This window comes from Bos taurus, chromosome 2 (genome assembly GCF_002263795.3).
Source record: "Bos taurus isolate L1 Dominette 01449 registration number 42190680 breed Hereford chromosome 2, ARS-UCD2.0, whole genome shotgun sequence".
NCBI lineage: Eukaryota > Metazoa > Chordata > Mammalia > Artiodactyla > Bovidae > Bos > Bos taurus.
In genome coordinates this window covers 127,022,153-127,074,518 of record NC_037329.1, presented here as the reverse complement: position 1 = coordinate 127,074,518, position 52,366 = coordinate 127,022,153, and the positions used below count along the sequence as shown (strand labels likewise).

General features: G+C 51.9%; 3 protein-coding genes across 9 annotated transcripts in view; 1 reads left to right on the top strand and 2 right to left on the bottom strand.

Moving 5' to 3' along the window:
• The first annotated feature begins 3,635 nt into the window (after window positions 1-3,635).
• On the top strand, window positions 3,636-21,630 carry EXTL1 (exostosin like glycosyltransferase 1). Of its 5 annotated transcripts, none has more exons than XR_805138.4 (13): window positions 3,636-5,279; window positions 12,319-12,409; window positions 12,701-12,808; window positions 13,607-13,726; window positions 14,262-14,394; window positions 14,593-14,699; window positions 15,537-15,626; window positions 15,813-15,866; window positions 16,344-16,430; window positions 17,017-17,177; window positions 19,809-19,980; window positions 20,155-20,826; window positions 20,942-21,630. XR_805138.4 is itself a non-coding variant. In XM_010802535.4 (12 exons), the coding sequence occupies exons 1-12, from the start codon at window positions 4,504-4,506 to the stop codon at window positions 20,335-20,337; spliced, it is 2,082 nt and encodes a 693-aa protein (XP_010800837.1). In that variant the 5' UTR covers window positions 3,636-4,503; the 3' UTR covers window positions 20,338-21,630. The 5 variants fall into 5 exon arrangements, 3 of the variants coding, with proteins under 3 accessions (XP_010800837.1, XP_005203164.1, NP_001093807.1); XR_805137.4 differs by having other exon boundaries at window positions 20,155-21,263; window positions 21,349-21,630; XM_010802535.4 differs by having other exon boundaries at window positions 20,155-21,630.
• Window positions 21,631-22,546: 916 nt separating this feature from the next.
• Window positions 22,547-30,943, bottom strand: SLC30A2 (solute carrier family 30 member 2). 2 transcript variants are annotated; one of them, XM_025000717.2, is made up of 9 exons: window positions 30,696-30,943; window positions 29,764-29,978; window positions 28,666-28,812; window positions 27,839-27,992; window positions 26,879-27,053; window positions 26,038-26,143; window positions 25,783-25,858; window positions 24,608-24,742; window positions 22,547-24,120 (listed from the first exon to the last, which is right to left on the bottom strand). In XM_025000717.2, the coding sequence occupies exons 1-9, from the start codon at window positions 30,743-30,745 to the stop codon at window positions 24,117-24,119; spliced, it is 1,062 nt and encodes a 353-aa protein (XP_024856485.1). In that variant the 5' UTR covers window positions 30,746-30,943; the 3' UTR covers window positions 22,547-24,116. The 2 variants fall into 2 exon arrangements, with proteins under 2 accessions (XP_024856485.1, NP_001178425.1); NM_001191496.1 differs by lacking the exon at window positions 25,783-25,858 and having other exon boundaries at window positions 23,428-24,120; window positions 30,696-30,745.
• Window positions 30,944-38,588: 7,645 nt separating this feature from the next.
• The window catches only part of TRIM63 (tripartite motif containing 63), a 15,053-nt gene continuing 1,275 nt past the window's right edge, over window positions 38,589-52,366 (bottom strand). The window contains exons 2-9 of one of the 2 annotated variants that reach the window (NM_001046295.1): window positions 52,064-52,239; window positions 48,945-49,113; window positions 47,846-47,941; window positions 46,447-46,680; window positions 45,297-45,319; window positions 44,841-44,965; window positions 40,486-40,560; window positions 38,589-39,156 (exon numbers count right to left, since the gene is read on the bottom strand). In NM_001046295.1, coding sequence (NP_001039760.1) covers window positions 39,146-39,156; window positions 40,486-40,560; window positions 44,841-44,965; window positions 45,297-45,319; window positions 46,447-46,680; window positions 47,846-47,941; window positions 48,945-49,113; window positions 52,064-52,239 — 909 coding nt within the window. In that variant the 3' untranslated portion in view covers window positions 38,589-39,145. The remainder of the gene's footprint in view (window positions 39,157-40,485; window positions 40,561-44,840; window positions 44,966-45,296; window positions 45,320-46,446; window positions 46,681-47,845; window positions 47,942-48,944; window positions 49,114-52,063; window positions 52,240-52,366) is intronic. The other variant, XM_010802576.4, reaches the window with a different exon arrangement.

Here is a 52,366-nt window from a genome sequence, read left to right as displayed (position 1 = left end):
ATTTAACAGTGCAGGCCCTCCCTTTCTCCAGACCACTATTGCCAACTATCTCATGGGGTATGTTACTTGTCTGTTTTGTTTATTGCTGATTTTCCCTCTCAGGAAAGCAAACTCCACCAGAGCAAGATTCTGTTTGCTTGGTTCACTCCCTGAGGGCCTGCCTGGCCCAGAGTAGGGGCTCATTAAGTAGCTGTAGAATGAGTGAGTGACTTGTGGGGTGACCCAGAAAAAAACTGTCCCTGCCTCCACTTCTACCATTTCCTGTCTGTCCCCACACACGCAACCACAGTGACGTCACTGCCTCAGACAGCTTTTCTGGCCCCGTGGGTTAGGCAGCCCCTCTGGGCCCTTCCATAGTCCCCTTCCCTCATCCTGTAATTGCCTGGTAGCTGACCTCTCTTTCCCTAGGACAGTGAATTTCGGGGGAGGGAGTGCATAATGTTTGTCTCACTCAGGAGCTAGAATGGTTCAGAGGTGAAAGGAATGGACAGCCTGGGTCTAAGTCCAGGCTGAGGTGTGGAAATTGAGTCCAGTCACCTAAGCTGGGGCTTCCCTGGCTGTCCAGTGGTTAAGGTCCTTGCTTCCAACACAGGAGGCGCGGGTTCAGTCACTGATCCGGGAACTCAGATCCCATATACCAAGGGGCAAGGCCCAAAAAAGGAAGTTACCTCAGCTCTCTGGGTCCATTTCCTCACCTGGAAAATGGGGATAATAATAGTATCTCCCTCAAAGCCCCCTCAGGAGAGGATTAAATAAACAAATACGCTGGCACTTAGAGCCACAGATGGCACCAAGTATGTTACGAATGTTAGCTATTATTGTTCTTCAGAATTGTATCTCCAGAGCCTGGCACAAAACCTAGCCTGTACTTAGTACTTATTAAGTGTTTGCTGGATGAGGGACTTCCCTGGTAGTTCGGTGGTTAAGAACCCACCTTCCAATGCAGCAGACACAAATTCAACCCCTGGTCAGAGAACTAAGATCCCACATGCCGAGGGGCAACTACTGAGCCCGTGCTCTCTGGAGACCAAACACCACAAATCCCGTGTGCTGCGACTACGACCAGAAGTAGCCAAAATAAATAAATATATATATTTTGTTAAAAAAAAAAAAGTATTTGGTGGATGAATGAATGAGTTTGTACAGGGACAGAGGAGAAGGAGCGGCATGAGAACCTAAAGGAGAGCCTAACCCAGCCAGAGAAGAGTCAGGGAAGCTTCCTGTAGGAAGGGAGCTTTGCACCAGTCCCTGGAGGAGGAGGAGTTAGTGCAGGAAGGTGAGAGGCAGCAGCAGCCCCCTTTCTCTTGCTGCAGGAGAGAGCCTGATGCCTGTGGAAAGTCAGCGCCTCCCTTAGTGACTGACCCTGTAGTGTGAAGAGGCCAGAGCCCCCCTGTGTGGGCCATTTTGAGGACATTCTTGAGTGTGTGAATGGTGCCCCACCCCAGGCTGGCTGCCCCCTGAGGCCCTAACATTCCTGTGGTGGCTCCCTCATCATGTCAGCAGCCTTCTGAGATCAGGGGAAGGCAAGAAGGCAGGAGGCTAGGACTTCCCTGGTAGTCCAGGGGTTTAGAATCCACCTTCCAATGTGGGGGAAGCGGGGCCAGTCCCTTGTTGGGGAACTAGGATCCCACTTGCCTTGTGGCAACTAAACCCACATAGCAACTACTTGGCCCTCATGCCACCCCGCACCACAACAGAGAACCCATGTGTTGCAACCAAGATCTGATGCAGTCAAATAAATAAGTAAATATTTTTAAATTAAAAAAAAGAAAGAAGCCAGGAGACTGCTACTTGTTCAGGGACCCCCCCCCCCCCATAGGGTAGGCCTGGCTTTTAACTAGGCTATAGTCTTAAAATGGATATTATTACTCCCTCCCTAGAGAAGCAGGGACAGAGGCCCAACATTGTCCAGCCAGTAAGAGATAGAAACAGAGGCCACTCCAGGTCAGACTGGAGCTCCTGGAAGCCAGTCTGTCTTTCTATCACTTCAGTAACTCCTCATGGGTGACATCACCCATTCCTGACTCCCCACCACAGAGCACAGACCCAAGAACTGAGAGGTAGGGGGTGGCTGGGGGGGACCCTCAGTGGGGTGTGGATTAATGGAGAGTCAGGAAATGGAGCCTTCAGGAAAAAGAAAGGGCTGGTTACTCAGTCATGTCAGACTGTTTGTGGCTCCTCTGTCCATGGAATTCTCCAGGCAAGAATCCTGGAGTGGGCTGCCATTTCCTTTCTCAGGGATCTAACCCAGCTCTCCTGCATTGCAGGCAGATTCTTTACCATCTGAGCCACAGGGAAGCCCTTCACCCTCAGGAAGAACTCCACATATGGACTGGAACAAGGATCCAGTACTACAGACCCTTCCGACAGAGCTCCAGGCAAGGGCTAACCCATGGGCCTGAGTGTAAGGTGTCAGGAAAGGTGCTGAAAAAGCTGGAGCTAGAGTTGGATTGGCAGAGGGTAAGGGTGGAGGGCTGAAGGAAGAGAGACCAATCCTGGGAATAGTTGGAAGCACCTTATCCATTATCACACACCCACACCGCAGCCACTTGATGCCTCATTATCTCATCTGTTGATGGAAGGGGTTAAAATGTGGAGAGCCTGTATCCCAGCCAGGAGCAAGTCCCCCAGCTACAGTGACCAGTGGGAAGCTCTAAGGACTCTAGTCAGGAGCTCAAGGTTCAAATCCCACCCTGCCACTCCTTAGCAGGGTCTCCTTAGAAGATACCATCCCCTCTCTGAGTTTCATTTTGCTCATCCATAGGAAATGGCAGTGATTCTCATCCCTTCATGGGAAATAGATGGGGAAACAGTGGAAACAGTGTCAGACTTTATTTTTTTGGGGCTCCAAAATCACTGCAGATGGTGACTGCAGCCACGAAATTAAAAGACGCTTACTCCTTGGAAGGAAAGTTATGTCCAACCTAGATAGCGTATTCAAAAGCAGAGACATTACTTTGCCAACAAAGGTCCATCTAGTCAAGGCTATGGTTTTTCCAGTGGTCATGTATGGATGTGAGAGTTGGACTGTGAAGAAGGCTGAGCACCGAAGAATTGATGCTTTTGAACTGTTGGTGTTGGAGAAGACTCTTGAGAGTCCCTTGGACTGCAAGGAGGTCCAACCAGTCCATTCTGAAGGAGATCAGTCCTGGGATTTCTTTGGAAGGAATGATGGTAAAGCTGAAACTCCAGTCCTTTGGCCACCTGATGCGAAGAGTTGACTCATTGGAAAAGACTCTGATGCTGGGAGGGATTGGGGGCAAGAGGAGAAGGGGACGACAGAGGATGAGATGGCTGGATGGCATCACTGACTCAATGGACGTGAGTCTGAGTGAACTCCAGGAGTTGGTGATGGACAGGGAGGCCTGGCGTGCTGCAATTCATGGGGTCGGAAAGAGTTGGACACGACTGAACGACTGAACGGAACTGAACTGAAACCTTGGCCTTGGAAGGCTGATGTGAGATAGAGGTTGGAATAGCTCAAGGCCAATCATGAGCTGTGGGCCCTGCTGGTTATCATTATTAGCAATCCAGAAAACTGGTTTGGAAGGGGTTAAGTGGAAAGCTTGCCTCACAGACAGGAGCCAATCAGAGCTGGCAGGGGAGGAGTCAGGCTGCCGCTGGGAAAGAGATCTAGATTGACCAAACGCTGCCCTGAGAAGGGAGGCGAGACACAGCAGAGCTTGGGAGCCATGGGGCAGGGGCTTGGCAGGGGGTCCCCGGCCTCTGCACCCTGATAGCTCCAAGCCAGAGGGTGCAGGACCAGCTGCTAGAGGTGGAGGGAGGAGGGACTGAGCTGCCTGGACTGGGACAGCGGCAGGGTGGGAGAGGACCAGAACTTAGAGCCCTCCCAGCCCCCCAGGCAGGGGCCACCGGCTGCACTCAGGCCTTGCCCTCAGCTGACCCTGAGAGCCCACATGGGATGTAGGGTCTAATTTTAGCTCCAGCCGCAGGGCCCTCAGCCCAGGAGTGCTTGCCAGTGGACACAGGGTGGCCGGGCTGCTCAGGGGCTGCTCAGAAAGGGGGAGGATTGGGGAAACCAGCCCTGCTTCTGTCCAGCCCTGCACCCTGGCCAGACCGCCTCGTGTGGGAGTCCTGACAGGTCCCCCATGGCCTGGCAGACCGCCCTCCTCTCCCTCAAGGCTAAGGTCAGGGTGTGCAGCCAGGAGGGCAGAAGGACACTGGCTTGCAGTCTGCACAGGGGTTGCATCAGCCTGAGCAGCGCCCAGGGGCAGGGGGCCCTGCTGGGAAGGGCAAAAACTGGCTTGGTTGTCCAAAGGCCGAGGAAGCAGAGTCCGGACCACAAGAAGGCAGGGCCAGAGAGCGGGGTCGTCCCTGGCCTGTGACTTGTGACTTGCTGTTGGATCTTGCCCTCCACAGGCCTCAGTCTTCCCATCTGTACAATGAGGGCGCTGACCTAGAAGGTGGATCCCCATCCCAGAGACGCCCCCTCTGAACCTCTGGCTTCCTCTGCTTCCTGCAGCTCTGGCTGTGGGTGGCCACATGCAGTCATGGAGAAGAAAGTCCCTCTGGCTGGCCCTGTCGGCCTCCTGGCTCCTCATCCTGCTAAGAGTCTTCCCAGTTCTCCGCCTGGCAGAGCCTGCCAGACGCCAGGCAGGGGCCCCCCAAGGCTGGCCCCGCTGGCTGGACGCAGAGCTCCTGCAGAGTTTCTCCCAGCCTGGGGAGCTCCTAGAAGATGGCCCTCAACCTCCTCAAGCCCCCCGTGGCGGCAGCTGCTACCGGGGAGCTTGCTTTGATGCCTCGAGGTGCAGAGGTGGTGGCCTCAAGGTGTTCGTGTACCCGGCGGTCGGACCCATCTCTGAGACTCCGCGCAAGGTCCTGACTTCCATCGAGGGCTCCCGCTACCACACAGCCAGCGCTGCGGAGGCTTGCCTCCTCATCCTCGTCCTCAGCCCCGACACCCCTGCTGGAGAGTGCCACCCGGAGCTCCCGCAGTGGGATGGGGGCAAGAACCATCTGGTCCTCAGTCTCCACCCCGCCCCTTGCCTCCGGATCTTCCAGCTGGGACAGGCGATGGTGGCCGAGGCCAGCCCCACGATGGACACTTTCCGGCCCGGCTTTGACGTGGCCCTCCCGCTTCTCCCCGAAGCCCACCCTTTGCGAGGGGGGGCTCTTGGCCAGCTGCAGCAGCACAGCCCCCTCCCTGGGGTGGCCCTGATAGCCATGGCAGAAGAGAGGGGCGGGTGGCGTACGGTGGGCACCAACTTCTCTGCCTGCCCCTGGGATGGGCGTTGTGAGCAGGACCATGGACCCAAGCAGTAAGTGGACCTCTCCCCTTGGGGGCTGGATGGGAGGGGTCTGTGGTAGGAGTGAGCCCAGGAGCCCGGGTAGGATTGAGATAGGCAAATTTAGACCTCAGCTGTAGCAGGAGGGAATCGGGTTAGACAACAGAGAACACGACTAGCAAGATGATGATCTGCTGCAAGAAGTGTTCAAGGCAGATTTTGGAATATTTTCTTGGGGATCTTTAAAAGCATAAAATGTGATTCACTCCTATTTACTCTTCTTTTATGCCAATCCTTCCTTCCCTAACATTTTAGTTAACATACAAGTCTATAGTGCTTACTGTGTGCTTGTGCTAGTCACTCAGTTGTGTCCAACTCTTGGCAACCCCATGGACTGTAGCCCACCAGGCTCCTCTGTCCATGGAATTCTGCAGGCAAAAATACTGGAGTGGGTAGTCATTCCCTTCTCCAGGGGATCTTCCTGACCCAGGGATTGAACCCGGGTCTCTTGCCTTGCAGGCAGATTCTTTACGAGCCACCGGGGAAGTCCCACTATGTGCTAAGCACTTTTTATAAATGATTATCATAAAATAATACTAATCTATATCTTTTAAGTATTGGTGTACCAGACACTAAAGCCCAGAGAGGTTAAATAACTTCCCTGAGGCCACCCAGCCAGAAAGAGTACAGCTAGTATTTTAATCTAGGATTGCGTGGCTCCAAAGCTTTCAGCATTAGAGTTCTGGGTTTTAAGCAGGAGTTTATGATCAATTCTGAGACATGCCTCTGGGCCATGATCACAGATGGAAGCTGCTCCTATGTCTCATTTTGGGGATTAACCTCTAGCCTTTGGCTATAGCAAATATGGATAAAGTCAGACCTGCAAAAGCATTCCCACCAGTGAGAGTGTCTGAATACATACAAGGGACATGGGGACCCATGGGGACATGGAGAACTCATTCAAAAATGTCTCTGCCTGGGCTGGTTGGGGTGATACATCTCAGGTGGTAAAGCAGTTAACCCCTAAGCACCCTAATCCCTCTGCACCCCCAGGAAGCCAGCAATATCCTAGGCTGGCTGGGCAGACTAGAGTTGGAACCTGTCACTCTAGAATCCTTCTCTTGTCCCCTGTGTCAGATATCTCCCTGTTCTTTGCTAGAACAACATGGCTTATTCTGAGCTCCACTTCCCTCCCAGGAATTCTTCACGTGGCCAAGCTCCATTTTTGCCTCTGCCTGGGGCTTCTGGGGCTTCTCTCAGCCACAGGGCTCTTGTGGGAATGGAATCTCTCTACCTCCCAAAGGCACATGGCCTCCAGGGAACCCCGCAGCCAGGTTAGGAACAGCAGACCTGTCCCTCAGTCCCCATGGCCCTTCTGCCAGGACCCATCCCTAGCAGGCATCTTCTGGACCGCACCTGAAATGCTGGGGATCCCCCCAGGCACCTCAAGCTCCAAATTCAGATGGAGCTGACCTTTGGTGACAAGGTTCTCCACTCACTTGCCCGGCCTTATGTCTGATTAGACACAGCCATTCTTAGTTACAGGAAGTTCTTCTTTCAGCTGACTTTAGTGACTGCTAAATGCTATTGGTTACTGGTGAATCTGAAAGGTATTTTAGCCTGAACTTTGAGAAACTGAAACTTGGGGAGTGCACACGGTAGGTAGGAGCTCACTAAATGTTTACTGATTGAATCCAAACTGGCCAGAATTGGCCAGGGTTTTCTAATTGCTGTGGGCCACCGTCTGAGTTGCCTTTTTGATAAGTTTATTTCCAAGGTGTCATGCATGGCAGCGTCTAACTGTCCCCCGAACTTCAAGCAGTTCTGTGTTTGGTCTCCACCTACTTGCAGGCATCAGGACTTGTAATCTCTGGAGTAGCCCGAGCCTCAGTTTCCCTGTAGTGACAGGCAGCTGTCTGAACAGCTGTCAAGTATAGGGACAGAGAGAGGGAGGCCCACAGCCATGGGCCGGCCCCGGAAGGTAGCCTGAATAAACAAGTGCTGGCCAGAGAAAGAGGCAATTCACGGCCCCACCACTGGCCCACATTTACTCCGCCGGGGGGAGGGGAAGGGTGAAAAGGAGCATTGGGGAGAGCCCGCTCTCCGGGGCGGGTGCTGTGCCAGCCATGGCTAATCCTCTCAAGCACCTTTCAAGGGAGGTGTTACTATCCCCATTTCAGGGAACAGGAAACTGAGGCTCAGAGAGGTGGAGGGAGCCCGCCAAGGGCCTTTGGTGACAAGCTCCTTGGTTCACCAGGGCCTCCCTCACTGCTCTGATCTGGCACTCACGAGCTGCAGAGCTTGAGATTAAACCGCACATTTCTGGCTCCAAAGCCCATATTTTTCCACCTTCGTTGAACAGTCTCCTGTTGCTCTGGAATAAGCCTCTAACAGTTTAAATTGTTATTTATTTACTTTTATGAATAGGGGATTCATTCACATGGTACAAAATTCCAAAGGCACAGAAGGGTATACAGTAATAACTCCCTGCCATTCCTGTCTCCGGCCACCCAGTTTTCCTTCCTGGAGCCAAACACCGTTGCTAGTCTCTCTTGTGTCTTTTCTGAAGTACTCTGTGTGGATATAAACGTGCATAGGTTCTTCCCTGCTTTTTTTTTAAAACATAAATTTAATGCACGTTTTAAGATCCCCTGCCCTGTCGCCACTGTGCCCAGGAGGTGCAGTGCCTAGGGCCCATGATATTGTAGGAGCCCATGAAACTGTTTTCATTTCTTTGAAAATCAGAAGGAAAAAAGAAATGAACTTTTAAATAGAAGAAAATGCTTTAATATATTCGTATGTTCATTTTTATACCAACACAGTTGTCGAATATAATTTTTATAATATTTTTATGGTTGAGGGGCTGCAAAGGCCAGAGCCTAGGGCTTTGCAAATTGCAATGCGGCCCTGCCTGGGGCCATGGGTGGAGTCACCTCATCAGCAGTCTTGGGCACTGAGGCCCCAGGTCCATGGCAAACACTTTACATAGTCACAGATGATCAGCAGTCACCATGACATCCCTTCTACAACACACACACACACACGTGCACACACACACACACACACACATGCCGTGCAGTGCTCAACCAGCCTCTGATAGGGAACTCGACACCTCCCGAGGCCACTCACTGACTACTCTCAGCCAGCTCCATTACTAGAATTTGTGCCAAAACTGACCTTTCAGACATTTGGCCCATTGGTGTTGAGTCTCTCCTCTGTTGCACACTGAGCTTTCATTTGTCTAGCACCACTGAGCGCCCATTCTCTGCTGGGTGCTCTGCTTGGCCCTGGGGATACTGGCTGAAGGAGGCACAGCCCCAACCTTCAAGTAGCTCAGTCTTATTAGAGAGACAGACAAGTCCCTGGTTATGACAGACATTGTTAAGTAGAGAGAGGCTGGGCAAGCTGCCTGCCTGGCTCCTCTACTTCAGAGCTGTGCAACCTCTTTAGGTCTCAGTTTCCTCATCTGTAAAATGGAGCATACACATACCTCTCATCTCCTAGGGTTGCTGTGAGAATGAAGTGAGTCTAAGTATTTAATGCACTTAGAACAAAGGACATGCTCAGTGAAGGTTCAGTTCAGTTCAGTTCAGTCGCTCAGTCATGTCCGACTCTTTGTGACCCCATGAATCGCAGCATGCCAGGCCTCCCTATCCATCACCAACTCCCGGAGTTCACTCAGACTCACATCCATTGAGTCAGTGATGCCATCCAGCCATCTCATCCTCTGTCGTCCCCTTCTCTTCCTGCCCCCAGTCCCTCCCAGCATCAGAGTCTTTTCCAAGGAGTCAACTCTTCGCATGAGGTGGCCAAAGTACTGGAGTTTCAGCTTTAGCATCATTCCTTCCAAAGAAATCCCAGGGCTGATCTCCTTCAGAATGGACTGGTTGGATCTCCTTGCAGTCCAAGGGACTCTCAAGAGTCTTCTCCAACACCACAGTTCAAAAGCATCAATTCTTTGGTGCCTAGCTTTCTTCACAGTCCAAATCTCACATCCATACATGACCACTGGAAAAACCATAGCCTTGACTAGACGGACCTTTGTTGGCAAAGTAATGTCTCTGCTTTTGAATATGCTATCTAGGTTGGTCATAACTTTCCTTCCAAGGAGTAAGTGTATTTTAATTTCATGGCTGCAGTCATCATCTGCAGTGATTTTGGAGCCTAAAAAAATAAAGTCTGACACTGTTTCCACTGTTTCCCCATCTATTTGCCATGAAGTGATGGAACCAGATGCCATGATCTTCGTTTTCTGAATGTTGAGCTTTAAGCCAACTTTTTCACTCTCCTCTTTCACTTTCATCAAGAGGCTTTTTAATTCCTCTTCACTTTCTGCCATAAGGGTGGTGTCATCTACATATCTGAGGTTATTGATATTTCTCCCAGCAATCTTGATTCCAGCTTGTGCTTCTTCCAGCCCAGCGTTTCTCATGATGTACTCTGCATATAAGTTAAATAAGCAAGGTGACATACAACCTTGACGTACTCCTTTTCCTATTTGGAGCCAGGCTGTTGTTCCATGTCCAGTTCTAACTGTTGCTTCCTGACCTGCATACAGGTTTCTCAAGAGGCAGGTCAGATGGTCTGGTATGCCCATCTCTTTCAAAATTTTCCACAGTTTATTGTGATCCACACAGTCAAAGGCTTTGGTATAGTCAATAAAGCAGAAGTTGATGTTTTTCTGGAACTCTCTTGCTTTTTCGATGATCCAGCAGATGTTGGCAATTTGATCTCTGGTAAGGTTAACTCAGTTCATTACTACTTCAGGGCACGGAGAGGCTGTGGGAGCAGAGGAAGGCGCCATCTCTGGAGAGACCATGGAGGGCTTCCCAGAGGAGGTGATATTTGAACTTTAGACATTAAGACAGAGCAGGGGGAGCTCTTCAGGCTGCAAGGCAGGGAAGGGTGCTTCAGGCTGAAGAAGGATGTGCAAACACACAGAGGAGGTTAACGAGGACTGACTGGTACAGTTTATTCAGTAAGTTCTCTGGCTCTGGTTTCTCTGTAGCCTTCAACTTAGGAGTTTTCAGTCCTTCAGGGGTTTACTGTGGCTTTTAGTGAGATGAAGGGTGTCCTGTTTTTAACTTGCAGCTTCTTCCAGGAGAAGCCTGATGGACACCTGAGTATCAGACAAAGAAAGCCGGGTCCGCTGGGAGACCCCTGGGCAGCAGCTCCAGGGGGCCCAGATAACCCAGGGTCAGGGGCCAGCACACCTTGGTTCCAGTTCCAGCAGAGCCCCCACCCTTTTCTGAGACCCTGAGCCAGTCCTCGGGCTCTCTGAGACTCAGTCTCCCCATCTGTTCAAGGAAGGTTGGTCCAGAGGCTAACTACTCCTAGGATTGCTTCCTGAAAGTTCAGACTCAGGACCAGACAGGCTGTAGGTGAGAAGGGTCCTGGGATCCCCTCGGCCTTACTCCTCAGTCCCACTCAGAGCAGGCCTATGGGCCCCAGAGTCCTGTGCACACCCATGTTTGAACATACACACACACCACACCACACACACACACCACACCACACACACACACACCACACACACACACACCACACACACACACCACACCACACACACACCACACACACACACCACACACACACACACACCACACACACACACACCACACACACACACCACACACACACACACACACACCACACCACACACACACCACACACACACACACACACACCACACCACACACACACACACACATATACACACCACACACACCACACACACACACACACCACACACACACACCACACCACACACACACACACACCACACACACACACCACACCACACACACACACACCACACCACACACACACCACACACACACACACACACACACACCACACCACATACACACCACACACACACACACCACACCACACACACACACACCACACACACACACCACACACCACACACACACACCACACACACACACCACACACACACCCCATAGCCCGGAGTCCTGTGCACATCCATGCGTGCATGCGCACACGCACATACATGCATACACACACACCCGCACACACCCACCACAAACACACCCCATAGCCTGGAGTCCTGTGCACACCCATGTGTGCACACGCACACACACACATATACACACACCCCGTAGCCCGGAGTCCTGTACACACCCATGCATGTGTGTGCACACACACACACCACAAACACTCCCCCCCACACACAGACACACCCGCAGCTCGGAGTCTTGTGCACACCCATGCATGCGTGTGCGCACACACACACACACACACACACACACACACACCCTTGCAGCTCGGAGTCTTGTGCACACCCATGCGTGCGTGTGCGCACACACACACATGCACACCCACACCCGTGCGAGCGCACACACACACACACACACACCCCGTAGCCAGGTCATGGCACTCCTTCCCTGGCCAAGCAGTCCCAGGGTAGGCAGTGGCTCTGAGGAGGCTGTGACTTCTACCCCGCCCCCCACAGACACGCGGCCTGAGGGTGGCCCTGGGCCTGGGGGGAGGGGAGGGGGAGGAACAGAGGAGGCCTGTCCTCTGGGCGAGGGCCCTCTCTGGGCAGCTGCTTCCTGTGTGGTTCCAGGCTGGGGGCCCAGCCCACCTTCGGACAGAAGAGTCTTTCACGGGCCTGGGCTCTGAGGATTGGGGGAGGGCAGGGCATGGAGGCCACTCAGGTGAGGGGTGCCCAGAAGTCTGCGTGTGGCGAGTGGTGGGAGGGCAAACACATATGTACGTGCCCAAGTCAGCGGAAACAGCAGCTCAGCTGCCTCCCATTTTGCAAATGTGCAAACCATGGTCCAGAGAAGAGAAGGGAGGTGCCTAATCCTGAGGGCAGCGGCGGAGTTTGAGCTCGGGGTTCCTGCCTGCTGCCTTAGCAGTGGGACAGGGACAGTGTGTGGCTGTGCGTGTGCAAGAATGTTAAAATATGGGAACATGATGGTGGGCTTGCACACTGTGAATTTGGGAGTGTTAGTGTGGAGGGCTGGGGGGGCATCCAGGGAGCTGGGTGGGGGCAGCTGTCTTAGGCTTTCTATGTGCAGGACCCCTTCCTGTGCCTCTTCAGGACCCACCCCAGGGCGACGCTACCCAACGCCACCTTCTGCCTCATCCCTGGCCGCAATCCTGATGCCTTGCACTTCCTTCAAGCCCTGCAGGTACAACCCCGATGGGGGCACCCCCCAGCCATCTCCCCCCACACTCCTGAACTGGAAGGGTAGTCTAAGCCCAAACCAATGGGAAGGGGTGGTGAGCTGCCCACTCCTTTACTCTGAGACTCAGGTGTGTCTCCAGCCATATTCACTACACCCCGTGCAGAATAACACTCCATCCCCAGAAAAAATCCCACTTTTCTATCTTCTTTACCCCTTGCCCCCAGTGCAGCAGAGAGGAGGGGTGAGTGTGTGCAGGGTGGGACTGGGCTCCCCAGTGACCCCCCTACCCCCCAGGCTGGCTGCATTCCTGTGCTTCTCAGCCCTCGCTGGGAGCTGCCCTTCTCAGAAGTCATCGATTGGACCAAGGCAGCCGTTGTAGCTGACGAGAGGCTCCCACTTCAGGTAGCTCAGGGCCCTGCCCGTGGGGTGGGGACTGGACTCGGGACATGGGGGGACCCCGGGATCCTAGCCCTCACTCCTATCCTCCGTTTATGTATATTGATGACTTTACCCCCCAGCCCTAAGCCTCTGGGGTTCTGAGAGCAAGTCCTCAGCCTCTTTCAGCCTCAGTTCCCCCATCTGTACAATGGGATAAGTTAGACTAGATGATTTCCCACCGGTCCATGACTGCTTAAGTACTTAGCTTAAGGAAAAGTCACACAAAAATCCAAAATCTGAGCGCCTACATGGAGCTTGGAGTGGGAAAGCAAAATGCTCAGTGATTTTCCCGTCTGATGAAACTAACTTTGCCCATCTCTGAAAAATAGAAACGTAAGCCTCGAATCTCCTGAGAAGTGGAGAACAGGGCAAGAAGCTAACAGGAATAGCTTCCTTTCACTGAGCCTCTACAATGTGCTAAACACTTAATATATATCAGCTAATTTAATCCTTGCAACCACCCTATGAGGCCAGTACTATCTGTCCACTTTACAGATGAGGAAACAGACTCAAAGAGGTTAAGTGCTTTGTCCACAGTCACACAGTTACTAAGTGGGATTTAAACCCAGCTCTGTGTGACCCTTGAACACTTGATTGCTAAATTACCTGGGATTTTGCCAAGGATGACAGCTGCCAACCCATGTAGAGAACCGCAGGGAGCCGACTTCTGGTTCCAGACCCCCACCCTAGGTTGTCCCCACACCAGGTGAGTCAGAGCCTGCCAGGGCCGCATGCCTCTTTTTTTTCTCCCTCTGGCCCCAGGTCCTGGCTGCCCTCCAGGAGATGCCCCTCACACGGGTCCTTGCCCTGCGTCAGCAGGCCCAGTTTCTGTGGGATGCGTACTTCTCCTCCGTGGAGAAAGTCATCCACACCACTCTGGAGGTGAGGGGGACTCACCCGAGGGGGGCTCGGATGCCTGGCTCCACCCCATCCCTGTCCCCTCGCCATGCCCCTCTCTTCTAACACCTCCTCTGCCCTGGTGCTTAGGCGTCCCCTTTGAAGATGCTTCTGGGAAGAATCTGAGACTTGGCTCCGAGCTCTTGAATGAGCTCCTTCTCCGGTCTTGGCCCAGTTTCCCCCTCTCTAGAGCGACATCTGTAGCAAACAGATTGCTAAGCATCCGGCAGCTCCAGCTGATGGGCGCTGGTTGCCTGGGGCTTGTGTTGGGAGGGATTCTGGTTCTGGAAAGAACGTCATGGCCTGTTCGTGGTGTCTGCCACGAGTGCAGACAGCATCAGGCAGTGACCCCTACTCTGGACTCTGAACCCTGCTGTCCCCAGACATCTGGTGATGCCGATGCTGCCTTCCCCGATTCCTGGAGGGGGAGGTGTGGGGCTGCACCGGGTCCTCGCTTCCTCAGGCCCCGCCCACCACCACACTAGCCACGCCCTCTGCCCAGCCTTCTCTCCTTTCCCAGATTATTCAGGACCGAGTCTCTGGAGCATCTGCTCACCCCTCGCTGCTGTGGAACAGCCCCCCAGGGGCACTCCTGGCCCTGTCCACTTTCTCCACAAGCCCCTCAGACTTCCCCTTCTACCACCTACAACAGGGTGAGTGCCCTAGGGATGGGACACCTTGAAGTCCCCTCATCAACTCGCCCCAAGTCTGCCCCAGCCTCAGCCCTAAGGTACTACCAAACCCCTCTCCAAATCCCCCACCCCTCCCGGCTCCCCAGGTTCCCAGCTCAGGTCATTCTCCAGGGGGTTCTGTTCCCTCCCACACTAACAGCCTGTGTCTCATTCCTCCAGGCTCTCGTCCTCTGGGCAGGTTCAGTGCCCTGATTTGGGTGGGGGCTCTAGGCCAGCCTCCCCTGAAGCTCATCCAGGCGGTGGCAGGCGCCCAGCACTGTGCCCAGGTCAGTCCCCTTGCCAGCTGGGGTGCTTGGATACAGAGTTGGGGCAAGGAACAGGGCGGGGCCCTTGAAGACATCTGGACACCAAGGATAACCACACATTGTGGGAGAGCCATGGGAAGGATTTTCAAGTACCATTGCTGCCTTCCTCTTTCAGTTCCAAGTTCCTCCCTAGGTCCTTTCCCCCACCTCCATCCCCTCTTCCCTCATGGAAACTGATGAAGCCCCCTGAAAAACAGGCACCTCTTGGGAGGTTGAAGTAAACGTACATGCATTCATTTGCTCATCCGGCATTTTCTGAGCACCCTGGGCTTGATGCTGAGGATGCAGAGAAAAAGCAGGAAAGGAGTCTGCCCCAGATTCATATTTAGTTAGCATCTCCCAGCACACAGACTGTCAAATGTCACTTCCAGAGAAACCAGATAGGCTCTCGAGAGTACTTGGAAAGGAAATAAGCAGTTTGTTCAGCCAGAGCACAGATGGAGCAGCTTCAAAGATGGGACACTTGAGCTGGGCTGGGAATGATAAAAGAGCAAGAGGAAGAGAATAAAAACCTTCGAGAAAAGATGGGGATGGGGTCAGGGTCCAGGGTAGGTGTGACCTGAGCTCTAACGCTACAGGTAGCGTGTGTGTTACTGGACTTCATGCCTTCCAGAAGCCCAGAGGCAAAAACAGGGCAGCCATAAATGCACCTTGGATCCAACTAAATTCCTTCCAAAGTCACATACAACAGTGGCTCCCCTAAACTTTTTCCACCCTGAGAAAGAGTACTCCTGGGACACCTCCACCACCACCTTCTGCCCCAGACTTCAGGACATCCTCCCCCGTCTTTCCTTCTAGATCTTGGTTCTCTGGAGCAGTAAGAAGCCACCCCCACCCAGGTGGCCTGAGACAGCAGTGCCCTTGACAGTCCTTGATGGGCACAGGAAGGTGAGGATGGGGAGGGGCACAGGAAGGGCAGAAGGCTGGGATCTGGGGAACACACACACAGCAGGGTTGACTTGGGCCTGAGCCACAGCTGGACTTCAAGTTGGGCCTGGAGAAATCAGACCGTGGGTTTCAGCTGCAGGCCTAATAGAAATGATTCTCTTCCGTCCTTGTGAATTGTACCGCCAGAGAACCAGGTTTTGTGTGATGAGGGAAGGCAGAGGGACTACCTTGCTGTCTCAGGTAAGGGAGAGAGGGGAAACTTGGGCAGGTGGCAGCATTTGGGGCGGGGGTGGGGATGGGGCAGGTGGCTTCTGAGAATCTGGGATGGTGTGACACAACCGCTCGCTGTGCCATCCTGGGCAAGCCCATCTCTCTGAACCTGTCTCTTTGAAACAAAGGATGTTTAACAACCCCTTCCAGGGTTGAGGTGAGCATCTGATGTGACACTAGAGGAATCCTGAAATGTCAAACCTGGAAGGAACCTAGACACCAATGGCCCCATTTAACCAAAGGGCGCACTGAAATCCACAGAGGGAAAGCGAGGTCCTCGGGTCCAAGTTCCTTGCAGACTTGTTTTCATGGCTCTTCCTTTTACACCATGCCTGTGGGGGGTGGCGGGGCGGGGGGGATCCTGCTTAGCAGATTTTCAGATTCTCACCATGCGAGCCTGGGGAGGGGTCCCACAGCTGAGTTGCCCTCCACCCCGTCCCCCTGCAGGCCAGTGACCGCTTCCTCCCGTACAGCGCCATCAGCACCGATGCCATCCTGAGCCTGGACGCCCACAGCAGTCTTTCCACAAGTGAGGTGAGTACCCCCAAGAGGACCCCTGTGTGGGTCCTGGCAGCCCCTCAGAGTCCAGGAGCTGGGATGATCAAAGATCAAGAGGTCTAGCCTCCTGCTTTAGAAATCACCCAGGTGAGCCATCAGCCTCCTCCTTAGAAATCTAACAGAAGCTTTCCACAGATTCTTTGGTCTTCCCTGGTGGCTCAGATGGTAAAGAATCTGCCTGCAATGCAGGAGACCCCGGTTCAAGCCCTGGCTCAGGAAGATCTCCTGGAGAAGGGAATGGCTACCCACTCCAGTATTCTTGCCTGGAGAATTCCATGGACAGAGGAGCCTGGCGGGCTACAGTCCATGGGGTTGCAAAGGATCGGACACAACTGAGCGACTTTCACTTCACAGACTCTCTGAAAACATTTTCAGTTTCCAGCTGCAAAAGCACTGTTTCTATTTCCCAGTTGGGGAGTTCCTAAGCAATCCCTGGACATTTTCAGGCTGCCATCTCCTCTCCCCCGAGTCCCCTCAGCCGGGCTGGCCTTGACTCCATGTCTCCGATGTTCCTGGCTCAGCAGAAAGTCCTTCCTCACACCTCACTTAAATATCTCCGCAGGTGGACTTCGCTTTCATGGTATGGCAGAGCTTCCCGGAGCGGATGGTCGGCTTTCTCACATGGAGCCACTTCTGGGATGAGACCCAGGGGGGCTGGGGCTACACTGGAGAGAGGGCCAATGAATTCTCCATGGTTCTCACCTCAGCTGCCTTCTACCACAGGTACCGATGGTAACGCGGGCACTGGACTCAGAGGGCCACAGAGACCCCCCTCTTTGAACCAGGAGCAGGGTGGTATGGGAGTGGACACATACAGCCAGCATATCGCCCCGAGATCCAGGTTCAAGGCCACTTCCCAGTGCTGTGATGGGCAAGTCTCCCCACCTCTCTTGAGGTTCAGTTTCCTCATTTGTAAGTGTATTCACCTCACAGGGCTGGTGTGACCATCACATAAGAAAAGTACATGACGTCCTTCGCACACAGATAGTCAACCAAAGGCAGCTAGTGGTATTTTAAGTAGAGCCATGCAGAGGCCATGGACAGGGTTTGGATTTTGGGGAGGTGTGGTAAATCCACAGCCTCCCTGAAGCTACTCTTTGGGCTTCCACCTTTGAAGGCCTGGGATCCAGCTGATCCTTTCCTCCTGCCTGAATTCAGACTCAGAGCCCAGGTGAGGGCCCCCAAGGAGCCTAAGGGAGAGGAGAGTTCAGTCAGTTCAGTCGCTCAGTCATGTCCGACTCTTTGTGACCCCATGGACTGCAGCACAGCAGGCTTCTCTGTCCATCACCATCTCCCAAAGTTTGCTCAAACTCATGTCCATTGAGTCGGTGATGCCATCCAACCATCTCATCATCTGTCGTCCCCTTCTCCTACTGCCTTCAATCTTTCCCAGCATCAGGGTCTTTTCCAGTGAGTCAGTTCTTCACATCAGGTGGCCAAAGTATTGGAGTTTCAGCTTCAACATCAGTCCTTCCAAAGAATATTCAGGCCTGATTTCCTTTAGGATGGACTGGTTGGATCTCCTTGCAGTCCAAGGGACTCTCAAGAGTCTTCTCCAACACCACAGTTCAAAAGCATCAATTCTTTGGTGCTCAGCTTTCTTTATAGTCCAACTCTCACATCCATACATGACTACTGGAAAAACCATAGCTTCAACTGGATGGACCTTTGTTGGCAAAGTAATGTCTCTGCTTTTTAATATGCTGTCTAGGTTGGTCATAAGTTTTCTTCCAAGGAGAAAGCACCTTTCAATTTCATGGCTGCAGTCACCATCTGCAGTGATTTTGGAGCCCAGGAAAATAGTCTCTCACTGTTTCCATTGTTTCCCCATCTATTTGCCATGAAGTGATGGGACTGGATGCCATGATCTCCGTTTTCTGAATGTTGAGTTTTAAGCCAGCTTTTTCACTCTCCTCTTTCACTTTCATCAAGAGGCCCTTTAGTTCTTCTTTGCTTTCTGCCATAAGGGTAGTGTCATCTGCATATCTGAGGTTATTGATATTTCTCCCGGCAATCTTGATTCCAGCTTGTGCTTCTTCCAGCCTGGCATTTTGCATGAAGTACTCTGCATATAAGTTAAATAAGCAGGGTAACAATATACAGCCTCGACATACTCCTTTCCCAATTTGGAACCAATCTGTTGTTCCATGTCCAGTTCTAACTATTGCTTCTTGACCTGGAAACCTCCTGAGGTTTCTCAAGAGGCAGGTCAGGTGGTCTGGTATTCCCATCTTTTTCAGAATTTTCCACAGTTTGTTGTGATCCACACAGTCAAAGTCTTTAACATAGTCAATAAAGCAGAAGTAGATGTTTTTCTGTAACTCTCTTGCTTTTTCTATGATCCAATGGATGTTGGCAATTTGATCTCTGGTTCCTCTGCCTTTTCTAAATCTAGTTTGAACATCTGGAAATTTGAAACCTGGCTTGGAGAATTTGGGGCATTACTTTGCTAGTGTATGAGATGAGTGCAATTGTGCGGTAGTTTGAACATTCTTTGGCATTGCCTTTCTTTGGGATTGGAATGAAAACTGCCCTTTTCCAGTCCTGTGGCCACTGCTGAGTTTTCCAAATTTGCTGGCATATTGAGTGCAGCACTTTCACAGCATCATCTTTTAGGATTTGAAATAGCTCAATTGGAATTCCATCACCTCCACTAGCTTTGTTCATAGTGATGATTCCTAAGCCCAGCTTCACTTTGGACCCCAGGATGTCTGGCTCTAGGTGAGTGATCACACCATCATGGTCATCTGGGTCGTTAAAATCTTTTTTGTATAGTTCTGCTGTATATTCTTGCCACCTTTTCTTAATACCTTCTGTTTCTGTTAGGTCCATACCATTTCTGTCCTTTATTGTGGCCATCTTTGCATGAAATGTTCCCTTGGTATCTCTAATTTTCTTGAAGAGATCTCTACCCTTTCCCATTCTATTGTTTTCTCTATTTCTTTGCACTGATCACTGAGGAAGTCTTTCTTATCTCTCCTTGCTATTCTTTGGAACTCTGCATTCAAGATGGGTATAGTTTCCCCTTTCTCCTTTGCTTTTAGCTTCTCTTTTTTTTCTCAGCTATTTGTAAGGCCTCCTCAGACAACCATTTTGCCGTTTTGCATTTCTTTTCTCTTTTGCATTTCATTTCACTATTGGCTGCAGAGAAGCCACAGGGCACAGAGTAGTGGAGAGCAGAGCATACACGGGATGGGAGCTCCTGGAGGCGGCCAGGGCTCAGAAAAGGGTGCAGGACTTTCACAGGAAGCTTAGGAATTGGAATCAATGGGAGAGTGAGGCCAGGAGGGAGAAGAATTCGGCCTTGGGGGGGAATGGGGCTGCACCCTCTCCTGTTCCTCTCCTCTCACCCAGGTATTACCACACCCTCTTCACCCACTCCCTGCCCAAGGCTCTGAGGACCCTGGCAGATGAGTCACCCCCCTGCGTGGAAGTCCTGATGAACTTTCTAGTAGCAGCCGTCACCAAGTTGCCGCCTATCAAGGTGCCCTATGGGCCGTGGCATCAGGAGGCCAAACCTCCACTGGTGAGGACCCATGGGCGTGGTCGGCACTGGGAGGGCCCTGGCTAGGGAAGCCACGCTCTGTCTAACCCAAATCCTTTGTGCTGCACGGGACGGGCGGGGGGGAGGGGCGGCAGGGCGGGGTTCCAAGTAAGAGAAGCCACCCCTCCCCAGCGCATTCTCCGCCCCCCCTCTTAGGTGCCTGGGAGTCCGCGGCTCAGATCGGAGCCTCGGCCGGCCGCCCAGGACTGCATCAACCAGATGGCCGCAGGGTTCGGCCACATGCCCCTCGTGTCCTCGCGCCTCCGTCTAGACCCAGTGCTCTTCAAAGACCCGGTGTCCGTGTTGCGTAAGAAGTATCGCAGCCTGGAGAAGCCCTAGGAGGAACCAACCAGCTGAGACCCTAGCCCGGCTCCCAGGGGGCGCTGCAACCTGCCCGCGATTGGGGGCGGGGATGGAGCCGCAGCCCCCTCCCCTGGGATATCTAGAGACCCAATCCAGGCTGCCGGAGAGCCCAACACGGCCGATCCCGATTGGCCAGCAACCGCCTCGCGCACCCTCCAGCCCAGGGGCAGTTCTCTCGTGCTCTGCACTACCTCTGCCGCCTGCCCTCTGCCTTCGCAGACCCTTTACCTGGAATGCCTTTCTCGGCTTCTCTGCCGAGCTAACATCTGCTTCTCTTTCAGGTTCTCGCCGCCTCCACGAACCTGCCCGACCCCCACCCCCGCCCCCATCCTCTGCGCTTTCACAGCCCGTGTGTCCCGTAGTCCCCTTATTCATGCTGCCTTGCACAGGTACAGTCAGGCCCCCAGGACTGACCCGGGAGCCCCAGGAGGGCAGGGCCGTGGCCTCTTCTCTCTGGCCTGGCAGGTACGCCACAAATATTTGACGATCAGATAGACATCAGCTACGTGCCTGGGCCCTGTGCCCACAGTGGGCGGGGCGTGGACAAGGTGTGCCTAATGAACTCCACGCCTACACCCAGGGAGGCATCTTTGCCGCAGGTTCCTGGCTTGCCGGGCACAATCCTGGAGCCCCAGGGATGGAGCAAAGACGCGCCGAGGAGCCAGTTTCAGGGCTTCCTTCTCGACCGGGCGGAGCAGAGTTGGGAGGGGAGGAGATGGAAACGCCGGTGGCCCCTCAGGCCCGGGCGGCTCAGGCACTGCCGTCGTCCCGCACTACCAGCCTCGTCCATTAGAGGTCAGCACCGAGCCGCGCTTCCTATTCCGGGACCGAGAGTGAAAGTCGCTCAGTCTTGTCCGACTCTTTGCGATCTCATGGGCTATACAATCCATGGAATTCTCCAGGTCAGAATACTGGAGTGGGTAGCCTTTCCCTTCTCCAGGGGATCTTCCCAACCCAGGGATCGAACCCAGGTCTCCCGCATTGCAGGCGGATCCAGGACTGAGAATGGAGTTCTAAACGCCTGCCGGGCGCGGGGTCTTGGAGGTTGGTTGGTGGTGCCCAGTTTGACGTCTGAAAACTGGTTTGGCCCACACACTTGGGACTAAGAAGGCGGCCGTTTCTAGGTGGGCTGAGTGGTAGCAGGGGCGGTCCCCAGGGCCCTGGTAGTGAGAGTAGAGTAGGGGAGGGGACGCTGGGTCCTCCTGGGCTCACCCACCTGGAATTGGAATTATCACTTCCGAAATAAAAGCGCGTGTCCTTGCCGCCTCACGCTCAGGCTATAAATACCTCCAAAGCAGCTGCACGGGGGAGGGGGACTCAGGTCTCTCCTGGGATCTGGGGCCATTCCGAGAGAGAGGGACAGGGATGGTGGGTCCAAACCAGGTCCAGGGTATCGGGTGTTTTTCTGCTTTGATGGCCTCACAGCTCTGGAAACTCCCGTGACTAGTGACTAACTTACTGGCCAGAACATGCTGTCCCCAAGGCCACTCCAAGGCCTCCCACCTCCATCCTCCAGTTTGACCTCTGGCCCCTGGATGACTAAAGTCATCCCTGGAGCTGCTTACAGTGTTGGTGCTGAGAAGGCTCTCTCTCTGGGGAGGCATGGGGCTGCTAGATTCTTGAGGTGGAGGGGGCACTGGGAGTTAAAGGGGAGGGGAGATAGTCTGGCCCTGAGTCAAGGACAGTGGGTGAGGAAGCACACAGCTGCAGCTCAGGCAGTCTTCCCACGGTGGGGAGGACTCCAAGTGCCAGGCCCAGATGGGGAAAGAGGCACCTTTTCCCTCCCCACTCCTAGCTGCTGCACCCAGAACGCTGAACTACCTTGGCAAGGCCTCGCCTGTGGGCTGCCAAGCCAAAAGGCTCATACTGTACCAACATGCAACCCAGAGCAGGTCCCCAGTCCCTGCTGTAGGGGGAGGCCTAGGGGAACGAGGCAGAAATCCCAGACCTGCCTCACACTGGCTGTGTGACATTGGGCAAGTGACTCAACCTCTCTGAGCCTCAGTTTTCTCATCTGCAAAAAGGGAGGACACCAATGGCTGTCTCTTGAGAGGGGTGTGCAGACTTGGCATACAGCACAGCCTAGAATCTGGGTTCTTGTGGCCTGTGATGGCTGGGGGGAGGAAGACTGGGGTGGATTAGAGCTCCGTCAATCAGAAGTCTATCTCTCTCACACACACATATCCAAGCCAAAACAGCCTCCCACCGATTTTAATGGGCTGAAGAACCTGCAGATAGACTGAGATCACAGGCAACCCTGGATGTGAGTGCTGAAAAGGCACAAAGAGGTCATTTCACTGACGGGAAGAGAGAGGCTCAGAGGAGAAGGCGAGAGGGACCAGCCCCTCCTGCTCCCACCGTCGGTCAGGACAGGGTCAAGACAAACCCAGTGCTGCCCCAGGAGGCTGGGAGCCCACCTGGCTCCTCTGGCCATCCTTCCAGAATGATGAGAAAAGGAACCACTCTTCCACAACCACCATGTGCTTGGCCCACTTTGGCTCCAAGCCTCACAACAACTCTGTGAGGTGGGTGTCCGCGTTCTCAGCCCACAAATGAGACAGGCCCTGACCCACCTGAGGGCAGAGACAGACCATTAGATCAGGGCCACCTGCCGACTGGGCGCACTGCCTCCTCTGCGACACGGACTGGGGACAGGTCCCTCCACTTCATCGCGGAAGCATGAGCCACCTCCTGATGCAGGAAGCCGGGGGCTCCTGTTTGGGTTGTGCCCGCTTTGTCATCCATCCCCAAGTTCTGAGCAGGCCAGGACATGCTGGCAACAGAGCCGGCCCAACCATATCTGACGTCAGGCTCCTTGACCCCAGGACACAATCAGAGCAAGAGAGGTGGCCGGGGAGCTCTGGGGCTCCTGGGGGCAGAACCCAAGCTGAAATCCCCGCCAACCTCTACCTCTCCTGCCAGGGCACCTTTGCCTTGGCACAGCTTCCTGGGTGAGGGAGGGATAAGGAAAGAGGAACCCAGCAGGTCCTTACCTAGTCAGAAGCCCCCTCCCTCCGGGAAAAGGAAACATGAAATGAAATCATAGTGAAATGATTCAGGCACAGATCAACCTCAGGTGCCCCCTGGATCCTGATTTCTGGGGCCCATGGCCTCCTTAAAGCATATTGTCAGAGGCAGAGGAAGGGGGCTCAGTTCGCAGAGCTGCTTCGCAGATGCATGAGGCAGAGGCCAGACAGACCAAAAATGGGGAATTAGGCAGGCAGGTGAGGAGACAATGAGGCCGGTCTCCCCTCTGTCACCTTTCTCTGTGCCTCACTGCCTTTCCAGAGGCTGGTGGTTGGGTGGCATTAGCTGAGGACTAGGCCCGAACTCTGCCCCGCTGGGAGCTGGAGGAGCGCGGTCACACCAGCCCCATACCTGCCGGGTTCCCCTCCTGGGGCTGGCAGTAGTCAGACGAGGGAGGCAAGGGAGGAGCCTGTTCCTGGACAAGGCCCCTCGTCACTGAACATGGAGCAGCGGTCAGGAGAAGGACCTGGTTCATAACCCAGCCAGGGCAGGCAGAGACCTGCCTGAGCCTGGGGGTGGGGGTGGGGGACACTCGATCCAGCCATCGGCAGGCCTGTCCCCACCCCGTTGATGCCTGGTCAGGTGGTCAGTCCGAGGGGCCCCGGCATGACTGACAGTCCTTCATGTCCTCAGAGTAGTCCTCGATCTGGATGGTCATGGTGTGGAAATGGAACATCTCCTGCAGGCGGTCGCTGACTGCCTTCAGCACAGCCTGGGCATCTGCATTCTCAGCTGGGGGCCGAGAAGACACGTGGAGAGAGAGGGGAGGCACCAGAGAACCAATTACTCACTCTTGGGCCCTTAGGAGCAAGTAGGAGGCAAGTCTCGAGTCCTAGCCCCAGCAGAACAAGATAGGGGGCCATGAACATCAAGAACCCCCCAGACTCACTCCTGTACCAGGCAACCGTCTGCTTCCCACACCTGGCACACAACCCTAAAAGGGCCGGAAAAGCTCTGGCTTAAAGGTTCAGTGTCTCTCCTCTGCCACTTACTGGCTGGAAAAGCCTAGGTGAGTGCCTTTACCACCTCCCACCCCTATAGTTTCTTCATCTATAAATGGGACCTTGATGATCAAATAAATAACAGATGCCCAGTACTCAGCATGGGGTCAGATCCAAAGCGCCAGCACCGTGAGCGCCCAGCATCATCTGGGCCAGTCGGGAAGGGATGGCCCCGGGGTCCCTGGCTGCCCCTCTCGCACGAGTGCTCCACCACTCACCGATGGCGATGTGGACAGACAGTATAGGCTGGGCCACGGTCAGCGCCCAGATGTGCAGGCTGTGCAAGGCTTCCACGCCCTCCACGGACAGCAGCAGATTCTGCACGGCTGTAAAGTCCACACCCTTGGGGGTCCCTGAGGACGACAGGGACAGGGGCTGAAGGACAGGGCTCCCTACCACCCATGCTGCTTCCTGCTCCTCACACGGCACCTCACGCAGACCTCCTTGGCCAGCAGAGCTGAGATTGCCCCTGCCCCCCGAAACATGCCCCTGCCCCCCGAGCCCCGTCATGTCGCCCTGCTGTATTTTCCTCTTCACACTTGACACTGTCAGAAATGATCTTATTTGTTAGTTTCTTGCTATCTCCCTGTCTCCGATGGAAACTCTATATGTGAGCAGAACAGCTGTGGTTTATCACCCTATTAGTGCCTCTTCCCCTAGTATATGTTTGATATAAAAATTTTTTTAAGATAAAGAAGGCAACCCGGGGCTCCCTGCACCCCCATGTGGCATCCTTGTCATCACTTTTATCTGGGTCTGTCACATTCTTGGAGAAAATGCTCTGACCTGCAGCTGAACACTCAGGCTGACCCCAAACCAGGATCCAGACTGATTCCAACTACAGAGACGTACGGCCCCAGACCCCAAGCACCAGAAAGCCAGGTAAGTAGGTGTGGTAACTCAGGGCAGACCATTTGCTACCACTAAGCACCCCTCAAAGCCCTGCCACGTCTTCCTGAGGCGGGAGCGCCTCAGGAAAGAAGGCCTGAGCTGGAGTGGATTCAATAGTGTTTCTTGTCCAACTCCGACTGTCTTTTTCTCATCCTCAATCTGCAACCCCCCCAACACTGTGCAATGAGAAGCATAATCCTCACCCCAAAAGGGAAGGCAAGTGGAGACTCAGGAAGCATATGAGGAAGGGCAGGAGGGCCAGGTGCTAGACACACCTGGAAGCCCCCAGACTTGGCAGGGAGGACACATCCCAGCAGGGAGGAGGCACCCTTGGTGGTAGGGGGACGGAAAGGACGATCCAAAGGACATTTCTAGAATAACCACACCTGAGGACCCTGCTCAATGTCAAGATGAGCCTGGGCCCCAGGAGGTTCTCCAGACCTTGCCCCCCCACCATGTGCTGTGATGCACTCCCACACCCAACACACACACACACACACACTGCATGCTCAGTCGTGTCTGACTCTTTGTGATCCCATTGACTGTAGCCTGCCAGCCTCCTCTGTCCGTGGGATTTCCTAGGCAAGAATACTGGAATGGGTTGCCAGTTCCTCCTCCAGGGGAATCTTCCCAACCCAGGGATCAAACTGGTGTCTGCTCGATTTGCAGGCAGATGCTTTGCCCCTGAGCCACAGACTCGAACTTATCTTTGCGCTGGAAAGTAAAGAGCAAAAAGGGCGCTCCGAGCTCGGGCTACCTTCCATCAGCACCAGGATCACATCTCTCAGGATGGTCAAGGTTGTCCCCAGGACGAGGATGGAGAACAGGAAGGTGCAGATGGGGTCTATAAACTTGTACTCTGGCTACAAGGAAAAAGGAGAGGCAGAGCTGGGGGGTCACGCCAACACCTCAGCCTTCCTTCTCCCCTCCCACCCAGCAGTGAGTCGGGGAGAAGGGCTTTTTCTGCGGGGTGGGAACAAGCTTCACCCTGACCCTGCCTCCCAGTTCTCTACCTTTTATCCTGTCCGGAAGGACAGGCAGGATGTACCACAGTTCAGGATAAGATACCATGCCTTCCCACCCCTCCCTGCCCAAGGGGCTAAGCCACAGACAAAGCTAAATGGAATCTTAGGCACCATCTGGCCCAACATCCCAGCTTTATAGGTGGGGTAACAGAGGCTCAATTAGAGCAAGGGACTCCTTTACATCATGCAGCTAGCAAGCGGTGATCTAGGCTTCAAGCCCAACGCTGGGCTCTTTCCATTACACCCCACTGCCTCTATGTAATGGGCAATGCCCAGGCTTCAGCAGCCTACAGTCTTGGATTTGAATCCGACTCTACAACTTACCAGCTAAGTGATGCTGTGCAAGTCACTGAACCTTTCTGGGCTGCAAAAAACACCACCACCTCCCTTCAGGATTCTCATCAAGATCAGAAGTGCTAATGCTTGGTGGGTGTTGGGTAAATGTTTCTTCCCTCTCCCACCCTTCTGCCCAGAGCTGGGAGGGAGCTAGAAACTGGAAAGGGTCCTGTGCAGAGAGAAGCCCCCAGGTGACCTACACTCCCTCCCCTACTTCCCCCTGTCCCCAGCTCTAACCTTGAAGTATAAAATAAAGGCTGCCACCAAAACGCCCAAGCTCTGCAGAAAGTCTCCAATGACGTGGATAAAGGCAGCTCGGACACTGGGGCTTCCCTGCTCCTGGCTGGCGTTGTGGCTGTGCTCGGGGTTACGGCTGTGTCCATGGCCAGACTGGTGAAGAATCAACCCCATTCTATGGGAGTGGAGACAAAGTCCAGGGGCTCGCTGAGGGAGCAGATGGAAGCTTCAAATTCGGCTAGGCAGAGGCCCCCATCAGGACTGACCTCCCTGTGGGGGTCAAAATCCCAACCCCCACCCAAGACTGCATGATCCCTTTGGCCACGGAAGGAGCCCAACGAACGTGGCCTTGGTTTAGAGTTTTGCCAACAGGAGGAGGGGCTCAACTCCATCCAATGCCAGGCTGAACCTGGGCACAAAGCTGCCCCAGTGCCAAACCTCAGAGCAAAAGGGTACCACAGAGGAGATCGAGATCCCCCCAGCATGTCACAGAGGGTGAAGCTGAGGCCCAGAGAGGGAACTGGCTTGCCCAAGGCCACTGGGCAAGGGGGAGAGAACCCAAAATAGACACCCCCGCTCTACACAACTTACATCTCGATGAGACCAACTTCAGGCACATCAGATTGAAAAGGGCTTTGAGATTCTGTCCCTAGGGACCCCTGCTCCTGTAAGCACTGGACTCACCCCACCCCACAACAGGAAGGAAGCCTGTCTCTGGTTACTCACTGACACGTCTGGGGTGGGGACCTGATGCTGCCCCAGGTGTACAGTTCCTGATGGCCTGGCCCCAGGCCCCAGGCAGGGCCCAGGTGTTCCAGGTGCCAGAGCTCAGACCACGAGGGAGATTCTGATCCTGCAGCCATCCTGGTGTGGGGCATGCCCCCCGCCCCCAGCAAGAGCAGGCCGGCAGGTATGCTGTGAGGAGGGGGAGTGTTCGCAGGGACCCCAGGCCACACTCACATGATATTCACGACCACAGCACAGCCCGACGTGATCAACATGGTCTCCTCCTTGATCTCATAGTCTCCAGAGATCAGCCTTTCTGCCGCCAAGTACACCAGCACCCCCGTCACGACCCAGATAGACAGCACAGAGAGCAGGGCACCCAGAATCTCTGAGGAAGAGCCCGGCCCCCAATACCAATCTTAGCATGGGGCCCTGAGGCTAAGGAGCCCCCTCTCCCTCCCCACAAAATCTGAGCCTGGGTCCGATTGGAGGTATGGCTCTGCTGGAGGTGCTATGGCTGGCACCTCACCCCACCACTCGTACATCTGAAAAGGTCGGAGCCAGAAGAAGCTCAAGACATCATCTGGGACAACCTTTTCAACTGAAGCTGACTCATTAAATATATACCCATTGCTCAGCTGGCAAACTGAGGCTCTGAGGAACAGAGGCTGGGCCATCTCCCACCAAGAAGAGAATGACAATGCAGCCCAGAGATGAACTTCAGAAGGCTTTGCTGACTTCTCCCTCCCCCATAGAGCCAATCCATGGCGTTATGTGCAAAGTGAACACCAACGTCGTTTATTCTTAAATAAATACAGCTTGCCCTCTTAGGAAGGTAGACTCTCCTTTCCTGCAGGGTGGGAACTCCCAGAGGACAGGGGACTAGGGCTCCCCCATCAGACTGGGAGCTTCCAAAGGACAAAAGTCATGGTTGACATCCTTTTCTCCCACCCAAGTCACCCTCCTGGCTTTACTCAGGGACCCAATGCACTCACCTAAGAACTTACATCTTAACCCACCCCCTCCCCCAACTCCACCCCCATCCCAACCAGGGCCCTCACCAGCTCGATGCCAACCGAAGTTCATGGTCTTGGTGGCTGGCCGGGAAGACACCCACAGGGAGAAGAGGCTGATAAGCATGCTGGCAAAGTCAGTGAGCAGGTGGGCTGCGTCTGTCATGATCGCCAAGCTATGTGCCAGGTACCCACCTGCAGGGCCAAGAGGAGGGAGGATCCTTATCGGCTCCCCAAGGAGCCAGTTTCCCAGAGTGTGTGTGCAGCAGGGAAACCGCAAGCTCTGGAGAAAGACCAGGGATTCCAGACCTCTCCACCATTAGCTGTGTAACCATGAACAAGTGACTTCCTTTGTCTGAGCCTCGACTTCTAGCATCTGTGAAATGGGATTAGCAAAATCTACTTAGAGGATGAATGTGAAAATTAAGTTCAAATTGGGCCTGGAGGGGAATACCACTGTGGTCCAGTGGTTCAGACTCCCCACTTTCATGGCACCCTCAGTTCGGGTTCAATCTCTGGTCAGGGAACTAAGATTCCACAAGCCATGCAGCGCAGCCAAAACAACCAAAAACAAAAACAAAAACAACAACAAAAAAGGGCTTGGAAAGCACAGTAGGTACTCAATAAATGCTGTTTTCTTCTAGCATTCAGGTCTTTCCTGACCTACTAGTTTTGTGCGATCTCTGGCAAGTTACTTAACCTTATGATGCCTCAGTTTCATCATAAAAATGAGACTATCAGGACCCATGACAGCATGAGGTTGTTGTGAGGACTGCATGAGACAGTGTGCGTGTGAGAGGTTTAGCACAGTGTGAGTGAGTGACAGTCGCTCAGTCATGTCTGACTCTTTGCAATCCCATGGACTGTAGTCTGCTAGGCTCCTCTGTCCATGGGATTCTCAGCAAGAATACTGGAGTGGGTTACCGTTTCCTTCTCCAGGGGATCTTCCCCACCCAGAGATGGAACCCTGGTCTCCCGCACTGCAGGCAGCCTCTTTACCCTCTGAGCCACCAGGGAAGCCTACTATTAGCATGGCAAGCATACAGTAAATGTGCTTGTTAGTATTAATCCTACAGGAACATTCAGGAGAAAAGCCTTTTGGATCATCCATGTGCCAATTTCATTGAATTAGCCCAGAGTTCTTACCGATGACTTCCCCAATCATGAACAACAGGCAGAAGGCAGAAGCCACACAGAGCTGGCGCCAGGCCCTCTTCTTGGGGTCACCGTGACTGCCAGGACCCTTCTGGGAATGGCAGTAGTGGCTGCTCTGGGGAGCCAGCTCAGTGGGCTGCAAGGCCAGGCCAGGTGAAGACGGAGGGATGCTGCTGGTCCCATCCTGCCACAGAGTTGTGTAAGTCCTGTCCAGAGAGGGAGGGTAAGGGGAGACTCAGCTGAGATGGGAGCAAAGAGGGCTGGCTCTAGTCTTACCTCTCTACGGGGTCTGCGCGTCCCCCTGTGCCCGTTTGGAAAAAGAGTTAGGATATACTCCAAGCTGGACAGACTCTAAGGAGTGACCAGAAGCCCCTCCTTGCAGGAGAGTGCTGGAGAATGACCAGTCCTCGAGTCTTGGCTCCGTGTGTTTCCTCCTCCTCCATCCCTCCCAGGGCTTGGAGGAGGTAAAGACCTTGGGAACTAGCCGGGCGGGGGGCGGAGTGGGGGAAGGGTGGGGGTGGGGCGTGGGCTAGGCTGGGCGGGTCCAGTGGAGCGCGGAGAAGGATCAGAGCTCATGCTCAGGGAAGACAGCAGCTCGCCCCTTCGCAAGGACTTGGAGACACCGGGCTTCCCAGGGCGGGGCGGTCCTCGGGCTAAGTGCCAGCCCCGGGGCGGAGCTCCAGGCACGCACTCCCCCACGAATCCTCATGGGGTCAGGATCTGTGCTCTGCGGCGAGGAAGGACTGGTCCCTGTGCTCAGCCTCAATTTCCCCTTTCCTCCACCTCCCCACAAACCCTCTTGTCGGGGTGGGGGCGGGGGTCCCAGATCGAGCCGTCGCCAAAACCAACCACTGCCAGGATGGCAGACGGGGAGGTGGGGCTGAGGTCACTGAAATTCCCGCCCCTCCCCAGGTTCTCCTTACCCGACTGCAAGCTTGGCGTCCAACAGATGCATCCTCTCGCCCGCTTTCATGAGGCCCCGCGCGCCCTGCCACGTGCTCCCTGGAGTCAGGCGCTGGGCTCTCCAGCGACGAGCGCTCACCTGCCACCAGAGCGGTGCGCGCAGCTCCGGCCGCACGCCCTGCCGCGAGTCCGCTCCCGCCTAGACCGCGCCTGGGCCGCCGAGGGGTCTTCCAGCTGTCGCTACCGCTGCTGCCCCCACGACGCCGGCAGCTTCGCCCCGCGCCCGCTGGCTTTATCAAGTCTCTGCTTCCCCGTGTGAAGCGGCGCGTCGTGCGCAAAAGCCCGCAGGGAAGGGGGAGGGTGTAGCTGGCTGCAAAGGGCCCGGGCGCTGACCCCAGCACCCGGTCCCCGGAACCCGAGGAGCCCACCTGGCCTGCGTCGGAAAGGCTAACCGCCTCCGCCCAGCCCTGCTGCTGCTTGCTTTTTCTGCCTCCACGGCGCCCACTTGCCCCCCGCGCGAGGCTGGCTGCCTCCGGCCGGGAAGTTCTCCGGACACCAGCTTGTTGAAATCGGCTTTGAGTCGCCTGAGAGCAGGAATGTGGCTCCTAGACTCAGAATAAAGGGCCTCTGAGGCTGGGGTTGTTGTCTTCCTCCTCGGGAAACCCGTGATCGGTTTCCACCCACCGGCTGCAGATGTCCGAGGCCCCCCAAGTTTTTCTGCGCAGGCTAGGGGGCTCCCGGGGGCGGGGTGTGCCTGCACTCAGTCAGAGACAGTAGCCTTCCTGACTGACCCATCCTCGTCGCTCTAGCAGCACCAGTTCCTCCCTTTCTGGGCTCCGATTAAAATCTGGGGTGACCGGCTGTATCTCCACCTCTACATGGAGCAGGGTCGCACTTCAGCCCCAGTCGCCATCTGGACTGAGCTGACACCGCCGCCAGCACACCAGCTATTCTCCACTGCCCCGCGGCAGTTCCCAGGAGCCACGCTGGTCTTCCGCCGAGAAAAGCCAGCTAGCTCTTCCTGCTGGGATCCACTGGGGTTGGATGTGTGCTTTGTGCAGGTCTCAGCTTATCGATCCAGTCGAAGTTTCAAACTGCCCCAGGCTCAGCTCAGATTAATCTTATAATTTATTTGAGGGCAAAGTGAAGTGAAGTTGCTCAGTCGAGTCCGACTCTTTGTGGCCCCATGGACTGTAGCCTACCAGGCTCCTCTGTCCATGGGATTTTCCAGGCAATAGTCCTGGAAATCCTGGAGTGGATTGCCATTTCCTTCTCCAGGGGATCTTCCCAACCCAAGGATGGAACCGGGTCTCCCTCATTGTAGACAGACGCTTTACCGTCTGAGCCAAATGCAAAGTTCATTGTAAATCCTCAGTATATGAAGATTTACAAATTGGATCCAGACACATTTATTCATTTTATATATAAAAAAAACTTTTATGCCAGATTTCCCGTAAACTAATACTTCGTGCTACTGCTAAGTCACTTCAGTCGTATCCGACTCTGTGCGACCCCATAGATGGCAGCCCACGAGGCTCCCCCGTCCCTGGGATTCTCCAGGCAAGAACACTGGAGTGGGTTGCCATTTCCTTCTCCAATGCATGAAAGTGAAAAGTGAAAGTGAAGTCACTCAGTCGTGTCCGACCCTCAGGGACCCCATGGACTGCAGCCTACCAGGCTCCTCCGTCCATAGGATTTTCCAGGCTAGAGTACTGGAGTAGGGTGCCATTGCCTTCTCCATTAATACTTCCTTGTACTCATTTTAATTGATTTGCAAGAGTTTAACTAATTAGTTAAGACTGTGATATACTGAAAAGCTGCTTCATTTGTGTTCTGTACCTGTCTCCTTCAGAGATCCCCAGAAGTCCTATGCAAATAACCTAGCAGTTCGGACACCTCAGCAATTTTATTCTAAAAATGTTGATATCCCTATAAAGAAGGCTTCCCAGGTGGCGCTAGAGGTAAACCACCTGTCTGCCAATGCCGGAGAGAGAAGAGATTTAGGTTTGATCCCTGGGTGGGGAAGAGCCCCTGGAGGTGGTCATGGCAACCCACTCCAGTATTCTTGCCTGGAGAGTCTCATGGAGAGGGAAGTCTGGTGGGCCATAGTCCATGGGATTGCAAAGAGTCAAACACGACTGAAGCGACTTAGCACAGCACAGGTTGTTAAAATACACATGTAATGAAAATTTACTAATGACCGGAGTTGGTGATGGGCAGGGAGGCCTGGCGTGCTGTGTTTCACGGGGTCGCAAGGAGTCGGACACGACTGAGCGACTGATCTGATCAGATTCTTGGGTCTTGTTTTTCCCAGCAAAAAAATAGCTCATATATATTCTGGCTCCTCCCTCACCTCTTCGGAGCAGTTCCTTTATAAGGTCACCAAATAAAACTTAACTCACACCTTTTCTGTCAACACCTATGTGTGTGTGTGTTAGTCACTCAGTCGTGTCTGACTCTTTGCGACCCATGGACTGTATTCTACCAGGCTCCTCTGTCCTCAGAATTCTCCAGGCAAGCATACTGGAGTGGGTGGCCATTTCCTCCTCCAGGGGATCTTACCAACCCAGGGATCGAACCTGGGTCTCCTGCACTGGGGGCAGATGCTTTACCATCTAAGCCACCAGGGAAGCCCATCAACATTCCACAAGGAATCTGATTCTGTAGGTCTGGGAAGGGGGAATCTATATTTTTAAACTCCTGTGTTTAATTCTATCATGAAATTATTGTTCTTTTTAATGACATGTTCTTGTTGTTCAGTTGCCCAGTCGTGTCCAACTCTTTGCAACCCCATGGACTGCAGCACACCAGGCCTCCCTGTCCCTCACCATCTCCCGAAGTTTGCCTAAGTTCATGTCCATTGCATCAGTGATGCCATCCAGCCTTATCATCCTCTGATGCCCTCTTCTCCTTCTGCCCTCAATCTTTCCCAGAATCAGGGACTTTTCCAATGTTCACATCAGATGAACAAAATACTGGAGCTTCAGCTTCAGTCCTTCCAATGAATATTCAGGGTTGATTTCCCTTAAGAGTGACTGATTTGATCTCCTTGCTGTCCAGGGGATTTTCAGGAGCCTTCTCCAACACCACAGTTCAAAGGCATCAATTCTTTGGCACTCTGCCTTCTTTACGGGTCCAGCTCTTACAACTATATGTCACCACTGGGAAGACTATAGCCTTGACTATACAGACCTTTGTCGGCAGAGTAATGTCTCTGCTTTTCAGCACAGTGTAAGTTTGTCATAGCTTTCCTGCCAACAAGCAATCGTCTTCTGACTTCATGGCTGCAGTGATCTTAGAGCCCAAGAAGAGGAAATCTGTCACAACTTCCACCTTTTCCTCTTCTATTTGCCATGAAGTGATGGGGCCAGATGCCACGATCTTAGTTTTTTTTAATATTTAATTTTAAGCCAGCTCTTTCACTCTCCTTCACCCTCAGCAAGGGGCTCTTTAGTTCCTCTTCGATATCTGTCATTAGAGTGGTATTATGCACGTATCTGAGGTTGTTGATGTTTCTCCCCCATCTTGAGTCCAGCTTGTAACTCATCTATCCCAGCATTTCTCATGATGTGCTCAGCGTACAGATTAAACAAACAGGGTGACAGCAGACAGCCCTGTCATACCCCTTTCTCAATCTTGAAACAATCAGTTGTTCCATACAGGATTCTAACTGTTGCTTCTTGACCTGCATACAGGTTTCTTAGGAAACAGATGAGATGGTCTAGTATTCCCATCACTCGAACAGCTTTCCACAGTTTATTATGATACACACAGTCAAAGGCTTTAGCATAACTGATGAAACAGAGGTAGATGTTTTCCTGGTATTCCCTAGCTTTCTCTGTGATCCAGTGAATGTTGGCAATTTGACCTCTAGTTCCTCTTCCTTTTCTAAAGCCGGCTTGGACATCTGGAATTTGTTGGTTCGCATAATGCTGAAGCCTAGCATGCAAGATTTTAAGCGTGACCTTACTAGCATGGGAGATGAGTATGATTGTCTGATGGCTAGCACATTCTTTTGTACTAAGCTTCTTGGGAATTGGGGTGAGGTTTGACCTTTTCTAGTCCTGAGGCCACTGCTGGGTCTTCCAGATTTGCTGACATATTGGATGCAACACCTTGATGACCTTTTCCTTTAGAGTTTTGAATAGTTCTCCTGGAATTCTGTTGCATCCACTAGCTTTATTAACAGCAGTGTTTCCTAAGGCCCACTTGACTTTGCTATCCAGAATGTCTGGCTCTGGATGACTGACCACACCATCGTAGAAATCCAGTTCATTAAGATCTTTTTTGCCCAGCTCTTTTGTGTATTCTTTCCATCTCTTCTTGATCTCTTCAGTGTCTACCAGGTCTCTATCGTTTCTGTTCTTTATTGTGCCCATCTTGAGCGAAATATTCCTTGAAATCTCCAATCACTTCTTTCTTTAGCTATTTGTATGGTATATTTTTAATGGTATAATGATTATGATTTTGAAAAGAACCTTTATCTAACGGGTTACATGATACCTGGAATTTGTCTTAAAATAATCACAGTGAGGAGAAGGAATAATGATAGAGAAGGAACAAGTATGTCAATAACTACTGAAACTGAGCAGTGAGCAAGGAAGGTATGTTATACTTCCCTGCGCTTTTCTGTACGTTTGAAATTTCCCAGAATTAAGGGTTTAGAGATAAACAAACCTCTGGTGATTCTAATGCAGCCACCAAAACTGTGTTCAAGATTTATGGAGTAACCCCTCTGAAGCCAATTTCTTTGCAGCATGATCTTACAAGAAACTTGTTGATCAGGAAGACTTCATACCACCTTTGGGTGTTCTGGTTTGCAAGTGCCTTTTGTGTGGCAACTACAGATTCCTTTGTTTGCAATATCAGATATCTCCCTGGAATTCACATTTCTGATTACAGAGCCTTGACTGCCCTCCCTGCTCCCTCTGATAAGTGACAAGGTAGTGGATAGATATACTTACCTCACACATGATCTGTGTGAGAACTGTGGGGAACTCTGGAGGTAGAATGTGGACTGGTTGTAACACTGATTTTTGTAATTTCAAGGAAACGAAAACTTCTCTCCGTCTGGCCTCAAATTCCTTCAGGCTTCTATAGGAGGATATTTTAGGACTATGAAAAAAAAGTGTGGGATTGTCAAAAAAAGGGTAGTAGCTATATCCAAGCAGGAAGAGGCAGACACATGAAGAGTCCCTAGAGGTTGGTAATTTTTTTTATTTTATTCTATTTTTTTTTCTTTAATTGAAGTGCAATTGATTTACGGTGTTTCAGACATATAGCAAAGTGATTCAGTTAAACATATAGTATTCTTTTTCCTAATCTGCTAAGTAGCAGCACCGGATTTCAGTATATAATAGTTTACATAACTCTGAAATTAGTTCTGTGCACTTGTGTGTGGTTTTGTTGTTGTTGTTGTTAAGTATTTTATTTATTTATTTGGTAGTGCCAGGTCTTAGCTGTGGAACATGGGATCTTCAGTAGAGTGTGGGATATAGTTCCCCAACCAGGGATTGAACCATGGTCCCCTGCGTTGGAAACGCAGAGTCTTAGCCACTGGACAACCAGGGAATCCCTTTTGTATGTAATATGTTACACTTTTTTTTTTTTAACTCTTGCTTCAGAACTTGAAAAAGGACTGGAAATGAAAGCAAAATTTGATTCCCTGAAATTCACAGGGATCAAGTTAGCCTTTGAAAAACTCCCAGAAGTGAAAATGGGCAGAGGTGTGAGGGTTTAAAGCATTTTCATAAGGTTGAATTACACAGAAGGGCTAGTTCTGGAGGATGTCACATGAATGAGTAAGTTGGGAAATGCTGGGTTCAATGTTCAGTCCACCAAAAAACATTCAGATCAGTTCAGTTCAGTTCAGTCGCTCAGTTCTGTCTGACCCTTTGACACCCCATGGACTGCAGCACGCCAGGCCTCCCTGTCCATCACCAACTCCCAGACTTTACTCAAACTAATGTCTATCGAGTCGGTGCTGCCATCCAACCATCTCATCCTCCGTCATCCCCTTCTCCTCCTGCCCTCAATCTTTCCCAGCATCAGGGTCTTTTCAAATGAGTCAGTTCTTCGCATCAGGTGGCCAAAGTGTTGGAGTTTCAGCATCAACATCAGTCCTTCCAATGAACATTCAGGACTGATTTCCTTTAGGATGGAACATCCTAAAACATAAGAGCTTTAAAGATCAGGTGGTATTCCAAACACTATCAACTTTTTGGCAGGACTACACAGAGCCCTTAAGTTGCTACTGAGTTCTGAATGTCAAAAAGGGTGGGATGGACTCTGCAGCGTTCCTAAAATTCCTAAATCTTAAGGGTCTCAGACCCAGTTGACGCACCTCCATCAGACTGACTCAGCCTCACCTCTCTCCCAGCCCCTTGTTCCTGGAGAGCCTGATGTTGCTTCAGCCACGGTCATCATTGCATGCCCTAGCATAGGTGGCTGGCGTGGCCTTCCCTGGAGTAAGTGTGGGCTCCAGCAGAGCCTCCGTGGTGACCACCGTGGTGGGGGCAGCAGCGGCTCTAGCCTTCTAACCATAAGCCCTGTCAGATTTTATTTTCTTTTTTGTAAAGCGAGTGCCTGACTTAAGCTCTAATTGCCATCCATTTTAAAAGAGGCAACCACTTTAAGGGGCCTATGTCTAGCAAACACCTTGGGCGCCTGTCCCCACTGAGATTCCTCTGTTTTCGCAATCTTAGTTGATTTGGCTAACTGACAATTTGGGTCACTTGCTTTTTTTTTCTCTCTTCCCACGCTTTAAAATCCCATGCTTATGCTTTAAATTCATCAATAAAGAGTGAGCCTTCAAAACTCTAGGCCCCCACCCTCAATCCCAATAGAAGCAGAAGACAGGCCCATGCTTTATCCCTCCCTCTCTCCACCTGTGAACTCACTGCGTGGTATGCTGTGTAACATCCAGATCTTGTAAGTAATAAACCTTTATTTTTTAAACTTTCCTGTTGCTTAGTACTTAATGGCATCTTGAAATTAACAAGAATTACAAGGGCCGGTCTAACCACATTAGTCATTAATAAGCTGAGACCAGCACAAAAACTAGGCCCAACCCCACAAGACCTGGAGGCTCCTCTCACCACCTGCAGAGTCAGCTGACAGCCCCTGAGCATCCCCCAGAGCTGCCCAAAGGGTCACGTGACATAAGGGACGCTCGGGCATTGACACTGTGGGAGGCAGACTCCGATCCTAAGAGATGGGAGGTGAAAGAAGCCAGTAGGCAAGTCTCCCCCTTCTTCCTACTGATGAATTGTTCAAGGCACATTATTCCTTCTGCCCTGCTAGAAGCATCTCCCATGCTTGAGCAAGCAGCCAGTCTCTTGGTGAAGCTGTGGCCAGCTTGGTAATGTGATACTTTATATATTTGCTTTCCTCCCTAGTGGCTCAGCTGGTGAAGAATCCACCTGCAATGCGGGAGACCTGGGTTCAATCCCTGGGTTGGGAAGATCCCCTGGAGAAGGGAAAGGCTACCCACGCCAGTATTCTGGCCTGGAGAATTCCATGGACTGTATAGCCCATGGGGTCGCAAAGAGTCGGAAGTGACTGAGCGACTTTCACTTCACTTGTTTCCTGCCTGGCTTCCACTTCCCTTCACTCTGACTGTCCTGGGAATGTAGCTGAACTATTCACTCTTTGCCTCAGGCTGTGTTTTCTAGAGAACCAGAGAACAAGGCATTGAATGAAATCTTTTCTGAAGGGTCCTGTCAGGGCCAGTTTCCCAAGGAGCTCTCCTTGGGAAATGCCAGTTTGAAGGACAACTTGTTTGGTGGGATAGAAACCTGGGTTTTTGCCATTACTGTCTATTTCCTGCCCTACACTTCCTAGCAGGCCTTCTGTCCGTCTGCCCTGAACTCTCCTCACTGGAAAAAAAAAAAAAGGCTGAATGAAACCCCAGCTTGGAAGAAAGCGCTGTGCATTTATTAAAACAACATATAACACAAACTCGGTCACCGTCCCTTATGTGGGGTATAGACACTGAAATACAGTACATTATCCTTTCCTGGACCTGTGAGTGCTAACCCACCAAGGAGAGGAAGTGGGCAGCTGTATCAACCTGGCTTCCTTCCCTTCTTTATAACAATCGCCAGTCACACAATGACCAGACATTATCATACAAAAGTTCCTTTACAAAAAGCACCAAATTGGCATACATATACAAGTATACAAAAATCACATTTAAAAAATGTACAAAATATTCCATTTTGCACCAACGTAGAAAAGAATCCAGTGTGGTTGTTTCAAGCACGTTTCCAATTCTGGTTCGCAACGCTGGACACAGCGGTGGGGTCCTACTCCTAGTTCCTGCTCTCTGAGCAGAGAGAAGACACACCTCCCCGTTGCCCCGCCAGGGGCCCTGACCCCTCCCACCCTGGGCCTGTCACTAAGGCAGCTGGGCCCATCCCCACCCTCCCCGGTCTCTCTGCATCTAGAGGGTCTCTCCCTCATCATCGCCTTACTGGTGTCCTGAAAGAAAAAGACAAAGAAAATCAAGGTGAGATGGGAACGCAGGAGGACGTAGGGCTTACCAAGCTGCGGGGAAAAAATTATCAAACCCCAATTCCTGTCTGGGCTTCCCTGGTGGCTCAGACGGTAAAGCGTCTGCCTACAATGGGGGAGACCTAGGTTCGATCCCTGGGTTGGGAAGATCCTCTGGAGAAAGAAATGGCAACCCACTCCAGTACTCTTGCCTGGAAAATCCCATGGACAGAGAAGCCTGGTAGGCTTCAGTCCATGGGGTCACAAAGAGTCAGACATGACTGCTGCTGCTGCTGCTGCTGCTAAATTGCTTCAGTTGTGTCTGACTCTGTGCGACCCCATAGACGGCAGCCCACCAGGTTCCCCCGTCCCTGGGATTCTCCAGGCAAGAACACTGGAGTGGGTTGCCATTTCCTTCTCCAATGCATGAAAGTGAAAAGTGAAAGTGAAGTCGATCAGTCGAGTCCGACTCTTAGCGACCCCATGGACTGCAGGCTACCAGGCTCCTCCGCCCATGGGATTTTCCAGGCAAGAGTATTGGAGTGGGGTGCCATTGTCTTCTCCAAGACATGACTGAGTGACTGCTAATTCCTGCCTGACCTCTTCCTTTTAAAGTCAAAATGGAATTTAGCTGCCTGAATGCTATGGATTGCAGATCCAATGCAAAAAACTATAGACAGCTGACAAATGAAAGTGTTAGTTGCTCAGTTATGCCCAACTCTTTTGTGACCTCATGGACTATAGCTCAGCAGGCTCTGCTGTCCATGGTATTATCCAGGTAAGAATGCTGGAGTGGGTTGCCATTTCCTTCTCCAGGGGATCTTCCCAACCCAGGGATCAAACCCATGTCTCCTGCATTACAGGCGGATTCTTTACCACTGAACCACCAGGGAAGCCCCAGCACTGTTCACTCTTTCCAAATTTTCACAAGATGAAAATCCAAATTCTTTATTGAAATCTTCTTTTAAAAAACAAAAGCTCCTTTTTAAAAAAGACGACTAATTTAAAAAAATGCTGACAACTAATTTTTAAAATTTTAAATATTGAGCCAAGCCTGAGTGCTCTCTATAACTTCTGTTATACTGTGTCACTTTCCATTTGGGAAGGTCATTTAGAGGTAAAGTGAGAACTCTTTATTATGAATAGTTGGAGGGACTTCTCTAAGAGAAAAGGGAACGGGATTTCACCTTAAAATCTCTTTTTAATTTTGCCTTAAAAACTCTTAAAAAGGGTAGAAACATCATCCCAGTGTCACTCAGTAGGGCTCTCAAGTTGTCACTGAATGAATGAAAAAGTGGAGGTAGATGGGTATCTCACCTTCTTCCTTCCCCTCTGTGGACTCTTCCTCTTCATGATCTTCTTCTTCTTGAATGAACTCCTCCTCTTCCTCATCTGTGTGTGACAAAGAACAATTGCCTTAGGTTGGGGCGGTGTCTCAGAGGAGAGGTTCAAAGGAGATCCAGGCTGGAGACAGCCAGTTCAGTTCAGTTGCTCCATCGTGTCTGACTTTTTGCGACCCCATGGATGGCAGCACACCAGACTTCCCTGTCCATCACCAACTCCCGGAGTTTGCTCAAACTCATGTCCATTGAGTCGGTGATGCCATCCAACCATCTACTCCTCTGTCATCCCCTTCTCCTCCTGCCTCCAATCTTTCCCAGCATCAGGGTCTTTTCCAATGAGTCAGTTCTTCACATCAGGTGGCCAAAGTATTGGAGTTTCAGCTTCAACATCAGTCCTTCCAATGAATATTCAGGACTGATTTCCTTTAGGATGGACTGGTTGGATCTTCCTGCTGTCCAAGGGACTCTCAAGAGTCTTCTCCAACACCACAGTTCAAAAGCATCAATTCTTTGCCACTCAGCTTTCTCTATAGTCCAACTCTCACGTCCATACACGACTACTGGAAAAACCATAGCTTTAACTGGACAGATCTTTGTCAGCAAAGTAATGTCTCTACTTTTTAATATGCTGTCTATGCTGGTCATAGCTTTTCTTCCAAGGAGCAAGCATCTTTTAATTTCATGGCTGTAGTCACTATCTGCAGTGATTTTGGAGCCCCCCAAAATAAAATCTCTCACTGTCCAGTCAGGATCAAAGGGCCATGTTGGTGCCTCAGGGGCCCAGGAGGCAATGGGTTTGGTCCTCTTTCCCCCAACACTCTCCAAGGCAGGGAGGCTCAAGACCTCCTTTGTTCCAGTAGCAGCAGCATCTCTTCCCTGGTCTGCCTGTGACCAGAGGAGACCCTGGAAATGCATATGCAGACTGTCTGCCTCTGCACACAGAGCATCATTACCTGGGAAACAGGGAAATGCCTTGGTCCTCAGGAGTCAGAGTCCTTATCCTGAAGGCATCTGCTCAGTCTTTGAAATCTGCTTGCCTCACACTCCTTGTCCAGTTTTCCCACATTCCTTAGCCTACAGGGCCATGGATACAGGGTGGGAAGCCCTTCAGGGGCCATCTGCTCGTTAGTTGCCTGAAACTGAGCCCCAGATGGTGACTATGGTGCAAGCTCTGTGCTCACTTTCCCGTCCTGGGGTCTCGCCTTCAAGCTCTACTCACAGGGGACAGGCCCCTTCCCCACCCTCTCTCTCAAGCCGCTTCTTTGAGCCTTTGGGTGCCCTGAAGGGGTCAGTACAGACTCAGAGTATTTGTCAAGAGTATCTGGAGAAGGGCTTGAAAGAGTTAATTCCTCCAAACTGACAACTGGGATCTGTGTATAACCCGAGGAATTTTTTTTTTTTTTTTGTGGTGGTGGTGGTTTAAACCATTATTACAATTAACTACTTATAGCAGCATTTGCGAAGAATTTACTATGGGCCAAGTGCTAACTTGTGCTAAGGACTGTACACTCATTGCCTCATACAATCCCCAGATGACCCTTGGTGGAACCTGCACTTACTGCCCATGTGGCCCCTGCAAGTCACTCACCTTTCCTTGGATTTTTTTTTTAATTTTTTATTTTATATTGGAGTATAGCCGATTAACAACACTGTGATAGTTTCAGGTGGACAGCAAAGGGACTCAGTCGTACGTGGTCATGGATCCATTCTCCCACCTTTCCTTGGTTTTGCCTTGACTACAAAACGGAGATGACGAAAGAACTACCTCTTAAAGTTGTTGTATTAAACAACAGAATTCATGTCCAGGGCTCAGTGGCCAGGCCACAGAAAGTTCTCAAGGAATGGTATCCATGGGTACACTCTCCATTTACCCGTGAGGACACAGAGAGGCTCAGGGAGATTACTGAAGGCAGTGCAGGTATTCACAGTGTCAGACTGCTCACACAGTATGATCCACTCTTGAAGATCTTAGTTTAGGGAGGGTGACGCCAGGGGATCTTCTCAACCCAGGGATCGAACCGGCATCTCTTACATCTCCTGTATCAGCAGCCGAGTTCGTTAACACCACGTGGGAAGCCCAGATGATCTACAGCCATGGATTTACCCAAGTCCACTGACACCTCCCTGGTGACTGGCAACTTCCCTGGTGGTTCAGACAGTAGAGAATCTGTCTGCAATGCCAGAGACCCAGGTTTGATCCCCAGGTCGGGAAGATCCCCTGGAGAAGAAAATGGCAACCCACTCCAGTATTCTTGCCTGGATAATCCCATGGACAGAGGAGCCTGGTGGGCTACAGTCCATGGGGTCGCAAAGAGTCAGACATGACTGAGCAACTAACACTTTCATTGACACCTCAGCTTTGGGATGTATGTCGTCCTTACCCAAGAATAGAGTATATTTGGGCTTCTGAGAATGGATTTAACACTCCGGATTCTGAAAGCTTGCAGGCGAGCAGACGCAGGAGGTGCCAAGAAGCTTTTCTTTCTCTTGCAAGCCCATTCACAGCTCTTCCCTGCCCCTACACGACCCCTACCCCTCTTTCTTACTCTCAGCAGACCACCGGAGCATCACCTCTCACACAAAGGCAACATTCAACAGAACTGGATCTGCCCTCCCTCTCTTTGTTGCTAACTAGCTGCCTTTCAACTGTGAAACCTTGAGCGAACTATCAACATCTTTGTCCTCCATCTGGTTCCTCGTGCTTTCTTATTATTTTTCCTTTATTATTGTTATGGCTATATTGTTACAATTATTATAGGTACTCTGTGGAAAAGTAACCACAGACAGAAGCAAGGACAGAATATAGATAAATTAAGGTGCCTGAGTATCCAAGTTTACAGCAGTAGGAAGCTGAAGCTAAGACTAGATTTAGGCAATAACTAGTAAGGCAATGGCACCCCACTCCAGTACTCTTGCCTGGAAAATCCCATGGACGGAGGAGCCTGGTGCGCTGCAGTCCATGGGGTCGCTAAGAGTCGGACATGACTGAGTGACTTCACTTTCACTTTTCACTTTGATACACTGGAGAAGGAAATGGCAACCCACTCCAGTGTTCTTGCCTGGAGAATCCCAGGGACGGGGGAGCCTGGTGGGCCGCCGTCTATGGGGTCGCACAGAGTCGGACGCAACTGAAGCGACTTAGCAGCAGCAGTATATGTCTAGTACCTTACAGAGGCCTCTGAATCAATGTCTTATTTGCTGCACAGCATCATTCGGTGGTCATTATCAGTAGGCCTATTTGTAACCTAAGTTTAAAGTGAGGAAATGAAGCTCAGTGAGGTGGAGGGAACCATCAAAATGCCACGAAAGATAAGAAATGGCAGAACTGGGTGGTTCCGTAGTTAAGAATCCACCTGCCAATGCATGGAACATGGGTTCCATTCCTGGTCTGGAAAGAGCCCACCTGCGGGAGGATAACTAAGCCTGTGCTCCAAAACAAGAAAAGTTCATGCACTATAACTAGAGAAAGCCCGCACACAGCAACGAAGACCCAGTGAAGCCAAAAATAAATTAAAAAAAAAATAGAAGTAGCCGAACCAGATTTGATCTTAGGTCTGCCTGATTTTATGAAGTTAAAAGATGCTTGCTCCTTGGAAGAAAAGCTATGACCAACCTAGACAGCATATTAAAAAGCAGAGACATTACTTTACCAACAAAAGTCTGTCTAAAAGCTATGGTTTTTCTAGTAGTCATGTATGGATGTGAGAGTTGGACCAGAAAGAAGGCTGAGTGCCGAAGAATTGATGCTTTTGAACCGTGGTGTTGGAGAGAACTCTTCAGAGTCCCTTGGACAGCAAGGAGATCAAACCAGGCAATCCTAAAGGAAATCCACCCTGAATATTAATTGGAAGGACTGATGCTGAAGCTGAAGCTCCAATACTTTGGCCACCTGATGTGAAGAAATAACTCATTGGAAAAGACCCTGATGCTGGGAAAGACTGAAGGCAGGAGGAGAAGGGGCCGACAGAGGATGAGATGGTTGGATGGCATCACCAACCTGATGGACGTGAGTTTGAGCAAACTCCGGGATTTGGTAATGGTCAGGGAAGCATGGTGTGCTGCAGTCCATGGGGTTGCAAAGAGTCGGACATGACTTGGTGACTGAACTGAACTGAACTGAACCGAACTGCCTGATTCCAAGTTGCCTTGCTGTTTCTATCACCCCAAGTTCCTCCCTATAGCAGATCCATACATAATTTACTGAGCTGGGCTTATCCAGAAGTTGACTGTACAAGTCTGATGGATATCTGGGTATGTTTGGCAGTGTATCTGCCTCCATGTGGGGCTCAGTGGGAGGGAAGCTGACTTGCAGGGGAAATAATCCCTTACCTGTCCCAAAGTCGATGGTCCTCAGGGTGTCAGCTACGTGCTCTAAGTCCAAAGTAAAGTAGTCCATGTTTTCAAAGCCCTGCTCTATCTTCCCCAGCTGGCAACCCTTGGAAGCTTCCACGATGCTGTGGGGCAGAGAGAAAAGGGGGGAAGGGCACAGTGAGATCTCTGTTCCCAGAGAAGGAAGGAGGCGTTTTAGCTCCAACTTACACCAGGGCACATGCTTGTGTCCACACCCAGGCCTTGCACCCAGAGGCTTCCCTGGAGGGTGGAGTATTTTCCCTTGGGTCACAAGCAGAATAGATGTCTAAGACAGCAGGGATGTAAAGGCTAGGAAAGGTAGCCTGGGGGAAGACCCTCCCAGCAGAACTAATGCAAAGGAGGAGGCCTTCTGAACATGTCAGAGGCCCTGAGGGGAACTGGAGCCTTGACTCATAGCCCTGGGGAGACACTGACCTTCTGATGAGCTGCTTGGCACTCTGTGGGGGGAGAGAAAGAGCAAAGGGTTAGAACTGCAGAAAGGGGAGCCCCAGGAAATCAGCAAAACAGGTGACCCGGCACTGCGGATGCACATTTGGTGCCATCCCCTTGCCCAGCTTTGACCTGTTCATCGGCTTCAGCCAGACAGAACTTGGATTTTCCCTCTGTCCATGGTCTGCGCAGGCCTTGGTCATTATCCTAGGACCCTCCCGTTGTGGCAGGAAGCTTGGATTCTAGGAGTATTCATCTAAGCACTCTTAAACACGGAAATCCCCAAGATGAGAATCATATTCTAATCACCTTTTTATACCCGATGTCTAGCACAAAGCCTGGCCCACAGTATGTGCTTAGGAAATGTTTATTGAACTTAACTCTTCCTTACAAAATCTTACAGCTGATCCCTTCATGTTTCCCCCAACCAGCTCTTCTAGGGTAGGGCTGTCTCTTTCATCTGTCTCTCCATCTCAGCGACTGGCCTACAGCAGGTGCTCAGTTAATAGTGTCTACATGGGCACTGTATTTTGTAGTGTATTTTGCACTGTATTTTGCAAAGCCATTTCACAAGCATCCTTTTATTTGATCCTCATAAAATCAGTTGAGAGGAAGGGAGGGAGAAATTGTTACATGCTCACTATGCAGACAGGGGCTTCCTGGGTAGCTCAGCTGGTAAAGAATCTGCCTGCAATGCAGGAGACCCCGGTTCGATTCCTGGGTCAGGAAGTTCCCCTGGCGAAAGGATAGGCTACCCACTCCAGTATTCTTGGGCTTCCCTGGTGGCTCAGATAGTAAAGAATCCACCTGCAAAGCAGGAGGCCTGGGTTCAATCCCTGGGTTGTGAAAATCCCTTGGAGGAGGGCATGGCAATCCACTCCAGTATTCTTGCCTGGAGAATCCCCATGGACAGAAGAGCCTGGTGGGCTACAGTCCATGGGGTCACAAAGAGTTGGACACGACTGAGAAACTAAGCACAGCACAACACATACAGATGAGGAGACTGAGTCTTTAAATATGAATGAGCTTGAAATAACTTCCCCAAAGGCATAGTCTTTGGTGATCACTGATGGAGCCCAACTTGCCCCTTGGAGCTGCTGAGTTGAAGTGCCCACCCCCTCCCAGGACTGCTTACCAAGAGGAAGATGGCGCCACCGGGCTCGTCCAGAGACTGGATGGCTGTCTCCACCAGCTTGGTGGACTTGTCCAGTTGCTCCCGGTACTGCTGGATGAGGGCCTCAAGGAAGCCAAGCTTCTCCTCCTGCTCGCGCGTGATCCGCTGCAGCAGCTCGCTCTTCTTCTCGTCCAGGATGGCGTACAGCGTGTCAAACTTCTGGCTCAGTTCTTCTTTCACCTGGTGACTGTTCTCCTGGTGACAGAGATCTCTGAGTCACATCCTGCAGGTCCTCCTTCTTATCCCCTACCCTTCCTTCCTGGGATGGGTGTGCTAGGAATGAAGAGTCTAGAGCTGGGAGAGATTTACTGCACCCCCATTTTGCAGAACACAAAACAAAGCCTTAGACAGAAGAAAGCATTTGCTAGGGTTTGCCAGCAATGTTTGGAGGCTGGCGTCATAGAGAAAACTACACCTTTCCTCAAAAGTGGAGACTCTAGGGTCAGGTGGGATGACATATGTGGGCCTCCTGTGTGCCCCCAGTCACACTCTTTCTCCACTTTAGGACCAAGACCAGATTTGGGAAATTCTGCATCATTTGGTCCCCAGAGAAGTGGAGAAGCAGCCCCACCCCACCCCTGGCAATGGTATCCACATTGAGACTCCCTGCTGTCCAACACTGACGCTACATTTTCGTTTTCTTACCTGTAAACTGGGTATAATAGTAGCATCTCATTAGACTGGGGGCCCCTCGTGGATAATAACAACATCCTTCTTCCTTCTCTGAACCTATACTCACACAACTCTATCCATCAGAAATACACTGATCACTCCCAACCCCCCATGTCATTCCCAGGTCCCCACCTCAAGGGTATATGAAAAATCATGGATGCTTTTGCAGGAATAGAAAAGAGTCCTCTACCTCTACAGTCTTGCTCCTCAGAGTGTGGTCCATGGACAAGCAACTTGGGCAAATCCTGGGAGCTTGTTAAAAAAGCACAATCTCATGCCTCCTTCTAGACCTACTGAATCAGAACTTGAATTCTAACAAAATCTCAGGGTGATTTCAAGTTTCCCATTAAAGCCTGAGAAGCTTTAGTGTATAGCACACTGGAGAACAATGCTCTAAGAACTACTAGCTTCCTGGATAAATGCTGGGAATGATTGAAGGGGACACTGCCTGAAGTCAGGGACCTGGTCTGTCTTCCTCGCCACCCCATCCTCAGCATCTTTGGCAGAGCCTGGTACCCAGCTATCCTCAAGAAGCTTTTGTGAGTGAATGAATAAATGGACTAGTCATTCCCTCCCCAACCATCCCTGTGTGAACACTCCAGGCCCAGGCTCGACGGGGAAGCCACCCCAGAGACCAGGTTGCCCTGGGAAGCTTCAAATGCCCAGGCCCAGCTATGCTTCCCCTCACCTTGGTCACTCGACAGGAGTCCTCTAGCTGAGTGATGATGGTCTGCACACGGTCATTCCCTGCCACCAGCATGGAGATGCAGTTACTCAGCTCAGTCTAGATGGGAGGGATGGTGGGGGAACAGGAGAGGAGAGACAAAAATAGTCTCAGGGCCCACCCTCATGGGAGTGGCAGCAACACAGCACCCTCACTCCCTCTCTGCTAGAAATAGCCTCTTTCTGGGTGCAGCTCAGGTCCAGAGCAGAGAACACCAGAGAGACACTGCATCCCTCACATCACAGTGGAGGCACAGAGAGGGGAAGTGAGTTGCCCCAGATGCACAGCAATGTGCTGGCCAAGGAGGGGCTTGTTTCTAGGAATGAAGGGATCCATAAAAAAAAAAAAAAAAAAATAGGTTGGAGAATTCTAGAAGAGAAAGATCAAGATAAGAGAGGAAGGAGGGGAGGAAAGAGTACAGAAAGGGGTTGTTGTTGTTGCTTAGTCAAAAAGTCATGACCGACTCTTTTGCGATGCTATGGACTGTAACTCACCAGGCTCCTCTGTCCATGGGATTTGCCAGGCAAGAATACTGGAGTGGGTTGCCATTCCCTTCTCCAGGAGATCTTCCCAGCCCAGGGTTTGAATCTGTGTGTCCTGCATTGGTAGGTGAATTCTTTACCACTGAGTCACCTGGGAAGCCGCAGCTTATCGCATGTACAGGGTGGTGGGGCTCTCACAGGCCCAGGGACCCAGGGAGAAGGCTGCCTCTTGCTGCAGGGGGATCTGGGGACCGGTGACCAGCACAGAAAGAGGCAGCAGGGGCCCAAACCACACTGGGTTATAGAAGTCATGGCCTGAGAGGACCCGGGTGACCTGGCCCTGGGATCTGGTCTCTCCCTTGCGGCTGCACCCAGGTGCCCTCCAGCTGCTCTAAGTATAACTCATGAGCTCAGCCATCTCCCCAAGGAAGGCAAGGGCAGTTCTCCCTGCAGCCCGGGACGTCCCTCCGGGGGACTATTCCTGAAAGGCCGGCTCAGCAGATCTACGGGGATCAAGTCCGCATCCTGAATCATCTGTCCAGCGGGCTCGGGCTGGGGGTGGGAGTCGCTCAGGCCAGTACCTTCTGTCCCTGGAAGACACTCTGCAGTGGGGCCACCTCGCAGGCCTTGTGGGCTCCGAACACCTTGCACATGGAGCACGTGGGCACCTCGCACGTGAGGCAGTAGATGTTGATTTTCTCATCTTCGTGCTCCTTGCACATGGGGTGGCTGCCCTTCTGCAGCGGCCGGCTGAAGTGGAGAAGAGTCATCAGTCATGAGGTGTGGTTTCAAATCCCTGTCTTCCCCTGCAGCCCCAGGAGCCCCCCACCCCCCCTCCACATCTACAACCCGAGCTCTCAGAGGTTGTCTGTCCTGAATCCTTTTCTTTTCATTCTCTGAGGGCCCAGAACCAGGGAAGCCAATGACACCAAGACTAGGATTCAAACTCCAGTGATGGAGTTGGCCCAGGCCTGGCCAATGCAGGACCTGGAAAAAGTTGTAGGATCCCAGAGTCATTTTGAGACGTTCTGGAAAAGAGGAAACTGGGTCCCAGAACGGTGAATGGACTTGCCCAAGGTCGCCCAGCAAGTCAGGGCAGGGGAGGCTAAGGTTCATTTGTTCTAATTATAGTCCCCAGGCTCTTGGTTACAGCAGGTTGGGCTTCCAACAAAGCAATTTATACTCATGGCCTCACTGAATTCTATATTTAATCCACCAGACTGTAATCTCCGTCGAAGCAGGGAAACTTGCCTGTTGTCTTCAGCCCTAAATCTGCAATGTACAGTGCCTGACATAGAGAAGGTGGTGATTGAATACGGGTGGAGAGAATACATCAGTAAGCAAGGTGTACCAAGGCTCTGAGAAGGAGGTGGTATGTGTGCCCCAAGTCACTCAGCGAAAGCAGAGGCAGCCCAGGGCCATCCAATGGCCCAGCACAAGCCTTAATTTCCAACCTGAGAGTCTTTCCAGGATCCAGAGTTGCTTCTTTCTCTTTCTTCCCAAACACATATTCTTAGGATGACTCTCTCCCTTTGTCTCTCTCCTCTTAGGGCCTCTGGCATTTTATCTATGGTTCTCTCATGGTTACTTCCTCCCTGAGATTCAATTTTTTGAGTCTAGGTTTTACCGCCTGGCTAACTCTACACTCATCTAGAGTCAACAGCACGCCTACATCATCTCTGATTTCCAAGCCCCTAACACAGCAGTGTGTGTGTGTGCTCAGTCACTTAGTCGTGTCTGACTCTTTGCGACCCCATGGACTGTAGCCCACCAGGCTCCGCTGTCCGTGGATTTCTCCAGTCAAGAATACCGGAGTGGATTCCCATTTCCTTCTCCAGGAGATCTTTCCAACCCAGGGACAGAACCCATACCTCCTGTGTCTCCTGCATTGACAAGCAGATTCTTTACCACTGAGCGATGGCAGGCAGCGCATAAATGGTGACTATCCCCCAACATGTCAGTGCCTCAACTCCAAACAGCCCTGCATGATTGATCACACCCAGGGCATTACTGTCCCCTCAAGAGCTTAAATAAGCTCCTTTTCAGACTTGTTTTCCCAGGGTCCCCCATGCCAGCAGGGCTCTCCCTTTACTACCTGTCTCTGCCCTCTGGGAAGGGAGCTCTGCGGTGACTGCAGGTGCAGAGGTGAGGCACGATCCTGCGGTCTGGTGCCTGTGTCCCCTGTCATCCCGGATGTCCATCCTCCCAACCCCAGGCACCAGCATCGGGGTTCAAGTCCACACTGTTCTGCCGCTTACTCATGGTGACCTTGGACAAGTGATTTCACCTCTCTGGGCCCTGGTTTCACCCCCAAGCTACTGAGATCATGACAGGAGTTCTCCGTGATGAATGTGCAGTGCTTGGCATGGGGCAGAACCTCAATAACTATTGTCATCATTCAGTTCTGGGGAAAGGCCTGGGAGGGTTCAAACACAACTTCCTCTTCCTAGGTTGACTCTATTATTTTGGTGCAATATTGATTTTATTATGATCATGATCAACAACATAATCGCATTTTTGTAGTGTTGAACTCTGGCAACATGAGAGGTAGTAGCAGTTAAGAATGTTCACCATGGAGTCAGTCAGACAGGCTCCCTCTCAGCTTCACCACTCGCTAGCTGAGTGGCCTAGGACAAACCTCTGAGTCTCCATTTTCTCATCAGAAAATGAGGGTAAAAATGGCTCAAAGGATTACTGTGAGAATTAAAACGGGGATTATGCATGGAAAATGCTTAGTGCAGCGCTGCACACAGTGGATGCTCAGTAAATACTTGCCATCTTGAGCACTTCCCATCAACATCCTATTTGATAGTCATGATAGCAAATCTTACTGTCCGTTTCTGGAGACAGAGGAAATAGAGGCCCAGAGACTCACCCAAGACCCTACCGTGCATGAGTAACAGAGTCAGAGTAGCAGACACAGTGCTCTGGTTAGAGCTTTCTCAAACAAGGACTAGTCTGTCGACTTTTGGGGGCACAGGACGCTGCCTACAAGCACATATTTGGTGAGGGCTTGGGACTGCAAGGGCCATGAGGTCAGCAGCCTCTTGTCAGGACATGCTGATCAGTAAAGATCTGCTTGGTAGCTTTATCTCTCCCCAACACAGCACAACCTCCACTAGGCACAAATTCTGCCCAAGAATGAGTGGCTATTTCACAAACAGGGAGAGTTGGAGCTAGATGGGTTGGGCTGGGTCCCAGCAATTCTTCTCAGCTGCGAAACTCTGGGTAAGTGATTTTACCTCTTTGAGCCTCAGCTTCCTCCTCCATGAAACAGGGATGATGAAAGCCATGCTAATCCATAAAAAACTGCTGTGAAGCAGCAGCAGGAAGCATTCCTGGTGTTTGGCACTGCTCTTATCATTATAGAGAAAATGGCTTTGTTCTCACTGGGCGCTTTCTCTGCTCATCAGGGCCACTTAACTGGCCCCAGTGGCTCCCTCTCCCTCACTCTCCCTCTCACATCTCATCTGTCCCCTGATTTTGGTCTCAGCATCTTCCAGGAGGATAGCCTAATGTCTGGGTCCCCTGCCATTCACTGGATCACACCGAAAGCCAGGGCTGGGTGGACTAACTGGCATATCTCTTCCAGCTAGGGGACTGGATCCAGAGTAGGTGAAGGAGGATGGGTCCCTGAAGCGCTGGACGCCCAGGATGGGCAGGGGCAGAGGGATGGCCTCCCCGCGGAGGGAGCACTGACCTGGAGCACTCCTGTTTGTAGATGTCAATGATGTTCTCCACCAGCAGATTCCGCTGCAGGCCGTACACTCCGTGGCGGTCCATGATCACCTCGTGGCGGCAGGAAGGGCAGCGGAAACGGCCTCCAGACATGGCCGCGGAGCCAACCCGGCCAGTCCAATAGGGATTGGCAGCCTGCTGGCGACAGGGGCGGAGGTGAGGCCTGGGCTCCCTCCTTGGCTCCTTCCCTTTCTGACCTCCGACTGTCTTCCCCATTGATCACCACCACCATTCTCATCAAACCACATGACTTAAACCTTCCCCT

Coding starts and splice junctions, on each gene's coding strand:
- EXTL1 (XM_010802535.4), top strand. CDS start 4,504: ATGCAGTCATGGAGAAGAAAGTCCCTCTGGCTGGCCCTGTCGGCCTCC. Junction 14,395..14,592: donor CTTCTACCACCTACAACAGG/GTGAGTGCCCTA, acceptor TCATTCCTCCAG/GCTCTCGTCCTCTGGGCAGG. Junction 17,178..19,808: donor TCAGCTGCCTTCTACCACAG/GTACCGATGGTA, acceptor CCTCTCACCCAG/GTATTACCACACCCTCTTCA.
- SLC30A2 (NM_001191496.1), bottom strand. CDS start 30,745: ATGAAAGCGGGCGAGAGGATGCATCTGTTGGACGCCAAGCTTGCAGTC. Junction 26,144..26,878: donor CCTTTATTTTATACTTCAAG/GTTAGAGCTGGG, acceptor TTTTCCTTGTAG/CCAGAGTACAAGTTTATAGA. Junction 24,743..26,037: donor GATCCTGGTGCTGATGGAAG/GTAGCCCGAGCT, acceptor TGTCGTCCTCAG/GGACCCCCAAGGGTGTGGAC.